We start from the raw sequence: 67,950 nt of genomic DNA, 5'->3' as shown, positions 1-67,950 counted from the left end.
CTATCTTTCTTCGACATTGCATCGTTCCGGTTCTTTTTAATGCTAACAATCAATCTAGCTGTAAATAATTTAAGCTGAAAATTAAAGTTACAAAGCTTGAGTCTTGAGGACTAGGATCAATCCCATTCTGACCCTTAACAATTACCCATTTTTCTAAACACTTAAATCACATGTAGATTAGTATGAATCTCCAACACCCTACATCAATGGCAGAAAAAAAAGTTGATCGCTTTCTAATCCATGAATTACACTCCTATTCTAGGGCTAAATAGTTAACTCCAGTAAAGTTGAAGAACCTTTAAATAACTGGGAATTCAAACTTTTGAGACACTAACACTGAATTCGAAACTTAAAATCCATGTATTCTCTCATTCAAATAATTAACCAAAAAAACAATCTTTAACAATGACTTAAATATAACATTAAACATTAATAAAAAACAAAACGATGCATTAAGTGATTCAAGAACGAAAAGAACTCACCGATTAATCAAGAAGCAAAAACCCAAAACCAAAAATTGATTTACTGACAGCCTCGAGGACAAGTAGGATTGAATATAGAAGAGATTGAAAAAAAAATAGTTTCTTTTGAATTTTTAGGGACTAGGTTTCTATTGTATTGTTTCATGAACCGTGTTCGAGAGGTTTATTCCGGGGCTTTTTTCGTTTTTTATTAAAGGGTGAGACCCAGCCCATAAAATGAATATGCCCATTTTCTTGTAAGTTTAAACGTAATTTTACTTATGTAAATCCAACTTCCAAAATTAATGGAAAATAATTAAATATTAAATTTGTTGATTTCTTTTTATATTTAGGATCAAATTTATAAAAATGTATAAATATTAGAGGACTAAATTTATTATTAAGTTAATAAAAAATTCACATTAACTTTTCATTACTCGTTTAACAACAACTAAAAAACGGAGTGATTAAAATATTTAATTTCGAAATTTTAAGTGATTAAATTAAAACTAATAGTTAAGCAATCAAAGGCATAATTGAGGGACTATTGTTGTAGTTTATTAAAAAAAACCGAAAAGGCACTTGTCCACGATAGATTCTATTGACAACAATTGAAAAATCCTCCTTATTAACGTCAAATTAGATCCTCCCATAAGTTTCTTCTAAGCAACCTTAGTTGCCTCAAGGCTATCGGTCTAAATTAATATGTGGTCATAGCCTCGATCAACTAAAATACCTAAACCATTCAAAATGTCCCAAAGTTCATGCTCCAACACTGAATAATACTTTGATCTTCTTTTTATGTCATTTTGCAACATCTTGTTTTACTGGTTTACAAGGTTTCCTCATCTTATTCAATAGAAGTTTTTGCCCTTGGAATAATATTTTTGTTTTCATAATTTCACAACCATAGATAGATATACTACAATTGTTAGAAAGACAATGTTAAATTTAGCTCCTAACTTTTACTTGTTTCATCATTTTAACCCTTTCTCTTTTTTTTTTACATTTTGGCCTTAATTTTTCAAATTTTAGTTAAATTTTCTTTTTAGATGAAAATTTTGATTACATCATTAAAATTTTATCAACATTGACATGATAACTTACATGTCAATTCATGTGTACTTTATAAAAATCCATAAAATCATTAAAAAATATCTACGTTAATAATGAAGTAAAAATAGACCATTACACGAGCTGTCATCTCAACATCATTAAATTTTTATTAATTTAGATACTTTAACTTCCCAAAAAGGTAATTGAAATGAATTTTAAAGGTTGAGGGCTAAAGTGATAAAAAAACACAATGAAAGCAAAATAAGGATCAAATTCATCATTATGTCTTTTTTTTTAATTATATATATTTAGGTTAAAATATATTTCTAAGTCCTTGTATTTTTATATTTGAACGTAATTCCTCTATTTTATTTTTAAGAATATTTTTTTTACTTTTTAAATTTTTAAATTTAAATTCTACTTATTTACTTATTTAATAATCATATAATAAATATAATATTTGTAATAAATTTGAATTTAACGATAAATTCTAAATATACAAATATATATATATATATATAACATTACATCAATTATTTCCATGTCAGTTCTCACAAACAAACAAATAATAAGGAAATTACTTGGAAACTACTTGGATGCAACTCTCACTCTCTACTCTCTCTTTTTTTTTTCATATACTAATTTAATTGTGCATAATACATTAAATTTTAATCATAAAAATTGCTCAACTTGATTTATCCTTCCATTCATATCAATTTGCCAATCTTATATATATATATATTTATAAATCATGGTTTGAGAATAAACATTTTTAATATATTAGAAAATGAAAGGTATAAAAGAAATGAACAAAATTGATTCCATAAGTCCCCTCCCATTTAGTGGCAACTTGGGTTTGAAATTTTGTTGTATCTCAATTTTAAATATAAACATAGAAAATAATACATATATCATATTAATACTAAATTACGAGACATTCATAATGCCGGTGAAAAACACCCTTATAATAATATAGTTTACTCTGTATGTAAAAGGGTATTTTAGTAGTTCTCAATTAAATTAGTGCCTGGTTCACTTATGACTGGATCTATTCATGGGTCGAGTCATCCGTCTAGGCCTGAAGACCTACCCAAAATTTTGAGATGATTTGAACAAAAATATTAGGCTTGAAAATTGGACTTGGGCAAAAAAAAAATTTAGGACTGTTTAAAATATGGGTTGGACTCGAGCTTGAACATTCAATATTCAAGCCCGACCCAGCCTAACCCATTTTAAGGTTATAATATTTATATAATATTTTTTATATATTATGAAAATTAGAACATATTAAAAAATAAACCTATATTAAATATATAATAAATACTACTACAATGTAAACATTAAAATAATGTTAAGATGACTATATAAAAATTTCAATAAATAAAAAATGTATAAAATTATTAAATATTAGTATAAAATAATATAAATATTTTTTTTTAAAAATAATATGGGCGGACTTAAAATGGGTTTGGGTTTGTCTTTTACAAATATGGGCGGATTTGAGTAAAATTTTAGGCCCAAATTTCGGGTCAAGCCGGGCTTGGGCAAGCATAACATATGTTAATATTATGCTTAGGCTCGGCTTGCCCCATGAATACCTCTACTCATGATATCAACTCAATTATCGACTTAATAAAAAAATTTCTATGATTGATTCTTATTGGTTTTATGTAAATATATAAAAAGATAAAAATACCTTTATATAACTTACTTCATATGTAAAAGGATATTTTGATCATTTTTAATTAAATTAATACACAATTGACTCGTAACATCAACTCAATTAACAACATAATATACAAAATAGTAAAACAGTAATTCACCTATATAAAAAATAGAATAAGTCACAATTGAATCACGTGGAAAAGACAACTAAGGTGAAATTACTTAGAATATGTGTCTCATATTTTCCAAAAAAATAATAATTAAAAAAAAGTAAGGTGAAAAAGAAGTTTAATGTGGTCCAATTTTTTCCCCTTATTTTTGTATTATATGATGATGTATTTTAGTAAACGTGACATTTTATAATGCTAAAACAACCATCCCATCATTTTCAAAGGTTTTGCCTCATTTTACTTGGAAATTGATTGAAACAATCAAATAAATTTTTTTTTTTTGCTATTTTTGGGACCAAATCTCCTATTCTTTTTATTGCAATTCAACCCTTTTTAATGTGTGTTTTTTTTAAATTCATCATGACATTGATGGGTTTTTTTTTCTTCTCTAAAATGATTATTTTAAGAAATATATATATAAAATTAGATAGATTAAATAATATTGAACGATAAGTATCATTAATTACATTAGATTGTAGCACACGCGCAGTATGATTGAAATGGTAAAATAAAATTGTTTGAAATATAATATCGTAAGTTTAAATACCATTATATATAAATACGAGTTTAAAAAAAATGAATGAAAATATTATTTATTATATTATTCTTTTGAAATTAAAATAATATTTTATTTTTATTTTTATTTTTAAATTTTCAGAATATATTATTAAATTTTAAATTATAGTTTCACTATAACACTTCTACCATCATAAAAAAAAGTATATTTTTACGGATATTTCAATAATATAAAATTATGACTTGCTTTGCTACTACAAAATAAATGTCTTAATATTTAATTATTATTTTATTCAATTTAGTAACTAAAAATAAAAGAAATATTATTATTTTATTTAAATTTATAATTATAATTTAATATTTTTATTATTAAATAACTTAAAATATTTTAATTATATTCAACATTGAATAATATTATTTTATATTAATTACATAAAATAAATATATTATTTAATAACTAAATAAAATATTTAACATTAAATATGTGTAAATTTATATATTTTAAAAAAAATACAATTTTATTGTTTTAATAATTTATTTTTTATAAATTTTAAAAAATTAAACTAAAATTTTAAAAATTAAAATATATTTTTAATTTTATTAATTTAAAATTTTATAAATTACAAATTAGGCTGAATTAAATTCACCAGGAAAGTTGACAAAAATATATAAATAAAATATAATTCATTCCACGTCATGAATCATATGATTCTACCCCAAAACTCCATCCATATTTGTTAATAAGTACTATAAAAAAATTATTATTTTATCATATCTGTAAAAGGCTTCCATATCTAATGCTTATCCAATGGTCAATAGGTGTATAACATCTTGATTCTTCAATCCCGCAAATATTAAAATATATTTATGGATTGAATCGGATCGAGATTCGACTTTTCGAGTCAATTTAATTTAATTCAAAATTTTATTTTATTATTTTAATAATAATAACATATCAAAATATATTTTAATTAATATTTATAGAATTTATAATTAAATTTTAATTTAAATATTTTTTATTATTTATATTTAAATTCCGGTCAAATTAAATAAATCTAAAATCTAAAAATTATTGTTTAAATCCGACGTTAAATTTAAATTGAGCCGAATAAATTACTCAATTAGTCTAACCAGCATTATAAATCAATGGGTTGAGAAATAAGTTTGCTGGCTCCTCATTAGGTTGATTTATATGCATTATTTTCATTTATTATTTATTCTTTGTTTTGGTTATAGTTGTCAAAGCCACTTCCATCAATTTTCAACTAGCTTTTATATGATATATATATATATATATTATTTGTGTTTTTAAGTTTTTAATATAGCTTTCAAAGATTATGGTATTCTAAAAATTTTATCACACGTGTAAGTGCATGAGAATTATAGATTTAGAATATAGATATATGTTTAAAAATAACATATAATAAATAATAAAATGTAAGATTTAAATTAATAATAATAACACGTATGCAATATGTATGAAATTAAAATAAAAAGAACAATCTAACTTGTGAGTAAAAGAAATTTGAAATAGATAAATAAATCATTTTTAAAATATTAGACCTACTCAAATTATTTATCATGGTATTGTCATTTTTCTATAGGACGTCAAAAAGATATCAAGATAAAATTCAATATTAAAAATATATTTTAAAAAAAATTAAATATCGAATTAACTTGCGACACCAACGTAATTAATGACATCAGTTTAATCGAGGGTTTTATTAATAGTATAGATATATATATTTGGTAAGAAAAATATTTTAAACTAAAAGTTAACCTTTTAAAATTTATTTAAGATTATCGTTGGTCAAGCAATAAATAACTTGTTTATAGTTCCATTGAATACTGTTTCAATTATAAAGTATGTTAATTTTTAGTTATTTTATTTAAAAACTATATAAAAGTATGAAAAGAATAAATAAAAAAACTAACAAAAGGGTATAATAGTATTTTTTAAACCGATTTAGTACTTGGTTAACAGTTTGACCATTAAAGGCGCTAACATGACAAACATGGCAACACAATTTTTGTTAATAGAAGGGTCTAATTGATTTTTTTTTGTCATTAATGACTCAATAGAGTGTTTTTTTTTAAGTACTCAATTGATTTTTTTAAATTTTTTGCTAAATACTTTTTTAACCCTTAAGCAATTAACTAATAATATATTATGTTATTTTTTTAAGTAGAATTTTTAAAAGATACACTAAGGTTGTGTCTGATGAACTAAACTTTTAATTGCTGAAAAATTAAGTATTGAGTCTTTACTGCTAAGTTTTTATAAGTGATGAATTTATAATAGAAAATTGTTTGGTAAATTAATAAATATAAATACAGAATATAATTATATTGTTTAATAAAAATAAATATTATTTATTTTTAATTTCAATATTATTGTTTTTGGATAGTTTTAGATGAATGACAAATATGGTAATTTGAACATTTCATTTAAAAAAGATAATTTATTTCAAATATTTAATAAAATAAAATCGATTTAATATTTTCTACATTAAGTAATAAGTAACTACCTACCTACTTATTTCATTGAGCATTTTTTCATCGAGATTTTTATATTAAATGAAAAATTAAATTGATTATCAAACAAATTTATTTAAAAATAAAAATTTTAATAATTTATCACACACCCTAAATTTATTAATATTATATTAACGTGCTATCATATTAATTAACATTACTTTTATTATCATCCATTAATAATACTAATAAAATTGTTACTCTAACATCAATTTCATAATATAATTAACAATAGTGAAAATATAAGAGAAATGTAAAGCCCTGAGAGTAACATGATTAGCGCAACTTGAATCTAGATTAAATTTACTAATATACAGGTAAAAAAATACTCATATTTTCAAATGATTGATTTAATCAATCAAATCATTGTTCTTATCAAATCCTGGGTTTTTTTTTTCATCAAAAGAGTTTAAAAGAACATAGATAGCACACGTGTTCTATCCGTTTATATTTTCATCGTATTCTTATCTTTTATGGAAAATAATATTTTTTTAAAAATAAAAATAAAAAATAAAAATAAAAAATAATATTTATACATGAGGTTATTATAAATCAAACCTTATCCATCAACTTATTATAACTCTTTGGATGACCACAAAATACACATTATTTCATTTTTAGGAATTTAAACTTTTTATTAAAATTTTATTATTTTTAATTATTTATTCAATAATCATGTAACGAAAAAGTAAGGCTACAATGAACATAAATTTAATATTAAGACATGTTACTAATTGGACTTGTATTTTTAAATTTAAAAAATAAAATAATTAAATTATAATTATATGAAAAATATAGGGACTTATAGCATATTTTAACCTTTTTTTATAAAATTTGAAAGGTTTAAATGTATTGTTAGTTTATATACTTGTATAGAATTTTAGGTTTGGTCCTTATAATTTAAAAATTAAAAATTGCTTGAATTTATCGAAATTTATCAATTTAACGTGTTTATTTTTAATTAATCATATGTTAAATTGATAAATTTTTTACAAAAAAAAAGGAAAGAGGATGATCTAATTTTTAACTTTTTAAGTACAATGACTAAATATTAAATTTTGTAAAAGTACAAGGATTAATAGAAAATTTTAACCAATTTGAAAAAAAAGGTCGGTCCAAAATTTTACATTATTTAGAAAACTAAAATTAAATGATTTGCCACGTCATAAGTCACCCTTACATATCAAAATCAAAATCTAATGATCAGATAACCAAATCAAACACGCGTCAATACCGTAAGCCAAAAGGCAAGCGAAACATACAAACAAAACTCCGTAAACAAAACGCCTATTTATACAGTACGCCCCTCCGATTTCCCATTTTACACCTATATTACATATCCCCCTCTTCATTTGCATTTTTTTTTTCTCTTTATTGTAAGCTCTGAATTTCTCTTTCACCCACATGAGGCTGAACGACGAGAACGACGAAGAAGAAGGACCGAAAACGATGTCGCACTGCTCCATCGGACACTTACAACAAGAGAAAAGCTTTGTTATTGTTGGATACGCTCTTACTTCTAAGAAAGTTGAGAGCTTTTTAAAGCCAAAACTCGAAGGTTTAGCCAGGTGAATAAAGCTTGGGTTTTTAGTTTTTATCCCCTCTTTTTGCTATTTGAAGGCTTTAGCCATATTGGGTTTTGATTTTTTTTTCTGGGTTGATTGGTTTTTGGAATCTAATCTGTGGATTCTAAGAGTGGGAATATGCTCTGCAGTTTGATGTCGTTTTCGTTTTATGGTAAAAAAAAGGGAATATATATTGAATAATATTACATCAAACATAGTAGTAATCAGTGAGTCAAAGTTTTTTTTTTATATTTAAATTTTATGGTATTAATTTGAGATATTTATATGTTAATAGTATCTTATTTGGACTTATTTGATTGTTTTTAATATTATAGGGATTAAATTGGTCCATTTAATAAAAGGGGATTTAGTTGATACAGTCCCTATAATACAAGCACCTCCTAGATTCTAACCTTTTTTCTGTTAGCTTGATAAGGGGAGAAGCTTGAATTTTATGGTTGATATGAAGCCCTTTTTTGCTGTTTCTATCTTTTTGTATAACTTTGTATACATGTTGAAAATGGTACAGGAATAAAGGGATATTGTTTGTTGCAATCGATCAAAACAGACCTCTTTCAGATCAAGGTCCTTTTGATATAGTATTGCACAAGGTTAGCATATATATATATTTGAATCATCTTAAACAAGCACCCCTAATGCCTTCAAGGTCTTGCACTTAATGTCATCCATTTTTTTTTAATGCAGTTGACCGGAAAAGAATGGCGCCAAATTCTAGAGGTTGGTCTGAATTCTAGATCATATAGTTTTTTTTCTCATTAGAATGATGGATGTCCTGGAATGATCATGTATGAAGATGATTTTGTTTGTGTTTAAAACTCATTAATGGCTAACTATATAAATTAGGTCAAGACCTTAAGCACCTTATGTTTTTTTTTGTAGCAGTGTTTTGCGAGTGTTGAGGTCTAGTCGTTGTGAACTTTTTGTATGCTGAGCCTGTATCGGTGTTTAGGGGCGAAGCAGGCTCATAAATTCTTGGGGGCCAAAGTGTAATGATAAAAATTTTATCATTATACTAACTTACAATTTCATAAACTTCAAAGGGACTAAAAGGCATGTTTACCATTGTGTTTTTTTTTTTTGGGGGGGGGGGAAGGCCACTACCTACCCCTTGTCTACTCCCCTGTCGGTGTTTCCTTATATGGCTGCTGTCTCAAGGGCTCTTTATTTGCTAGTTACACATTCGTGTCGGAACAATTCAGCTGACATTCTTTTCCCTCTTAACTACAGGAATATAGACGAACACATCCCGAAGTCACGGTTCTCGATCCTCCGGATGCTATACAACATTTACACAATCGTCAATCGATGTTACAATGTGTTGCAGATATGAATTTATCTGACACTTACGGTAATTTGTGCTAAACTTTTTGTCGACATTCACATGCTGATGTAAATTAATATTGATGTTTTACCATGCAGGAAAAGTTGGTGTTCCTCGACAGTTAGTCATTAAAAGAGATTCGTCATCCATTCCCGATGCTGTAACCAAAGCTGGGTTGATACTACCCCTTGGTATGTACCTTTTCAGCTTTGCTCCTATTTTTTGAGGCAATTCTTTATTATCAAAACTTACGGGTTTATCTTTTTCAGTTGCGAAACCATTGGTTGCCGATGGAAGTGCAAAGTCACATGAACTATCACTTGCTTACGATGAATACTCTCTTCAAAAACTTGAACCACCGCTCGTTCTTCAAGAGTTTGTTAACCACGGTAAGCAATGGCAATTTTTATATGGACTTATGACTGCAGTACTGTTTTCTAACTTTAATGTCCGTGTAGGAGGTGTACTTTTCAAGGTTTATATCGTTGGAGAAGCCATAAAAGTAGTGAGGCGGTTCTCTTTACCTGACGTAACTAAGAGAGAACTCTCAAAAAATGCCGGTGTTTTCCGTTTTCCACGTGTTTCATGCGCCGCAGCATCCGCGGACGATGCCGATTTGGACCCGAGTGTGGCTGGTATTTTGTCTCACTGAATACCCTTTCATCTTTGCTACTTTTACGTTGGTATTTCTTAACATACGCCATTCCTTCTATTTGCAGAGCTTCCTCCTCGCCCATTACTCGAAAGACTAGCCAAAGAACTTCGTCGACGACTGGTAGTTTTCTAACATAATCCGATCCTATGGATTACTTTTGATACCTTTCTATATAATCTTTTCTTTGGTTATATACAGGGTCTTCGGTTATTTAACCTAGATATTATCCGGGAACATGGAAGGAGGGATCATTTTTACGTCATCGACATCAACTACTTTCCCGGCAAGTGAAACTTCTATATTATATAAGCATCATGCTCTCATTTTGTTTCTGACTCGAACTGCAATTTTCTGTGGAAATATTACAGGGTACGGGAAAATGCCTGGTTACGAACATATATTTACGGACTTCCTGTTAAGCCTTGTGCAAAGCCGATACAAGAAAAGATCGGTATAGTAAGTAAACTCTTGGAAACCTTAAAGAATCGAAATGTTAAAAAAGGGATGGCACCTAATGGTGTTTCAGAATCATTGATCATGTATGGAAAGCATTGAATGATATGATTCCTGTTAGAAACTGGAAGAGGATGCCATTTTGGAAAGTGTAAAAGATCCCAACATGTAAATCATGGAGCTGGTCGGCTTCTCCGGTTCCGGGTTTTATGATGTGAAAAAGAAAACAGGTGTATTTGTTGATAGGCATTTGTATTTGTTAATACACATTGTTTTGTTCATTGTAACATATTTGTCTTGTAGAGGCAGTTAAGAGCAGTTGATTACATGTTTTTTTCTTCTTCAAAATTCGAGCATCTTTAATACTTGACGATTTAATCATTTATTCTAATCTCAAATAGTTCAAGTAATTTAGTTTTTATTTTGAATTAAACTCGAAATTTGAAAGAATCTGAATCAAGTTTTGAGTTAGATCTTCGAGTCTTGATTCAACTGATATCATAAAATCGAAAAATTAAAATTAATTAACTAAATAATCAAAACAAATTTGAGTGGAAATTTACTCATATGCCTTATTTAAATTATTTGATCAGATTTACGTCATTTTTAGTTCGAGATATTTAAGTTTTAATTTTAAATTGTTTGATTAAATTGTTAATTTTTGTAATTAAATCAAATTGAATTGAGTTTGAATTTAAATTGATCAGATTAAAATTTCAAATTTGATTTAGGTTAACTCAAGTTTGAGTTTATAATTATCATTTTTTGGGCTCGGGTTTTGCATTTTCACTTTTGGTTTTACCTTTGTACTGGGCCTTAATTTTCATTTTGTTTAACTAGATTCAAGTACTTTGGGCCTCTAAGTTCATTTTCAATTTCTTTTTGTTAGTACTTTAGGCCTCTAAGTTATCATTTTCAAATTCTTTTTGTTAGGGGTCTCACTAATCTGTATTGGGTACTTAAGTCTTGATGTTTGATGGGTTATTGTGAAATATTGTGTAATTTTGAACAGTAGGACCATCAAGTAGGGGAATGCACATATCAAAGACCGCTTGAAAGCCTTGATGGTCTATATGTGGTATCTATAATAAATGAGGTGTGATGCTGGAGTTGTTTATCGTCTTGTTGGAAAGATAGAGGTTAGAAAGACGTAAATTTCTTTTGTCACATGGAGAAACAATTATAACAATAGAATATGCCCATTTATTAATTGGCTTTTTGGTCAATGGGCATGTGGTAATCAAAGCTAGTAACATTGGTGTAAACAACAAGTGCTATCGATTGTCGGGTACTGTTTCATTTAAGAATGAGGACAAGAACGAATTACATGGAAATCATATGAAAAACACATAGTTGGAAAAAGCTTGTCAAATCAACCCTCCACCACATTCAACTATGGAGGAGATGAATCGATATGTCAAAGTTTTGAATGCTTTGGATGGATCAATATGACAACAATGTTCATATTAAGTATCTTTTGTTGAAAAATATATGGAAGGTGTGCGTGACGGAATTTTAAAAATTTTAATGCATTTAAGTTCGCTTTCGTAAATTGATTCCTTTTGAATTAAATTATTATATAAAAACGTGTAAAACATATAGTGAATCGAGATATAACACTAACAAACAATAGTTTCTTTATATAAATTGAATTAAAATAATAATTTACACAAATATAGAATAAATGAATGCATCATACAAACACAAAATATAGAATAAACCACATATTTAGAATATGAATGTATGCAGGGGCATAATGTTAATTTCAGTCCCCATTGTTTACATCTTTTTTGTTAATTTAACTTATATATATATTTTTTAGTTAAATTTAGCACTTAGTTTTTTTTAAATAAATTGAATTTGACCATAAACCTTTTAAAAATTTTGAATTTGATCATCAATTTTTTTTTTAAAAAAAGTCGATTTATTGTTTTGTTAATAGGAATACTGACTAATAAGTCAATTTCAAATATGACAGCTTGCATGACAATTCACATGTATTGCTATCTTCTTCTTTTTTAAAGCTTCTTATCATTTTTATTTTACAGTTTTTATGTTATTTTGTTAATGTGATATATAAAACAAACAGTGTCATATCAACATAAAGCATACATAGATTGTTGCACAGGTTTTTTTGAACAATCTCATTATAAGTTTCGATCATATCTGTTTTTTTAAACACAATACCTAAAACTTCTTATAACCTCTCCTCAACCCATAAATAAGAGATTAATGCATTTTAGTGTACTCGAACTCACATCCTTCTGCATTAACAATAATGTCTATACCAAATGGTTAGACTCAATCGACTAATTATTATTATTGAAAGATGCCAAATGTTGAAGCAAGAACTTTTAAATGTAATGTATTATGTACAACTATAAAGCTAGTTGGATTAATTGTGAATTATATAGATCCACTATATTTAATGAAATCATTATTTGATTTAAATTCATCATTATGGGTTCCCCAACCATATTCAGACAACAATGTAATATAACATGGGCGAAGTTAGAATAATTTTTTAGAGGGTTAACTGAAATTTTAATTTTTTATATTCTATATTTTTATAATTTTTAAAGGATTAAACTATATTTTTATAATTTTAGAGGGCTAAAGTACAGTTTTACCTTTATTAATTTAAAAATTTTAAAAAAATTTAAAGAGCCTAAATAACAATTTTCCATTTCAGAGGAAGCCCAGTCCCTTAGATTCGGCTCTATAACATAATAAATCTTTGACATATGTTAAACATACATTGGTTATGGCTTTTTATTTATTTATTTATATGTCACAAGTATTTAAGTATAATCTATGTGTAATTATGAAACAAAAGTTGCATATTTTCATAACATTTATTTAATTACTTGTAAAAGTATAAAACATAATTTAATGACTTATAGAAACTTTATTTAAATTGTTGATTGAGTTTTAGCTCAATTGGCATAGGTATTGTTGTCAATATAAGAAGACGTGAGTTCGAGTATACTAAAACGCATTATCTTCCTATTTAGTTGTTAAAGTGCAATTTCGTTATATATTAATTTATAATTTCTCAATTTATAAAAGAACTCAATTGATTTTTTTTTAAGAGGCCAAAGCCTCTGACTACCTCAAATTTGCCGGTAAATATGTAATTAATGAAAATTTATATTTACATGTATTATTAAAAAAATTTATGAATATAATTTCAATATTTTAATTTAATTATTTTATAAATTTAAAATGTAATTTAATATAAAATATTATCTTTTTATGTTTAAACATATTTAAAGAAATAAAATTTTCTTATGTGTTGCGGAGAGTACAAAACTAGTATATAATATATTTTTAACCTATTCGTTTATTATCTCACGAGCTTGGGAGAAGAAATACTACATATTAGAGGTGTTCATCAGTCGAGTAATTTAATTTGAGTTTTTATTTTTTAACTTTATATTGGTCCGATTTGGTTTGCTTTACTATTTATTAATAATAAAAATATAAAATTATGAAATTATTTTTTATACTTAAAATCAAACTGAAATATATTTTTATTATTTTTAAAATAGAAAAATGAGTTTTTTAAATAAACTAGGGTTGAACTTTTTTTTTTTACAAATGGATTCTGACCCATTTTGATCCATAAACATCTCAATAGTGTATCCATAGGGTAGATAAAGGTGTTGGTCTCACTTTGGTTAATTTAATATATAAAAAATTTACATACTGATACTAACAAATGGTTGGTTGTGATGATGAGACACATTGTACTGATAAGGGCAGACTCAAATTCAAACATTAAAAAATAATATTTAGTTATAAATTTTAAACATAAATTATAAAACGAATATGGAGTAAAAAAAAAAATATTTTGATTTTTCTTAAAAAATTAATAAAATTGATATCTAACTGTAATAAAAAAATTTATGGTTGCCCTTTATAGGTCCCTCCCTTTCCAACAATAATAGAAAAATGAATTGTTTTGCCCACTGTCAAATTTATGATTTAACCTAGGAGTAGGAGACTTCATAACCCAAATTTTATTACTCCTAGGACGTACTTGAAAAAAAATGAAAAATTTCTTTTACAAAGGGAATGAATTAGGATGGTCTAAAAATTGAAAAAAGATAAAATTGAATGACATTTTATATATTTAAAAAAAAATTATTTACATTATCTATTTGTTATGATATAATTAGAAATGATAGAACTTAAATCATTCGATGAATTCCGAATCGATTTATTTTGAATTGAGTAGAATTCTTTCTTTTGAAAAGTAGACAAAGGATGAGGTGATCTTTTTTGTTTTTTAATAGCGTGTATAAAATGGTTTTGATAATTGTTTATCTAGTCCCGCCTTATTTCGTAATATGAAATTATTATTTTATTATATATATAATAATTAAAAAGATAAAAATAAAATAATGTATAAATATTTACTAGAATTTAAAAATTTTCCTAAAAAAATGAAGATAAATAAAAAATAAGATGAGATGAGATTTGATGATTAAGCATGAGATGTGTAATTTTATTGAATACTATTAAAGGAAAATCATTTGTAAGATAAGATGAGATTAGTGAATACTAAAATTGGGAAGATGACATGGGCAATGACAAGTAGAGAACAATTCCCAACGCCCACGTGTCCGCACCATGAAATACTCCCTCTAAAATCAGCAATTATAATCTCATCCAATAACCAGTAGATAAAATCAACCCCACCCAATTCCAGATCAGACGAACCCAAATCTTTCTATCAAAAACCCGGGTCCCACCTCATGAATCATAATCAACGTAATATTATGATATACATACATTCAATCTTAATTCTATTGGTATGAATATTTTTATTAATATTGAAAAACGTGATTTCAGATGTACTAAAATACATTATCATAATAGGATTAATAAAAAAAATTACACAGAAAACTCACTCTTTTTTTACCAAAGAGGTAGAAACAAATGAGTTATTGATTGAAATTAACGGAAGTTTAAGTTTAACCCTAATTATATATATGGTTTTTTTAGATTTATTTTGGATTTAAATTTATTTTTATAGATTTTACCTAAAAATATGAAAAAATATAAAAAGCATTTTGTTATTTTATAAAAAAATTGTTTTTAATTATTTATTAATTAAATTTGTGTTCAATTGATTTATAACACTAATTCAATTAAATATTTAAATATAATATATAGTGAGGTATCTGAATTTAACATTTTATATTTATTTGGTACTTAAATAATTAAATTTTTTGTGAATTTTTTTATAACGAGTGACTTTAAATAAGTTTATCAACAATTAAATTAGTAATTTTAATGATTAATATTCTATATTTATATTTTCATAATATATTATAAGTTCTACTCATATCTAATTTTTTTTATTTTTTATGTAAATCTTAAAATTACTCTTAACTTCTTTTTAACTTATAAACAAGATGATAAAGTGATTCAATACACTTAAACTTACGTCATTTTATATTAACAATAATATCAATATAAATCAAATTAATATTCATTCGATAAATTTGTTAATAAATTTAATCCCACTCAAGCATTTTGTTTTTGCATAGAAGAAGTGAGATTCCATGTAGGTGGTGAGAAATGAAAAGAGAAAGGAAGGATATTTTCGTCATACGACTTAAAAAATATGGAGCCTACAATTTTAGTTGGTCAGGTGAAAGGGATAGAGAGAGAAAGAGAAGGAGCTCCCCCACCTCATAAGATATTACGCTTTGGGAAAATTTCAAGAAAGGTCCCTATACTATACATTTTTGACAAATTTAATTTCTTTATTATAATTTCATCATTTTTAGTCCTTCGGAATGTATATTTTTAATCAACAGATTAATTTCTTTTTGTGAATTCCATCAAATAATCTAAGGTCCTTATTTTAAAACATATGTGACAGTCATATAGATATATATCTTGGTATTTCATGTATAATTGTACAATTATTTACCACTTTCTTTTTTTTTAATATAAAAAAATCCAAATATGCAAAAAACTAAAGCTGAGCAAGAAAAATAAAAAAATTGACTCAATCGAGGTATTTAGAAGTTTTATAAAATACAAATTAAAAAATTGTAGTTAATTTAAATTGAATTAAATTCTATTTTTATTTAATTTATAATTCATTTTATTTTTTATGCTATAAATATATATTATATTTAAAATAGTGAAAATAACTTAAAATTCTACATAAATTTAAAAAAATCCCATATAACATTTATTGATTATTTTTTATTTACTTGAAAATACTTTAAAGCTTTGCCAAATAATATTTAAAAGCATTAAAACAAAATTTATTTTTTTCAAAATAAAGTCTAAAAATTCAAAATTAATATAGAAAAATCGAGAACTAAACTGAACCAAATTATTATGGATGATTCAAAAAATTCAAAAATCCAACCAAACAAAGTGAATATAACCCTTACAAAAAAAAAGTCAAAGAATATATATCATGTCATTACATGTTTAAAAAATAAATCTTGTTAAATTATTTCACAGAATTCATGAAAAATAACATGGGGACTGAAAATAAATTTTTCGAAAATAGAAATGATCAAATTATAGTAGAGAGACTAAATCTAAAATAAATGCATAATACAAGGACTTTATATGAAATTTGACCTTACCGTCAGCTTCCGTTCCATCCATTCTGGCAATTGACTCCAGCCTGTTGCCAGCTATCATCCATCTTCCCCAATCTGCCCCCTGTTTTTCCAAAAACTCATCTTTTAATCTCAAAAAAAAAATGTCACAAACCCTAAAAACAGAATTAAGAGAGATTTTAGAAGAAAACAACCAGACAACAATGAAGGCTATTTGGCTTACCACTGTTCCCATTTCCACTTTTCGAAACCCCATTCCCTTCTCGATTTCCCATGTAACCTCCATGCACAGTCTTCCATTTTCGCTTCAAGCTTAAAACCCTCTCTTTTCAATTTTTATCTGTGCGACAAGTATATAGAACTAATCATAGATTCAAGAGTGCGGGTTTTGACGAAGAAGGGCAAGAGCAAAGAGAAAAAAGAATGGACCCTTGCCCTTTCGTACGGCTTACAGTGGGGAATCTGGCATTGAAAGTGCCAGTTGCGTCTAAACCGGCTCGGTCCGTTGTTCATCCATCGTGGTCGCCGTGTTTTTGCAAGATTAAGCTTAACAATTTCCCTTTACAAACCGCTGTTGTTCCGTACATTCCGTCGGAGAATCATTTCCCCGATAACCAACCACCATCTATTGCCGCTACTTTCCACCTGAGCAAAGCAGATATCGATAAACTCGCTGCGAAGTCGATATTTTCCGCTAAGCTTTCCCTTAAGATCGCTGTCTATACCGGTCGGAGCGGCGCTACTTGCGGGGTTAACTCCGGTCGTTTGTTAGGGAGAGTGTCGGTGCCTTTGGATCTGACGGGAACTGATTCTAGGGCTTGTGTTTTCCACAATGGCTGGATTTCAGTCGGGAAAGAAGGTAATAAAAATTCCTCCGCTCGGTTTCACTTGAATGTTAAAGCGGAACCCGACCGGAGATTCGTTTTTCAGTTCGACGGCGAGCCGGAATGTAGTCCTCAAGTGTTTCAGATCCGTGGAAATATCCGGCAACCCGTTTTCACTTGCAAGTTCAGTTTTCGAAATACCGGTGACCGGAATCAAAGATCTAGGTTAGTTACTAATTTTTGAATGCCAGACAGTACGGTACAGCAAAGTTAAAAAGTTTTAAAAAATGACAACTTTTTAACTTTTTACTGTTGAGTTAGTTTGTGATTTGCTTGTGGAGTAATTTTTTTCAGTTAAAAATCGTACAGGCCGTTACAGTCAGAGCCAAGTAGTTCTCGGAGTTGGTTAAGCTCGTTTGGGAGCGACAGGGAAAGGCCAGGGAAAGAGCGAAAAGGATGGTCAATAACAGTCCACGACTTATCCGGCTCACCTGTAGCCGCCGCTTCAATGGTCACACCTTTCGTGGCTTCACCCGGTTCGGACCGAGTCAGCCGTTCTAATCCCGGTTCATGGCTTATTCTCCGTCCAGGAGATGGCACCTGGAAACCCTGGGGCCGTCTCGAAGCTTGGCGTGAACGTGGTTCTTCCGATGGACTCGGTTACCGCTTCGAGCTCATTCCCGACATGAGCGCATCGGCGGCTATCGTCTTGGCCGAATCAACGCTTAGTTCGAAGAAAGGCGGGAAGTTCGTCATCGACCTCGGCAGCAACAGTGGCGGAGGAGCTTCAAACTGGCGGAACAAGCCGGTGAACGCGACGTCTCCGGCTTGTAGCCCGAGAAGCAGCGGGGATTACGGGTACGGACCATGGCCATTTTGCCTTTACAGAGGATTCGTAATGTCGGCTCGCGTGGAAGGAGAAGGCAAGTGTAGCAAACCCTGCGTGGAAGTTAGCGTGCAGCACGTGAACTGTACGGAAGATGCAGCTGCTTACGTGGCGTTAGCAGCTGCCGTTGATTTAAGTATCGATGCATGCCGGCTTTTCTCTCAACGGTTGAGAAAAGAGCTCAGTAATCCCCACGACATAGTTGTCTAATCCCCATTCCCTTTTTTTCCCTTAATGGATAGGTTTTAGTTTCCATGGTGGAAAGCAAGAGGTTTTTTACTTTTTTTAATTTACCTTTTTCCTTAAAAGAGATTTTTACTATTTAACCAAAGAAGCTTCAGTAATTTCCTCTTTTTTACCTCTAACTTAAAAAAAAAAACTGTACAGTGAAGTCAAGGGAAGCACGCTTTGTTTTTTTAACTGTGTGGCTTGTTTTTTTTTTTTTAATTATTATGAAAAAAACTATGTTTGTATTTGAACTAGAGTGCAAGGATAGATGATGTGCTGTAATGTCAATTTGTAGTTGGCGATTTTGTTTTATATATAATCTATACTCTAATCCTGGTTTTATTTTTTAATGATTGTTTATTTGTCTTTGATTACAAAACAAGGGCCAATGGTGGGAGTGCACGTTACCGCTGTTTTACTATATTATAATTGAAGAATGGGTGATGTGTGCTGTAATCCGCTTTCATTAGTGTGTAGGCATAGAGAAGAGAGGTAGAGTTTTAAGAGTTGCTAATAGGGGGCAGGGATACGTACAGAACATTTTTGTGGAGGGTCCAAATGAGATTTTGACAGTGTATTAATTTGTGTTTTTACAATTTCTATATGGGTTTTAAAGTAATTCTATCATTTTTGGGGTTAAGGCTAGCCACTAGGGATATGGTGGAATTGGATAGGGTGAATGTTGCCGAATCACTATAATATTCATGGGATAGTGGGATGCATCCATCCTATTCTATCTCATTCTAATTTAATTTTTGTTATTAATATTTTTAAAATCAAATTAAATATTTTTAAACATGAAATGCATTATTTTTATAGTACATTATTACAGTTTTATTATTATAATAATTATATATACAAGAGTAAAATGATACGGGGTAGGGGAAACAATTATTTTAACCTTTTCATTTTCACTATTCAAAAATAGTTCATTGTGTGTTTTGATTTGTATGGAGTGATGGTTAAAGTGATTGGCATGAGTTTTACCTCTTATATTATATCACAAAAAGGAAATTAGAAAGCATGCTATGTTTCACTAAAATCATGGTTTTGTTATGACTTAAATCATTCTCATTTTAGGGTCTAAAGGGGTGTTTTAAGAGCAGAGGTTTCTTAGGAAGGCTGGATAGGTGTATATATATGTGTAATATGAAGGTAAGAGCTGAAAATGGAAAGTGGTAGGACCTGGATTTGGTGGCACCTGCCTGCCTACTTACAAATGGGTCCGATTGAGTTTTTTTTTTTTTGTGGACCAATATGAGGACCATGACCTTACCCTTCAAAACTTGAAACAGGGGAAGGGACGTCAAAGGAGGTCAGAGAAGCATGTGGGTGCTATGCTCTGCACGACACACTGGCACTGCACATAAAATGGTTCAAAGTCCTTTCTAGTGTGTAAAACCAAATGGTCAAAAAGGGTTTTGTTATATATTTAATAAAAATATGAGGGGGGTAGAGTGTTATGTGCGTGGGAAAGGGGGTGAGAGAGAAATAAGATTAATAGAGTAAACGAAAAGTGTCAGCTTTTGTTGGAAAGTGAAAGGGTTGTTAAGTTAAACAATGGTAGCGTGGTGGGGGTGAAAGCCCAAAAAAACGTTGGTGAGAGCGTGGTGGGGATGAGCATCACTATCACATGACGTGGTGTGGTACCATGGGGGAGAATTGGGAATCAGCGGTCCACCCCACCCTACATCCAGCACACTGTTTTTGCCTATGAAATTTGGAGCTCCTTACCATGCTCTTTTGCCTCACCCTCCGCCCACAAATGGTTTATGTTCCAAGTTTCCACCTCATTTTAGTAATTTCAATGGAAAAGAATTGGTTTTTCTTTTTTTGGAGTCTCAACTTCGAATATTACTTCTACATTTCGGTTTCATCCTTGAGTTAGTGTTTGAGCTCAATAGTTATTCTCACAGTTGAGTTTGAATATTTTTGGGTTCAAGCTAGTTTTTGATATTTTTTTAAAAATTCTAAAATTTAAGTTTTAATGTGAGAATAATTATTAAGTTTAAGAACTAATTTAAACAAGACAAAATTTAAACTCTAATGTGAGGACAAATTTAAGGATGACAATGGAGCGAGACAAAAGCGAATGTTATAAAATCCACCACTGCTCCATAGTTAGCATCCTCTATTCTACCACCCGTCTCACTCTCATAATTGAGTTGGTACTTAGTTAACTAGTGATACCAACTCAATTAAATATTTAAAAATTTAATATATAGTATAAATAAGTATATATGTCTAATTTATAACCATAACTGTGTAATTTTTTTTTAAAAAAAAACTTCACTCAGAATTGATAATTTTATAATAAAAAAACTCTAATTTAATCACACCACCAATGAAGCTTTGATCTTGTTGGTAAAAGTTAAAATCCTAGGTCATTGAATATTCGCGTTCGAGTCCCACTATACATAATTACCATGTGCGAACTTTCTATCCTACCATATATAATTATTATGAGTGATTTGTATTAACTTGATTCTATTTTATAGTTGCTCAAACATATATATATATATATATAATTGGAATATACTTATAATTGCACTATAGTCAAACTTTCTATAACTACTTACTTTGATAATGTCTTTTCATTTATAACATCAACAACTAAAAACTACAAAATATATTTTTTATTAAATTAATTTTCTATAACATATTCATATTTTAAAAAATGTATAACAACTCCCTCTATGTAATATTTAAAATTTTAAGAGATTATTATAAAAAGATTAATATTTATATTTGTTAACTCCCCTTAACTCCAATTTAATTACTTTTTGGGTGTTTTTTTTATTTATTTTCTCCAAGGATTTTAATATGGCTAGTGGGAATTAGTGAGGATTGGGATTTGACCATTTTAGGGATTTATGAAATTATTTATTCATTTATTATGGTGTAAATGATGGTTTACATTTTTTTTAGCACATTCATATCTTATATCTACTAATGATATTATCAATTATTTTTTTCAAGTTGCAATCATGACTTTACCAATGGAGCATGCACCCATCATTGCTGCTTCAATCCACATTATTTAACCACTATTTCTCATTTTCATGAAATTGTTGTTACTTACTGTTTGTTTATACACTATTATTTGGCATAGTGTGACTAAAAACTAAAATTTAGGTTAAAAACGGTAAATAAAGTTTTAATTCGATCAGTATAAATATTATTGTAAATATAAGAGGATATGAATTCGACTGTGTTGAAGCATATTATCCTCTTATTTATGGGTTAATAAAATGTTATTGGTAGTTTTAAGTATTATGTCAAGCAAGATAGATATGATTAAAACCTATAAAAATATTAAAAAATTAAATTAAAAACAAAAATAAATAAAACACCTATTATTATTCTAATTTTGTTTTTGTTTTTATTTTCAATGATAATACCTAATAATAATAATCCTTAGTTTATGATTATAAATAAAAATATCTTTAATGAATTCTAAAACACAACATATACTAAGAAATGGAATGAATAATTCGATTATTAAAAAATAGATATAATGATAAATTTAATTTTTAATATCTACATTTTTTATCAATTTGGTCATTATTATTTTTATTAAATGTAGTTATTAATCTCTCAAAAATATTTAAATTGCTCTTCTTTAACAAGAATGTTGATTAAAATATTAAATTTTTAACGATATTGGTATGGCAACTTGTGTGGTGATTCACATGCAGTTCATGCTAATATGACACTATTTATATTATATGTCACGGTAAAAAATAATTTAAAAATTATAAAAATATTCAAAAAATAAAAAAAAATACAGAATTCAAAATTAAAAAACTATTCATAAAAATTAAAAAAATAGCATGACGTACATGTGAATTGCTATGTAGGCTGCCATGTTAAAAAAAGTTTAACATTTTAGTTAGCATTTCTATTTAAAGAACAACATATTGATTCCTTTTAAAAAATGTTAATGGTCAAGTTTAATTCTTTTTTAAAATGTTGATGACCTTATTTAACTAAAAAAATAATTATATAAAAAATATATATTTTTAAAATTTTTAAGCGATGACGTGATACAATATCAAAATATCATATCATGATACCTTAAAAAAAAATCATATTTCTAGACTAATATGTACCAAAAATAGCTAAGTACCAATACGAAAAATTATCAAATTCAGGGATCAAATAATACATTAACCCTTTTCATAAAAGAACATTCTAGAGAAAACCAGATGGATAGAAATAAAGAAATTGGGACATTATATGTTTAGATGTCTCATTCATAATATTTGGTGAAAAATCATAATCAAAATATTATGTTTGGGTCGTCGGATATTCCTAATCTTATTCATTTTCCCCATTATAGCTTTGTAGACCCCAAAATAAATATCAACTAATGACGTTAGTAATGACGTTTAGTCATTATGTACCCAAATTGTCCTTTTGAGGTTTTCTCCTTTGATATATATATATTTTTAATTTTTTAAAATATTTATCAAAATTTTAAAGTCATTTCATATCGAAGACGAGGATCGAAGTCTCGACTAATGGTTAATATAAAAAAGACTCTTACTACCTCATTTAATTCCCATAACTAAATTTCAAAATGTCTTAATAAAATTTTAAAGGTTTTTTTTTTAGCTTGAGGTTAAATGCCAACTCGTGTTTTAGATGGAGTATATCTATAATACAAAGATTAAATTTTTAAATAATTATGTATTTAGTGTATGAACAATTTAGATTTAATGCGTTGAAAAATAGTTTTATTATTATTATTTTTCAACATGCTAGCATTCATTACGAAAAAAGTGTTAATAAGTTTGAAGGTTGGGTACCTAATTCAATAGACAAGTCTTATATAAAGAAAGTTAAGCAATCCAATCACAAGTCATAATACAATTCCTAGAAGTGAATAAAAAAGAAATGTCCGCCATGAAAACCGGAGGATTCCCAAGGGAAGTCGATGCATAGCTTGTCGTCAAATTCCAAGATACCTCGTTGCATGATGATCGTGGATTAGCTTAGAGCCAATCGTCAATGCATAGACTTTAGCCGCCAATTCCGAAGAGGAATATATTAGTGCGCTGGCGCCAACAATTACACTTCTAAGATGGTTGCGAACAAAAGCCACTATTGTAGCTTTGGATGAAGCAGAAGAGAACGTTGCTTCACAGTTAATATGTACTTTGCCAAGCGTCAATGCATAAGGCTTTAGCCACCAACACCAAAAAGGAATATATTAGCGTGATGGCTCCAATAATTACACTTCTAAGATGGTTGCGTACAAGAGCCACTATTCCAGCTTTGGATGAAGCAAATTAAAGACAACGCTACATCACAGTTAATATGTACTGCACCTTCTGGTGGAAGGAGGATCCAAGTTGAGTCTCGAGAGGATGGAATCAGAGTCAGAGGTTGATTTTTTGATAGAAAGGTGGAGTAACTTTGGAGTGCTTCATTCCACACTTGGATTGGTCCTTTGGTTTTCCTTTGATAATGAATTGAAACCCACCATTGGGCAAAAGATGGAAACCTCACTGGATTAAGATCATAATGGAAGGGTGAAGCTTGCTAAGTTGCTCGGGTTGGAGGATCAAAGGAGAGAATGTGCTCTAACAAATCTGAATGGTCGTTGCATTTAGTGGCAAAGCCAAGGGGCAGGCAAGGTCTATCTTGGTTAAATAAGAAATTTTTCCTTTAGTCCTCCTAAAATATAAATAATTTAAATGGGTAAACTATTAAAATAATAACTTTTGTTTGATTTAGGTTATATTTTAGTCACTTATGTTTGAAATGTTACGTTTTAGTCACTTACGTTATCATGTTGTAGCATTTTAGTCACTGAGCCGTTAATTTCTATTAACGGTGTAACGGTAAGCTGACTTGGCACGTTTCAATTGAAAATTTTAGGTTAAATTTCATAACTAGTCCCTATATTTTTTTTATTTTGAGCAAATTATTATTTTTCTTTTTTTTCTTTATTTTTCATTCTCTTCTACTTCTCCCCCTGTTTTCTTTTAACGTAGTTTTTCTATATTTTCTATTTGTTAAAACTAATTCACAAGCTCACCTCACTCGAAAGAATTAAATTGTTCAAAAAAAAAATAAAAGTATAGAGACTATTTTAACAAATGAAAAACATAGAAAAACTACGTTAAAATAAATTGAGAATGGAAGAGATTGAAAAAAAAAAGAAAAAAATGAAAGTTAAAAGAACATAAAGAAAAAATTAATTTGATCAAAATGAAAAATAAGGGAACCAATTGTATAAATTAACTTAAAATTTTTGTTTGAAATGATTATTTAACGTGCCACATGTTACACTGTTAACGACAATTAATGACTTAGTGACTAAAATGTTACAACACCGTAACGTGATTAAAACGTAACATTTCAAACATAAGTAACTAAAATGTAAATTGAGCTAAATAAAAAATTTAACCAATTTAAATTAAGTTTTTAACTTTTGAATAAATGGAAAATTTTCATTTCTAGTCCCCTTAAAATATAGATAATGTGATTTAAGCATTTTAATGAAAAAAAATTAACATTGGTCCCTAAATCTTTTTTATAATTTTATCTTGACCCCTAAATAAAATTTATGACTTTGTCCTGCCTACGTCTTGGGTAGGAGGCCGAGAAACTTCGATGTCTCGCTACAAGATTTTCGTTGGGGAGCACTTTTAGGCTCCAAATTGTGCCCTATTCTTTTTTCTTTTCTTTTTTTTTTACCTACAGTTAGAGCATGAGGCATATTTCGCGGAATTGTCATGAGATAGACGAAGAAAGTGATTACCCGATTGGATGATAACATGGTCATGTTTCGTGTAGTATCAAATAAGAGAATATTCTTAAAATTTTATTTTCGTATTTTACATATGCAAAATGCTAAGCTGATTCAATGACCTGATTGATAAAATAATAATATTTTAAGGATTAAAAAAAAATTTGAAGTTTAGACTAATTTAAAATCTAATCAGTAGTTTAGAGACCTCTAGTATAATTACTCCATGCTATAAATATACTGATTTTCCCGTGTTGAACTGCTATTAGTCAAAAAAAAAAAAAGCCAATTAGCTCAGTCACCATCCAAAAAGTGTGTAACTTTGAACTGGATCTACAAAATCCAGTTGAAGTGTTAAAGAAGATGAAAGCATTGGGGTGGTGGTTAATGCTTGTGGGTTCACTTCGATTAGCCTCCGTTTGGTTCGGCTTCTTCGATATCTGGGCTCTTCGTCTCGCTGTTTTCTCCAGCACTTCCAGTAAAACTTTCTTTCTCTGTTTTCTTCATTTTATTAAATATTTCCTTTTTGATGTTTGGTTTTCTGTGAATTTGATGATACATTTTACGAAATGGTCACTAACTCCGACAATAACAAATCTTTTTAATTTTTAAACAAAAGGAAGAAACTTTGTTTTTGTAAGCCATGGAGAGACAATGTGCTGTTCTTGTGTGCGTGCCAAGTGTTTGTTTGTCTGTTTAAGTTAGATAAAGGTCGCTTCAAATACCCAGATTAAAAAATATGGAGAAAAAAAGTGTAATTTGGGATCCCAATGTTTAGAGATTTTGATGATTCTTATAGGGAAAAATGGGAAAAAAAATTAGTTAATGTGCCAATTTGGTATTTAGCTTAAATTAATGTAATATGTTTGCTTCTTTGAATCTATTATATAAGATTTTTTAGTTCTTTCTTCTAGGGGTGTATTGGATTTGTTGGTTTTTTATTCGATTTATCGTTTTATTTGCATTGAATTTGAGATTCTTGCTTGATAGTCCAATGCTGATTATGGATCTTGAAATTTGTCTTGGTTGATGAGAAGGAATGAGGGTTGAGGAGAGTGCAAGATTCATATTTGTACCTTAGTCAAAGTAGCAAAACCAAGAATGATATGGATTTGAAATGTATTAATTCGTAAAAATGTGGACAAATCTAGAATTATAAGGGAATGGTGGATGAATTTGGTAAGCATGCAATGGATTTTGGTGGCGCCATTGTCCAAGAAAGATTTTAGATGTATGAAATGGAGTAAACAAACATAAAAGAGATTTGGGGTATCTGAGAATTTTATTGTAGCTTCAATTACGGTTCTTTTAAGTGCATGTATAAGCTCTTAGTTGAAGAGAAGACGATGTTGGCAGCAAAGGGGTCACTGGTGGTTTCAAAGAAGGAAATTTAGTGATGAGGATGCAAAGTTTGATTCAAGTTTGAACACATGGTGGAACTATTAAATCATGGATCTTTAAAAGGAATCGGTTTGGCGCAGAAGGTTTCTGAGCTCAAGAAAGATGTGGAAATTTGGATTTTGACTAATGTCAGAAAAGTTAATACTTGGAGTATAATGTGAAAATGTTCTTGGTCCTTTAATGGTCTTTAGGGGCATGCATGTACGGTTTTCACTTTCAATTGTATGATATGTTATAGCTAAAGGGAAAAAGATGGAGGGTTACCTAAAATTTAAGTTAATACAAACCACTTCTTATGGAAGCATGTCATTAATGGCTTGAGCAGGATCTTTTGTGCATGTAATGCAATGGGGAAACTATTTTAGGGATAAAAGGGTTTTTCATGAAAAAAACCCTAAAGCTATGTTTTGATGATATATTTTACCTTCCCAAGTTAATTCGGTAAAAATACCTTGGGGGCCCTTATACTAGGTGTCAAATTGTATTTTGCCCTCTCTACTAAAAAAATGGGCAAATTAGTCCCTGTACATTATATCAAAGAGCAAACTGGTTCTTTCTATTAGAAAATTCATTCATTTTTACTATTAAAAATCAGTATGGCTAACAGAATAATCAAATAGTAACTTGTGGCATGCCATATGTGTCTCATGCTGACATACAAATACTAGTTTTTAACGATAGAAATGGATAAAAATTTTAACAGAAGGGCCAATTTACTCTTTGATCTAATGTTTAAGGACTAATTTGCCTACTTTTTTAGTAGAGAGGGCAAAATGCAACCAATTCCTAGTACAAGAGCCTCCATGGTACTTTTACCAATTATTTCTTATTGATGATATCAAGTATATGTTTCAAACAAAATAAAGGAGTTTGGAATTGAAATCCTCTAAATAGGTAGCTTTACTTTTGCTGCTAAAAAGCTCTAAATTTTTTTAAATTTCTTCAACTTCATATCTGGAGGGAGTGAACAGAACATATGATTATCTAACCGTGAGATATCAAAATTAGTCAGCTATGGCATCATTGCATCGATATGTTTCCTTATACATTCTGTTCCTATTAATAAAATTCCTAACTCTCTTGCAGTATGTACAAGCGAAAGCAGTTTCATTTCTTTTTTGGCTAATAGAACAGCCTTTGCAAATAATGTAACAATAAGCTGTTCTGCTTTTCTGTCTCAGGGTTCAATTAGTTTCTTGTTGAGGAATAGTAAGTTTTTTGAGATCTTGATAATTGGTTTTCCATTTTGTTTCTAATGATATATGCAGTGACTGAAGTTCATGGGAGGACATTTGGAGTTTGGACACTTTTGACTTGTACTCTCTGCTTCGTATGCGCATTCAACTTAGAAAACAAGCCACTATACTTGGTGACATTTTTGTCATTCATCTATGCCTTTGGTCACTTTTTGACTGAATACCTTTTCTATCACACAATGGCCCTCTCAAATTTGACAACTGTTGGCATATTTGCAGGTATATTGTTCATGAGACTTATGAGAGTAAACATGCCAAGGCACTGCTTTTACATAAAGTTTTTGGTAAAAGTATCATGGAGGCCCTAGTATTAGGAGTTAGATTGCATTTTATCCCCTCTACTCAAAAAATGGGCAAATTAGTTCCTGTACATTAAATTTACAAGCAAACTGGTCATTTATGTAAAAATTTTCATCTATTTATCTTGTTAAAAACTAGCGTAGTTGACGAAATAACCAAACAATGATACGTGACATGTATCTCATGATAATATACAGGGACGGATTTTTAACAATAGAAATGGATGAAAATTTTAATAGAAGGACCAGTTCCCTCTTTAATCTAATATACATGGACTAGTTTGTCAATTTTATGAGTAGAGGGGGCAAAATGCAATCTCAAAGGGGCCTCCATAGTACATCTACCAAAGTTTTTCCATTTAAGTTGCTGAAAATTTTCCTTTATAAAACAGACTTGAAATGATAAAATATATGTTTGCCAAAGATCTCATATTTTTTATACTTATTGGCATGAACATCTTTAGCAGAAATCTCAATTTGCCTTAATGATATTTTTTCTTCATTTTAGAATTATTTTGGTTCATCAAACACGATGATTTGGTTTAAAATATTTTGGGTAATCATTTGCCACGGGACTCTGACTACTATACAACTAAGCGGAAGTTGCCATTTTTGCCTTATAACTAATTATGTTTTCTTTTTTCTATTCTGGAAATCAGGGACATCGATTATATGGATGCTTTTACAGTGGAATGCACATCAACAGAGGCATGTTAAGCATCCCTGAACCTGAATTTATATTCACTTTTAGTTACTTATGGACATTGATTTTATGTTCTCGATCAATACTTAATGATAAAGAGCTGTTTAAAAACTAGATTGATACATGCATTGATTCTTATAAGGATGCATGCATTGAACTGATACTGTTACAAGTTATATAATCTTTTTGATACAACTCCAAATATGGTTTGTTTTCTTCCTGGTTATATAATCTTTGACATATTTCTTTAACAGTGATGAGTTAATGCAAAAACACTTTGTACAGTTCCTATAAAGAATCTAAAGACCCAATTCTTACTAACACCTAGTTTCCCACTCGGTGTTAGTGATAGAGCTAAGATGGTAAGCCACCAAGTTTCTCAATAACACCTCTTTGCTCATCATCTTCATCAATCTTGTGCTGCTCGTCAACTTCTCATGGATTGATCTTCCAATAAACTCAAATCTTCAAGTTGGATTTCCTTATCTTTATCTTCTTCATCAATGAAATCCTCAACTTCCTCACTTTCTTCCCCTTCCGTTTTCTCTTGATCATGTCCGTCGATCTCATCGTCCCCACCCCCTCTTCCATCATCTTCACTTTCCTCGACTTTACCTTCCTCCACCTCTTCTTCCATTTCTTCATTGATATCCGCAGATGATGACCCTTCCCCTTGAGGATCAAGGTCTTTCCTCCCAAGTTTTACGATTGCATGGCTGTGCTCGGTTGTCACCGTTTGGAAAATCCCACTTCCCTTGTTATTGTAACTGTTCCTAGCTTGGTTGAACAACCAAATGCAAAGTGCAACCAAGGCACATATTTGAAGCACATGTTTTACTTTGAACCCTTTATACCTCTGGTTTCTACTAGGTGCTTGCTTTAGCATGGTGAACCCCTTGAATTACAAACCTTAATATCTGTCAAAGAACGATCAACAATTAGATAAAGACACTACAAAACTCTATATGTTTAATCCCCTATTGTTCATAACAAGAAATTTAACTTTTGATACACAAAATGTTTGTTCTTTTTTCTATAGGGTTTAACCACTATGATAGGGTAAAAGGTTCACAAGGGAAGCATGAATAGGGCTAGGGGATGTCATGGTTTTGACAAAAAAGATTAATTTCAAAAGGGTAGATTGTTGCCTCACTCTAAAAAGAAAGATCTCATTTCATTAATGAAACCTTATCTCCACATGAAATGTGGCTAATTGGTATTTGTGAACTAAATTACTCATTGTCGAGACTTGTTTGGAATAATGGTTAAAGCTTCTCTTTAGCACTTGAATGACACAATTTCAAACATTATCATTTCCTTTGTCGCCCCCTAATATTGTAATGATAAGTTTCATGCTCTACATTCAAAGGGTCTATTTGAAAACTTTTGTTTTCAAATTGGAAGATACACACTTAAATGTGCTCTTGAAACAACTACTTAGAAATTATTACAACAGCAATAATGCCAATTAAGCTAGTAGTTCATTGGCTAGCTCATTTTATTTTTAGTAATATGAATATTCAAAGAAACATCTTTGAATTAAAACCTAACAAGGGAAGTGTAACTCCCTTTTCTCTATGGGGGCCATAATGAAAACAACAGTGAAAAAACCATGGTAAACCCTTTTTTTCTCAGACAAATCCTCCTCAGAATTCAACTTAAAATCAGACAAAACCCATTTAAATTTGAGGCAGAAAACTCATAAAACATACTACAGGTCAGAGAATAAAGGTGAGAAAAAGAAAAGATACCCTCTAGAAAAGGCAGATCCTTATATATATATATATAAATAAAAACTTGTAAAGGAGTAAAAAACGATATATTTTTTATGTAACCTGGAATCTTGGGTTCGCTTATGTCCAAGAAAAAGGTGTACTTCCAGTTTCAAAAGGCAGCAGCAGCAGCAGCGGCAGCGGCAGCAACAGCAACAGTCATATTTTCTAAAACAAATCTTTGTCCAAGGAAATGGTAAGATAGGAAGAGTGTGGAGGGCACGATGGATTAGCCATTGAAACAACTACTTTTGGGGTTTAGGGTTTTAAAGGTTAGCTTATCAAAGAGAGACAAAAGGGTTGAGAAGTGAAGGCTGAAAACACACACTGAAACAGAGAAACTATCACATGGATGTCAATTGTTTCATTCATTGGCCTTACCTTCATGTGTGGGTATGGTTTGGTGGTGTGGGGTTTCATCATATTCATGACTATTGATAAGTATATATTATCTTGGTAAAAGTATTTTGCAGGACTTAGGCTAGGAGTTAAATTATATTTTATTTTTTTATTTAAAAAATAAACAAATTAATTTTTGTATGTTTGATCAAAGAGTAAATTAGTTTTTTATAAAAATCTGTTTTAACTGTTAAAAATTGGTCTTGCACATCAATATACATGGTACACCACGTATTATTATCTGATTATTCCATCAATTACTTTATCTTTTAATAATACAAACGGGTAAAATTTTAATAAAAAAGACCAGTTTACTCTTTAATTTAATTTATAAGGATTAATTTACTCATTTATTAAGTAAAGAGAACAAAATTTAATCTGGCTCGTAATATAGGATTGTTTGATACTTTTACCATATATATTATATAACATACGAGTGTCGGTGACACATTCCAAAATTCCCTAATCCACATAGGAAACATCACTGTAGATCAATAATGCTAGCATTCATTGAAAAGTACAATATATATATTCCCAGTAATCCAAAATTTACTGCCATGGGGTGAAAATTAATGCAACTTTTATCAAAATCTTAGAGGTAATATGGTTGCAGGCGAAAGGGCGTGAAATGAACAGAGTGGTGGTGCCTTTTTTTTTTTTCAACTAAGAACCTCAGTGAAATCTCCTTTTCTTTATGTCAATGGTGGGGCTCTACTGCCATGCACCAGAAAATTTTAAAAAAAGGGCACTTTTTAACTAAAATTTGAGCTTTTGCCTCTCAAGGTGTAAATCAAGTTAATGGTAATAGTGCATAAATACAAATTCAAAAGTTTGAAATAACCTAAGTTGAATTTTGTACTAAGAGTTAGATTAAAGACTATATCAGTCATTTATATTAAAAATTTTATTCATTTCTATTATTAAAAGCTGGTGTAGCTGGCAAAATAAACTTGTACTCCATGTTGACATATATGAACTAATTTTTAACAGTAAAAGTGGATGAATTTTTAATAGGATCAATTTGCTTTTTAGTATGATGTACAATGATTAATTTGCTCATATTTTAGTAAAGGAGACAAAATAAAATCTAACTCTTAGTACAGTTGTCTTCATAATTCTTTTACCAGTGACATAACATATCATAATGAGTTTAAAGATTATACATAATTTTGGTGGGAAATTTGATTGCTTGATTGGGAAGTGTTAGCTAAAGTTGAGTATCCGATCAAATCGAGTTAAAAAATTTCAAGTTAGTTGAGTTGATGGATCCTATTTTATCATCCTAACTCGATTTGAATTTTTCTCTAATTGAGTTGAGTGAAATAGATTCAAGCCAAGTTGAATAAATTTTTTTCGAGTTAAATTTTAAAAAATGGACCGACCATATTGGAATCTTGTTGACAATATGATTAAATTCCAAGTTAAAGAATATAAATATCATGTATATTTAAAAACTCTTTTAAAACAAGGTAAGATCAAAAAAAAAAGAAGATAATTTGTGTGATAAACTTGATTTGATAATTTATTTGTTTAAGGCCTCAAATTTATTATTTTGAATTTTTTAAAAAAAATTATAATTTAACATTTATATATATTTAGTATTTTTTTAAATTTTTTGAATACATTTTTATAACTACCAGACACCCATGGGGTATTTATATAAATTTATTATTTAAGTTAATCGTATTTTTCGAGCTATAAAATTTAACTCAATTTGAACTAAAAAAATTGAATTACTTATTGAGTTAGATTCTTAAAGACCGAATAACTTTCCTACAATGGTGACTGATCAATTACGGATATATGGCCAATTCTCTCTCAATAGTCTCGGTGCTACTTTATAATTGTACCTTCGTATAATTTGAACAACTTAATTAATTTGAAATTCAAAAAAAAGTCGCAATCAAAAATGTGGAAACATGTGTTTTTTTTTTTTTATGAATGACAAATTTCTCATCACAACATCAAGTTACAGTTTAGGTATTGTCACCAGTCATCTCTGATATGAAAAAAAAAGCCAGGAAAAGTGTGTAAAAAATGGATTCGAATGAGCTAATGCAAAGTTCCCATCCAATATTTACCAATTCTCATCCATGGACTAAATGAGTAATGAATGAAAATGATGAGTCGTTTTTTACAAAAAAAAAAAAAGAAAAAACAAAAGAATGAACATGATAAGTCCTTCAGTAGTCTCTATACAGATCTTTTTTAAGGACCATGTTAAAATGCTGCATTTTCTTTTTGGCAATTTTTGCATTTATATTTTACAAGAAATATATATATTTGCATTACAGTGATGATATACAACAATGAAAATTCAACTATTAATAAGAAAAGCATGATCCATGGTGGTCGGTTTCGCACTAATTCCCATTGTAATAGTTGGGGTGTACCATTTTAATGTTAAACTGTAACAAGTAATATTCTAGTCAATTTTTTTTACTCTGATTAAAATATGGTGTGTCGATCGATGCATGAATAATATTAGAAAATATAAAAAAATTAATTGTTTATTGTTATGCTGAAGATTTAATTGGAACAAAGACCATTAAAAAAAGGCTACACCGAAATATAAAGTTTAATTTTATCTAAAGTATACAAATTAAGATCTAATAAAAAAAACTTACTCACCCTATTATCAAGGAAAATTTTTTCATTCCCCTTCCGCTTTTTAGTCAAAAAAGAGAAAGGAGCTACTAGAACATACTAGTTCCAGTTGAAAAACAGTGCGCCCACTGGTACTAATTACCTTGCTATGATCACTACCATTTATTCAAGGTTTTATTAAGAAATTGGAATCTAAATTATATTCTAATTTAAGGTGATTTTGGATGGATGATTGATACAGTCCGTTTAACTTACTTTTTGTCTTGCACTACAGTATCTAATTTCACTACTATTGCTTTTTTTTTACACTAACCACAATTAAATGCACCATCCATCCAAACCCATCCTTAATTTAATTGGCATCAACATAGTTGCCCGAGGACGTAAGTTTGAGTGCGCTAAAGCGCATTATTCTCTTATTAGAACAAAGACTAAGATTCATGATGTTACACTTATACGAAATGAAGTAAATAAATAAATAAATAACAAAAAAACCTTTTTCAGATTAAATGAAAGTTAAAGGTTAAATTCTGCTATTAGTCCTTATACTTTACAAAACTTGTGGACTTAACCCATGTACTTTAATTTGATCAATTTTAGTTCTTACCCTTTTTGAATTAGTTAAATTTAGTTATTGTATTTTTCAAATTTTAAAATTTTAGTCCTAACCCAAAATAGTAGTACTTAAATCCGTTTGATTAAACTAAATTACTAGTCCTATACTATGTATGTAATTGTAGATTTAGTCAATATTCTCCAATCACATCATTCTAAGTCCTCTAAACTTTTCAAATTTTGAAATTTTAGACTTAATGCAGTAGTATTTCGGGTAATTTATGGAAATAACAAACTAAAATAGTATTGCACATAAAATAATATGTCTGACACATCAGTAAATAACATAACTTAATGAATTTAAAGACAAGCGTATGATCATTACGCTTCAACCCGATTATTCTATTCCACCTCTTAGAACAAAAAGAACTTAAATCAAGGAGAGAATTGAAATTTCAAAAAATTGAAAAGCACAGGATTAAAAAAATATCAAATTAAATCCACTATATTAGTAAAGTACAAGGACTAATAGAAAAATATAACCAAAAATAAATGATGAAGGGCCGTTAAGGATTTATCCCTTCGAGGCAACCCTGTCTGAAAAAAAACTCTGCAGCAAAAACAGGTTCTCAGCTTTCTCTACTGATGTTTTACAGACAGGAAAAAAAAATTCTTGTAACAGACGAAATCACCCATGTCGTCATTTGCCATTATTAATGAAAGAAAATTTTAACTGTAACTAAAGAAAAATACTGTGCATTGTTGAAAAACACATATGGCTACCATGCTAGAGAAAATCCAAGTTAAAAAAAACGACAAAAAGTACTAATTTTTATCCACAAAAAAACAAAACAAAAACTGGGTTTTAATTACTTGAATATGAAGAAATTAATTCAAGGATTGAAAATCATGTTCCCACATTTACATTTCCAACACATTGGTTTATAGTTTGACATATCATTGCCTTTAGAATAAGCAATTGGAAATATTACAATAGCTGTGTTTTGTACTGATCGTGTTGTGATTGGAACTTGAATTGCTTCACATTGTGGACATGAACTGCATCTTTTTTGACACTTTGGTGGTCTTGATCCTATTAGATTCCTCATCATTAATGCCTTGTCTGGTTCATTCCCTATCTGTTTTAGAAAATTTCTGTCATTTCTGTTTGGATACCGAGAAAATAAAAAAAGAAAGAAAAGAAAAAGAACTGAGTTCATGAATATATACCTCATTAGCAACTTTGATGGAAAGTGATCTTCCTGGAAATGGAGTGAAATATAAAAATTTTAAGACATGAATATAAATTGGGTTTCTTTTTTTCCTTTTTTGAGAATAAAAGGAACAAAGATTTTACCTTGAGCAGCCATGAATGTAGCCATGAGGAACAGCAAGGAAATAATGAAGTGTCTGTGTTTATTACTTGAAGAACTGTTCATTTTGGTCATTAAGAGAGATTTTTAAAGAGGAGAGATATGGGATATTAATGAAGACCTCAAAGCAAGGAAATCTAATATAGGTGGCATTGGCAATGGAAACAAACAAAAGAAAAGATGAATCTGTGTAATGCGATATATATATGTCCGAAGGATGGAACGTGGAAGGGCAAAAAGGAGGACTGTAATGAGGGCTAAAAGCAAACTGGAGGGGAGGGGGTGTGGGAGAGGACTTCAACCTCGTTTCATGAGCCACCAAATAAACAAAACTAAGGTGAAAAAAATGAAAATGGCGAGACAAATGAAAATGGTGTAAGTGAAAACAAAAGGGATAATTCAATATTTAGTCTCTGAATTTGATAACTTTTTTAAATTTGGCCTCTGAATTTTTTTGGTTCACAATAGTCTTTAAATTCGGTAATTTTTCTCAATTTTGGTCATTTTTAGTGGTGGATCTCGGGATTAAGTTCTGAAGGTTGATTAAAATTTTAAAAGTTTAATGAGAATTTTTTTTTAAAAAAAATTAGGGGGTAGTTAAATTAAAGTGTTTAAAAATTTTATGAGATTGATGAGAATTTCCAAAAAAGAGAGAGGAGATTTTAATTAAAAAGAGAGAGGAGATTTTAATTAAATTTTGCAAAAAAGGAATAATGAGATTTTTCAAAAATTTGGAGGGCCAAATTAAAATTTTTAAAAAATTCAAGGGAGTAAATAAAATTTCCAAATATTTTGGTCTTTAGGCACCATTACCATCCAACCCTAGTTCTTGTAATGATGTGGTACTTCAAAATTGTACCATGTCAAAGTTTAGAAAAAAAATTATATTTTTAGGTTGAATATATAATTTAGTATCTGAGTTTGACATTTTTTTTTATTATGGTACCTGAGTTTGAAAAATTCACTAGTAACACTAAATTTATTCTATTAACAAAATCATGAAAACTTCAAACCTAATAACATTAGCAATTAACTTTCATCAAATCAATCTTAAAACCCAAATTAAACACCAAAAGGTTAACACCATTACCTTTGGGTACTAAAATATATAACTTTTGTCAAATGCAAATATCAAATTTGACTAAAAAATAACGTAGGTACCACATTAAAAAAAGTATCAAACTTAGATACCAAATGATAAATTAAGTCTAATTTTTTGTAATAATGTAAAATAATATTAGAGTGCTACGTTATCACATAAACTAAAATTGGGAAAAGTTATCAATTTTTAGGACTAGTATAAGAAAAGTCATCATGTGGTCCAAAAGAAGTTTAGGGACCAAATTAAAATATATATATCAAAATTAAGGACTAAATGGTATTTTATCCCAAAACAAAAACAGTAACAAGAAATATCCTTTTACAAACCAAATGACAAAAAATAAGGAGTTTTAACCAAATGGGGTTTATGTAATGTCAATGTTTTCCCTATTCTTTTCAATCTGCCACGTTTACATTCCAGAAAGCACTTTGGGTTTTTTGGATTCTGATTCAGTTGACAGAGTCGGTGACTCGTGAGTCTTCACCAGTTCCACTCCAACATGCCCAAAGGCAAAACCGCCTCTTTAACCATTAATCCGTACTGAACTAGTTTTAAAATTCGTAACCAGATTTATCTCTTAATAAGCGGACCGAATATACCGAATATAGAAGATTAGTTATTGAAAAAATAGGGTTATTTGTGGTTGCTTTACAGACATTCCTATAAGCAGCAGTAAGGTCGCCCATTGTTCTTGGGACTGAAGCTCCCTGTCTTTAACACAGAAAAAAAACACTATCTGTATGTGTTCTGCAATAATCCTAACTGCTTATGCCTACCAATTACACCACTGTTTTATGAAACCATTTCTTCGTCCAAAAACATAAAAACTAATATCCTTTTATGTTTTAGTGTTTTTTCAATGTTGTTACACAATGAGATTCAGCTCCATATTCAGAAATTTTAGGGACTGGTTCTTATGTAGGAGAATACGGGTAAAAATATCATGAAAGTTTTGTATTAGAAATCAAATTATATTTTACTTAAATAGATAAATAAATCATCGTACTTTAGATCAAAGAATAAATTAAAATTTTCATCAATTTTCACTGTTGAAATTAATCATTGTACATTAATGTATACGAATCACGTCACATATCACTATCTAATTATTCTTTTAGCCATATAAACTTGTAATAATATAAATGGAGAGGCTTACTCTTATTTTGGCCCTTGATTCCACTTTTGATACTTAAGGTAAAATTATTTTTATGTACCTAATTCATGAATGTACATTATAGTATTTATGTATGTTTATAGTGCATACCACAAATTAATTCATTAATTAATGTATCATTAATTAATGTATAGAAACTATTGATTGCGATGGTAAAAGTATTATTGATACTTTTATATTAAAAAGTTAAATTAAGTTTATTTATTTACAAAAAAATAATAAATTAATTTTTGTACGATATATCAAAGAAGAAATTGTTCCTTTATATTATAAAATTCATCCATTTTTACTGTTAAAAAAACGGGCGTAGTTGACGGAATAACTAGACAAATACACGTGACGTGCTATGTGTACCTTGTGCCAACATACAAAGATAAGTTTTGAACAGTAGAAATAGATAAAATTTTTAACAGAAAAATCAGTTTACACTTTGATCTAGGTTCAAAGATTAATTTATCCATCTTTTTAATAAAAAAGGACAAAATACAATCTGACTTTTAATACAAAAATCTTCAAATAAATTTACGCTAACAAACTCATAACTCAAATAATAACAAGACAAAGCTTATAATTCGGGTTGGAAATTTTTGCCATAAAAAAGTTTTGAGAACAAATTTTCATGCAAACTTTCCATAAATTAAATGTATGGTACGTTCAATATTTTAACCTCAAAAAAATGTCATTTTTGTAGCTCTTCTTTTTTTTTTTTTTGAACTCTGAATTCTGATACTGAAACCCTTTTTGATTATTTCTCCATTATTGCATACAGTAACATCAGCATCTATCTACATTATTGATCACCAGCTTTATGGTTTACGTGCATTATACAGCACTCAGACAGCAGTAACAATGGCAGCGAGACCTTGGGCCAAAGTCCAGCCCCCACATAACTATCGTTTACAACACTAGTAGGTATCCTACCCATAAGTCTATCCATAATTGTGTGTCTCTATAAACACACACACATATATATGTACATATATGAGATTCTACCTTCTGCTATGTGTTAACGGCTACTGGCTAGGAGCCTTTTGAATACCATTTAAATTAGAAATTAGATGGATTCATAGAGCAATTAGTTGTTGCGGAAGCGACGATAATATTAATAACAATATTATCAGAAATATTTAGATAATTATTATGCCAACAATTATACTAAGAAAATTCCCAGTTAAATTGGAGGGGTCACAATGGTCCCGCTTAAAACCCAACAACTAGACAGAACTCACTTAGATATTTATAGCAATAATAACTAAATAAATATAACCAACATAAAGCTATTAAATAAAAGCAAACAAATAAGAAATAAAATACCAGAGTTTTAACGAGGTTCGGCCAATTTAGCTTACGTCCTCGGACACTACCAAATTAATATTTCCTCTAGAAATATTACAAAGGAGAAGATTTTGGGATGATACAACCAAAGGGGGAGGGGTTCTATATATAACAAACCAAACCCCCTCCCTTTCTATCTTTTCCTAATGTGGGATATTGCCAATATTCAACAAATCTCCACCTTGGCGATATTCCACATCTTCGAACATCTTCTCATAACACTAACTTCAATAGTGTCTTCAAATTTGCAACCAATCGCCTTCTTCCCTTTTGGTAGTTGTGCCAGCTTCCACGTCTTGTTTTTCTCTAGAGATTGCATTTCCTCTTCCATTGCACCTAACCATCTATTATTCTCTAAACTCTGAATGGCTTTGGTGTAAGTGGATGGAATATTATCAACAACTGGAAGTGCATAAGCTACCATGTCAGTGAAACGAGCTGGTTTCTGAATTTCTCGTCTCTGCCTTCTGACTGCAATTGGCTCTGATTGCTGTTGAGGTTCTTGGGTAGAAACCTCTTCCTCATCTGACTCTGCATCTGCCAATGAAGAATCACTAGTGGTACCTTCTGCTGGAATTACCACACTCTGCTCAAACTCCACCTGCTGCGGAGTACACTCCACCTGCTGCGAAGTACTACTCACTCCTTCTGGATTTACCTTATTCAACATGGCAGATTCATGAAAGGTAACATCCCTACTGATTATCGTCTTCTTTGCCTCTAGACACCACAAACGATATCCCTTAACACCAGCATTGAAGCCCATGAATAGAGCCTTCTTTGCTCTTGGATCTAACTTTGATTCTTTCACATGATAATATGCAATAGAACCAAAAATGCGCAAGGTGTCATAATCAGTAGCAGGTTTTCCATACCATTTCTCCAAAGGAGTCTTGCCATTTATAGCAGATGATGGCAAATGATTGATGAGATGTTGAGCGTACGTCACAGCCTCAGTCCAAAACTTTCTATCTAATCCAGCATTAGATAACATACATCGAACTTTCTCCACAAGCGTTCGATTCATACGCTCTGCCACCCCATTCTGTTGCGGTGTTCCACCTACGGTGAAGTGCCTTACTATGCCACAATCTTGGCATATCTTCAGGAAAGGATCGCTTTTATATTCTCCACCGTTGTCTGATCGGAGAACCTTAATCTTCCTTCCTGTCTGATTTTCAACTTTAGTTTTCCACTTAAGGAAAACTTCAAGCACCTCATCTTTGTTCTTCATAGGAAACACCCAAACTCGTCTGGAAAAATCATCAATAAAGGTGACAAAATAACGTCTTCCTCCAAGTGATGGAGTCTTGGACGGTCCCCATACATCAGAATGCACATAATCCAGAATACCTTTAGTATTGTGAATCCCAGTGCCAAATTTCACCCTTCGTTGTTTTCCCAGAACACAATGCTCGCAAAATTCAAGTTTGCAAGTCTTTGTACCTTTCAATAATCCTTGCTTGGCTAGAGTTTGCAAGGATTTTTCACCAGCATGGCCCAAACGCATATGCCACAGCTGTGTTGCCTCAGCGTCCTTCTTGGTACTCGTAATTGCTGCTGCTGTTGTCCCGACCACTGTACTACCTTGGTAGTAATACAGATTGTTCTTTCTTATGCCTTTCAACATCACCAATGCTCCTGAAGTTGCTTTAAGAACTCCATCTCGTATTGTCACAACTAGGCCTTTAGATTCTAACGACCCCAAAGAGATGAGATTCTTCTTCAACTTTGGGACATATCGTACATCCCGCAAAATTCTAGTAGATCCATCATGACTCCTCAGTTTAATTGAACCTATCCCGGCTATTTTACATGTGTTATCATTACCCATGTAAACAACCCCTTCATCTAGTTTTTGAAATTCAAAGAACCATTCCCGAATGGGACACATATGATAGGAACAACCAGAATCCATGATCCACTCATCTGCATATAATGTTGAAGATGTCATACTAAGAGAAAAGTCTGACTCTGCTTCACTATTGCATTCTGCAACATTTGCATCTTGCGGAGTCTTCCCTTTTTTCTTCAATTTTGGACAATCTTTCTTCCAATGTCCTTTTTCTTTGCAAAAAGAACATTCATCTTTGGCAACAGCTCGACCTTTGGACTTTCTTCTCTTCCCCTTAGACTGACTTTGCTGACGACCTCTTGTTACCAATGCTTCCACTGCTGCTTCACTTGAACCTTTCAACTTATCCTTTCGGCGTAGTTCATAGCTATACAATGCAGCAGTTACTTCATTGAAAGTTACTTCCGATTTTCCATGAAGTAGAGTAGTTTCAAGGTACTCAAACTCCTCAGGAAGCGATCCCAACAACATTAACGCCAAGTCTTCGTCTTCAAAAGTCACATCCAAATTCAACAAATCAGCCACCAGCTGATTAAAATTGGTAATGTGCTCGTTCATCGTGGTACCAGGAACATAACTGAAACGAAACAGTCTTTTCTTCATATGTAACTTATTTTGACTGTTCTTCTTCAGAAATTTCTCCTCCAATGCTTTCCACAATTTACTTGCAGAAGTCTCTTTACTGAATGTATACTTCTGCTCTCTGGAAAGACATGATCGAATTGTACCACATGCCAATCGGTTGATGGTCTTCCATTCTTTATCATCAACCCCTTCTGGTTTTTCTTCCTCAATGGCAATATCTAGACCCTGTTGAAAGAGGGCATCTAGAAGCTCACTTTGCCACATGCCGAAATGACCTGTTCCATCAAAAATTTCCACTACAAATCTCGTATTTGCAGTTCCAATCCTCGGCAAAATGTACAAAGTGGAAGTTGTTGATATGGATGGTTTTTCTTCTGTCATTTTTGCCATAGCTTCTACTTAATAGCCACCAAATGCAGAATACCCACAAGCTTTAGGAAATGTTTCTGATGTGTAAGATCAGACTAAGCTGCAAACACAGAGCATACTACAAAACCTTGGCTCTGATACCAATTGTTGCGGAAGCGACGATAATATTAATAACAATATTATCAGAAATATTTAGATAATTATTATGCCAACAATTATACTAAGAAAATTCCCAGTTAAATTGGAGGGGTCACAATGGTCCCGCTTAAAACCCAACAACTAGACAGAACTCACTTAGATATTTATAGCAATAATAACTAAATAAATATAACCAACATAAAGCTATTAAATAAAAGCAAACAAATAAGAAATAAAATACCAGAGTTTTAACGAGGTTCGGCCAATTTAGCTTACGTCCTCGGACACTACCAAATTAATATTTCCTCTAGAAATATTACAAAGGAGAAGATTTTGGGATGATACAACCAAAGGGGGAGGGGTTCTATATATAACAAACCAAACCCCCTCCCTTTCTATCTTTTCCTAATGTGGGATATTGCCAATATTCAACATTAGTGTCGTACAATAAAAGAAAGTCAAAATCACTAAGTCCAAACTTGAATGATGTCTTAGTTTTTATAAGATTAAAGTTTAGTATAAGTCCTTATATCGTTTCAAAAAGTTTATTTTAATTTCTTTATTATTTAAAGGAACATTTTAATCTTTGTACGTTTGTAAAGTTGACATTTTAGTCGCTACATGTTAATTTTGTTATTGATGGAATTGTATGATTTAATGATTATTGACATGATATTAAATCAAATTAAAAAGTTTACTGGTCTTGAAAACAAATGGAATAACATGACTTAATGATGGCTGATGTGAACCAAATTACAAATAACCGCATGTACCAACATGATATATATCCTCATTTCTCTTATGTCGAAGTTTTAGCTCTTCATCACTTTAATTTGTTAATGAATTTTCTATTTTGAGGGGAAAAATGGTAAAAATTCCATAGTAATACTTAGGTTAAAATATGTTGTTAGTACTTAGATAAATTTTGAGATTTAATCATTGTTCTTAAAAAGTTAGAAATTATTTCTTCTTACTTTCTTGATATAATTTGTCAATTTAACATGTTAATTTGGCTAGCCTCATGTGAAAATACATATAATTGACGAGAAATAAACATGTTATGTTTGGCAAATTTTAATTGAAATTCTTAACGCTGATAACGATAAGCTAATAAAAGAATGAATTTACATTTTAACTCTCATACTAATATATATAATTTAATCTCGACCCTTTAAAAAAAAATTTGACTTCACCCTTACTTGACTTGTTAGTATTGGAGTATGGCCTTATTTATAAACTAGCACAACGATCCTTTGTATACATTACAAGATTAATACAACTTAGTTTTAGCTGAAAACTATTGAAGTAACTGAAATTTGGTATAAATTTAAGATCAAAACAACCGATACAAGTTAGAATTAGTCGAGACAAACCAGATCACAATAAAATATACCAAAATTTTAATTGAAACGGAACTTAGATTATTTGGTATCGATTTAAAACCAAAACAAAGATTATGCAGCTAATTTTGTCTGGTCTTATATAATAAATTTTTCCATCAACAAAAAAAAAGGGTTGTTGGCATTGACAACTTGACATATGAACAATATCTTCTTCTTTTTGTATTTTAATCTCATTATGATCTGCTCTTTTTAATACAATATCTAAAACTATCCATAGTCTCTCCTCAACCCTTAAATAGAAGGATAATGCGCTTTAGCGCACTTGAACCCACGTCTTCTTGCACTAACAATAATACCAATATTAATCGAATTAATATCTTTTTAAGTCTACGAAATTGGTCGGAAATGAAAAAGCCAATCCTGTCTTATTATAAAAAACTTTTAAAGTCGTTAAAAGGAAACTGGTGCCGTAATTTAGTAATGCCGATACGTTTTCTTTTTGAGGGTTTATCCGAATTTGGTTAAAAAGCCATTGCAAAGGTCAATTAGACCATCATTCATGGGGATGCTTCTTTGTTCTTTGCCACACGCTATGCCCTAATTTCATTCAATCATCTAATCATTCTTATGAATTATGAGTGCATTTTGAACTCCAAAATCTTCTGATCCAGATTTTAAATTAGTCTTAAAAATAAAAGTATTTGTACCATGTCAATTAAGTCATTCAATCGATTGTGTTAATGTTTGAATGTTTACCACATAAATGACTTTGATTAACATGTTAAAATAAAAAGAATAGTCCTTGATCAATTTTTAAGGCATAAAGATAACTTTAGTCCCTAATGTTTATTCATTTTATCATTTTGGCCCTCAACTTTTAAAATTTAGTCAATTTGTTTACTTTTTGACAGAAAAATTGATTGAACAGTTAAAATTTTAATGGCATTAACGTGACAGCTCACGTGACATTTTATATGTACTTCACTGTTAACATGGATAAATTTTTTAAAAGTTTTTATGAACTTTTTTGGAATTTGTTGATTTTTAAAATATTATTTATTTATTTTGAATTTTTATGAATTATACATACATTACCACATTAATGGCCACATCAATGCCGTTAAAATTTTAACATTTCAATTAGTTTTTCCATCCAAAAGCAAGTAATTTAACTAAAATTTAAAAGGTTAAGGGTCAAAATGACCCCTAATAAATAAAGGCCAAAAAAAAAAAGAGTAAATGTTAGGGGAGATATTTATCTTTATGCTTTTTTTTAACACATTAGTTCAAAATGGACATGTTCAAGGACTGAGTTAACCGTCCAAGCTCGAAAGGTTGATCAAAACTTGTAAGGGTTTAGACAAAAATACTAGGCTTAAGCAAAAAATATTAGGTCTACTTAAAATATAGAATAGGATTTGGGTTTGAAAATTCAAGTCTCCAGCTCAACCCATTTTCTAATATATTATAGTGAGTTATATATTAGTAATTTATAGCACATAAAAATTAAATTTATAATAATAAATAATATTAAAATATAAACAATAAAAAATTTAAATTTAAAAAATTTAAAAAATATAGGCTGGTCTAAAATGGGCTTGACTTATCTATTTATAAATATGGGTGGGCTTGAATAAAATTTTAAGTATATATCTCGAGTTGGGTTAGTCTTGGATAAGTATAAAATATATTAATATCATATTTAAACCTAACCCAACCCGACTTATGAACACCTCTAAATCAAATATATCTCATTCACATGTTCTAAAAATTTTATATATCATAGTTGAATTGATATTTAACATCTAAATTGAAAACTAAATTGATGGAAATACTTTATTGTTATAGTATTGATATTTTAAGACTCAATTTAAAAAAAAAAATCAAAATTTGTTGATAGTTTGAAATAAAACCTTGTGCTTTGTTGTGATGGACACTATTGTAAATAAAACTGTTAAAAATATTGGTATTATTTTGTTAAATTAAAATGTTTAAGAATTGAATCCATATTTAATGAATTTATTAATATAAAATATTTTCTCTTCCCAAATTTATGTATCTATATTATTAATAAAATTACTGGTTGAGTTGGTGTCCGGTTGACTTTCCATATTAAAATAAATTATATTATTCGAGAGTATTTTAATATTTTTAACTTAAAAAAAATAAAAATATGTTTAAGATGGGATTTGAATCCATATCAATTACAATGAAACATTTAAAGTGTACCGCTTAATTAAAATTTTATTTTAATTTATTTATATATTTTAACTTTGTTATGCACGCTTTATTACTTCCATTATTCGACAATTTATGTTATTTTTAAACACACTTATATTCTAAATATGCGGTTTCCACATGCATACACGTATGATAATATTTTTAATTGTTATTATTGTTTTGTAAATTGATTTCCGCATATAAAATAGTTTACTTTATTGTTATCAAAAGGAAAACATAACCTTGAAAGACATTATTGAATAAAACTGTTACGAAACTCGAATATGAAAAATAATATTAAGATTTTAAAATAAATAAATATATGTTATCTTCTCCTATTGTGAATGCATTTAAAATTCTAAGGTAAATCCTAAGACAATAACTATAAAAAAAAAACGTTTCTTTATTAAAAAAAAATTAGGTTAAAATATATTTTAAATCCTTATACTTTTCTTACATTCGGAATTTAGTTTATTTTTTATTTTAAGGAATGTAGTCCCTATACTTTTCAGAATATAAAATTGTAAGTCCAATTGTTAATAATGTTAAAATTTTTTTCTTATTACATGAATATCAAATGAGTATTTTTTTTATTTAACAATTTGACTTGAAATTTAAAATTTAAAAAATAGAGAGAAAATAAAAGTAAAATGATTAAATTTCAAATGAACAAAAAGAACATATCCTTAAATCATATTTTAACCTTTTTTATTATCTTTTAAATTTTCTAACAAAATAACTAGATTTTTTTGTTTATTTTTATTTTGGGTAAAGTATACTATTAGTTAATAAACTATAGTTATGTTTTTATTTTGGTCACTTAACTGAAAAAAGTTACAATTTAATCATTAAATTATTTAAAAAAATTATTTAAATCACTAAATTATTTTTAAAAAATTATTTTCTGATAGTTTATTAAGGATTTTTTTTAAAAAAAAATTTTGCTAGCAAATTTCAAACAATAATTAAAAAATTAAGGAGAATCAATAATTATTGATAAGTAGATTTAATAACTTAAATCAAAACTTTAAATTTCAGAAATGAAATAATCAATGGTTTAAACTTTGAAACTCAAAATCATTGGACAACAACATAATAATCGAATAAAAGTCGGTGAAATCCCATCTTCCCCACCTAATTTCTCAAGCATCAAAAAGCATTTCCCTTATAATCAAAGATTCCATTTTTATTCAATAAAAAACAATTAAAATCAATGAACAGAACAAAACCACTTCCTATTTCCTTTAAAACCTTCTACTCCAATTCACCATGCAAATTGCAATGTTACCCAGTCTGCAAGACAAAGAAAGACCATAAAAAAACCAGACAAAACTGAAGTGATTCACTTGTCAACGGGCCCTATACTGGTTTTTTTTTCTGACCGAAGAGTAAAGTGGTTCGAAAACTTTGATTGGTCGAGTTACTTAGGTCCCGCCCTTTTCTTAGACTCCACTTTCAAAGGGTTTTGAATCACCAGCGCCTCTATAAATGAAGGGTCTTCCCATTTGCTGCTTCAGTAGTCGACAACATAAGCATCCCTTCAAGGTTTTTCTCTATAACTTTCAATTGTTTTTATTTGATTCTCATTTCATCTCATTTCCCCTTTTTTGGTGTTTGTTATTAGAGATCCGAAGAAACCATGGAGAACCCACAATTGACGTCTAACAATGGCTGCTCTGAGGTGGGTTTCTTTTGTTCTTTTTGTTTTTGGCTTAAAAGGGTGTCCATTATTCATATTATTCTTCTTGATTTTGGCTTTAAAATGAGGCTAATTGGCTAGAAGTATGTTCAAATTCGTGCCTGTTTGCGTACATTGACCAGATTTTAATAATAGAAATGGATGAAACTTTAAACAAAAGGACTGGTTTGCTGTTTAATGATTAATTGTGTGGCTTGGAAGTATTTTTCATGTTGATTCTTTTATTTTCTTTTGGCAGAATTTGAACCAAGCTGCTAATATAATAGTGAATCATGATTTTTCCAATGGACTGCACTCTTGGCATACAAATTGTTGCAACGGCTTTGTTGTTTCGGCCGAGTGTGGTGACCGAGGAAAACCGTCGTCATCATCGAGGTCTGGTGGTAATTATGCAGTTGTCACGAATCGAACCAAATGTTGGCAGGGTTTGGAACAAGATATCACGAGCAGAGTTTTGCCGGGTTCTAGGTACTTGGTTTCTGCTTGTGTTGGAGTGTCAGGACCACTTTCAGGGTCTACTGATGTGTTGGCGACTTTGAAGCTTGAAAACCATGGCTCGGCTACTAGCTATATGTTAATTGGAAAGTAATGGTTCTTTGACTTTCATTGCATTACATTTCTTTGTATGTAAGACTCAAAGAGGAACCTTTTTGCTTAATGATATTTTTTGATTGTAGAACCTCTGTGTCAAAGGAGAAGTGGGAAATTGTTGAAGGTACGTTCTCGTTATTGGCCGTGCCTGAACGGCTTGTATTTTATCTGGAAGGGCCTTCTCCCGGTGTTGAGTTGCTTATCGATTCGGTGGTTATTAGCTGTCCTAGTTCAAGCAAATCCGAGGTAAAATCCATTATGTTATGTTCATTTTCATCATTTTCATCCGTTGTCTTACGTGACCTAGTTTGATATTTTTGGCATTGTTTTTTATTTTGAAAGAGTGCAAGCATAGGAGCTGGAGACGATAACATCATCATAAACCCGAAATTCGAAGATGGCCTCAATAACTGGTCCGGAAGAGGCTGCAAGGTTGCTTTACATGATTCTATGGCAGATGGGAAGATTGTTCCGCAATCCGGGAAAGCTTTTGCTTCTGCAACTGAGCGTACGCAGAACTGGAATGGAATCCAGCAGGAGATCACTGGAAGAGTGCAACGAAAGCTTGCTTATAGTGTAGCAGCTGTAGTACGGATATTTGGTAACAATGTCACTACCGCTACTGTACAAGCCACACTATGGGTCCAAACACCAGGTCGCAATGATCAGTACGTCGGAATTGCCAAGTAAGTTCTTTATTTGTTCCAATTGGTTTGTGTGGAATCTGTGAAGCTTTAACCTTTGGTTGCCCGTGTTTACCTGTGGTGTTCATGTTTGCGTCTTGATCATTTTTTCTTTTGATCTAAAAGTGTGCAGGCAACCGACAAGGATTGGGTGCAATTGCAAGGCAAGTTCCTTCTAAATGGTTCCCCATCGAGAGTAGTCATCTATTTAGAAGGTCCACCTCCTGGTACCGACCTTCTCGTCAATTCCTTAGTCGTAAAGCATGCTGAGAAAATCCCTCCTTCACCTGCGCCAGTTATCGAGGTGAGTTCTATAATTTCATTGTGGAATCCGGTATTGCTTTTAATATAGTACTTGTGTCCAGCACATATTTGGATATTAGTGCGGAGTATGATCCTCCAAACATACAGAAAAACTTACAAAACATTGAACATATATGTATTGGGCATATACCACCATCCGACACTCACCTCCTAGTCCGGGTGACATATACTTATGGGACAGTTTACTGATATGTTTTTACTTTTTGTAGAATCCTGATTTCGGAGCTAATATAATTACAAATAGCCAACTGGATGACAGTACGAATGGATGGTTTCCTCTTGGCAACTGCAATTTGAGTGTCGGGTCAGGCTCGCCACATATACTCCCTCCAATGGCCAGAGCTTCCCTTGGCGTTCATGAACCTTTAAGTGGCCGTTATATCCATGTGAAAAACCGCACGCAAACTTGGATGGGCCCAGCTCAGATGATCACCGATAAGGTGAAACTTTTCTTGACATACCAAGTATCAGCTTGGGTTCGAATTGGTTCCGGAGCAAATGGTCCTCAAAACGTAAACGTTGCTCTCGGTGTGGACAACCAGTGGGTTAATGGTGGACAAGTTGAGATTAACGATGATAGATGGCACGAAATTGGTGGTTCCTTTAGAATCGAGAAGCAACCATCCAAGGTTATGGTTTATATCCAAGGTCCAGGTGCAGGTGTCGATTTAATGGTCGCTGGAGTTCAGATTTTCCCAGTTAATCGAGAAGCAAGGTTCAAATATCTGAGGCATCAAGCTGATAAGGTACTCAGGTTTCTTTAGTATTTACTTATATCAAAATACACAGACCATATAAAAAACAGAAATCGAATTTTTTTGAACCCTATATGAGCAGAGAATTTGTTACCATTTATCATGAAAAAGTGGGAAACTAACAGATAAACTTATCTTCGAACGATTAGTCCTAGCTGATATTTTACTTGTAATGAATGTCTTTGGCTCGAATACAGATCCGAAAGCGTGACATTGTCCTCAAATTCTCGGGAGCTGGTTCTAGCGGTTTGTCGGGGACCAATGTGAAAGTCGTGCAAACACAAAACAGTTTTCCTATTGGGTCGTGCATGAGCAGAACGAATATAGACAACGAAGATTTCGTTAATTTCTTTGTGAAAAACTTCAACTGGGCAGTGTTCGGGAATGAATTGAAGTGGTATTGGACCGAACCGCAACAAGGAAACTTAAACTACAAAGATGCCGATGATATGGTGGCTTTGTGCCAAAAACACAACATAGAAACCCGAGGTCATTGTATCTTCTGGGAAGTACAAGCCACGGTCCAACAATGGATTCAAGCATTAAACAAAGACGACTTAATGAAAGCTGTTCAAAACCGTTTAACCAACCTTCTCACCCGTTACAAAGGTAAGTTCAAACACTACGATGTGAACAATGAGATGTTGCACGGATCGTATTATCAAGACAGATTAGGCAAAGATATACGAGCAAACATGTTTAAGACTGCAAATCAGCTTGATCCATCTGCCACATTATTCGTGAATGATTATCATGTTGAAGACGGTTGTGACACTAGATCATGCCCTGAAAGGTATATTGAACACATTCTTGATTTGCAAGAACAGGGTGCACCCGTTGGAGGAATTGGAATTCAAGGACATATAGATAACCCTGTAGGACCAGTTGTGTGTACTGCTCTTGATAAGTTAGGCATTCTCGGCCTTCCTATCTGGTTTACGGAGCTCGATGTGTCTTCAATCAATGAACACGTGAGAGGGGAAGATTTAGAAGTTATGCTTAGAGAAGCTTTCGCACATCCGGCCGTGGAGGGTGTAATGCTGTGGGGATTTTGGGAACTGTTCATGAGCCGGGATAACGCACACTTGGTGAATGCCGAAGGCGAAGTTAATGAAACCGGTAAAAGGTTTCTTGCTCTTAAACACGAGTGGTTGTCTCATGCTCGTGGACAAGTAGATGTAAAAGGACAATTCAATTTCCGAGGCTTTCATGGGAAGTACGCCATGGAAATCGATACTCCCTCTAAGAAGATCGTGAAAACTTTTGTCGTCGACAAGGGTGATACGCCACTGGTTGTTCCCGTTGAATTATAAATTCCCTACAAACCTAACAAAGGAGGTGATGAGATCTCTCCTCATGGATCATCCATTATTTCCATAAAAGCATACATACATACACACACACTATTTGCGTACATACGTGTATATATACACACACATCATACAAATGCTTGTGATTATCAAATGCATGGGTAGTCTGTTTGCAAAAGTTTGATTGTATCCATTGTAACATAAAATGGTGAAGAAATAAAAGCATGTTTCTTTTTTCAGTTTTTAACCAACTCTATCTCCAATGCCAGTTAATTCTGCTACTATATATAGTATGTATATATAAGGTTAAATTCTGTTATTAGTCCCTGTACTTTACGAAAGCTATGGATTTAATCTCTATACCTTTTAGAATTTGAAATTTTAGTCCAGACCCAAACAATAATAATTAATTTGCTTTGTTGAATTCAATTACTAATCTTGTATTATGTGTACAGTTGTAGATTTGATTCATATTCCCCAATTGAATCGTTCTAAGTCTCTATACTTTACGAATTTTGAAACTTCAGTCTTGATACAAACAATAATCATAATCTATTAATTGAATTTTTAACGAGTAATATACGAAAATAATAAGCAAGACATGTTTTATGCATCAATTTTTTTGAAAATAGCAAAATTTAATGAATTTAAAAATTATTGTTTAATGAAGACTAAAATTTTAAAATTAAGAAATTAAAAGGACTAAAAACAATTAAAGTATAGGGATTTAATATACAGTTTTTACAAAGTACGAAGACTAGTAATCGAATTTAACATATATATATATAAATAAAGAACCCACAATAGCCCAATTCTATCATTGTTCAAGCTGCAACATGTTTAAAGAAGGCCCAAAGGTTCAGACGTAAACAGAAGTACTAGGTTTTAGCGATTAAATTCTATCATTGTTCAAGCTGCAACATGTCTAAAGAAGGCCCAAATGTTCAGACATAAACAGTAGTACTAGGTTTTAGTGATTAAGAAAGTGACAAAATAGTTGTGGTCCAGACATCGATTTTGAGTTTAATTTTTGAATAATTTTTATCTTTTATTATTTAAAAATAGAAAAAAAAATGTTTGGTGGGAGAAATGAAAGTTCTTAGCCTAATTTGTACCATTTTCTTTTATTGGATTCTACCACCAAGTACAAAAAAATTTAACTTTGGCTATTAGTCCCTATACTATGTTCATGTTTTTGATATAGTTCTTTTACTTTAATTTAATTACTTTTAGTCTTTATATTTTTTGAATTTTAAAATTATAGTCTTGACCCGAAGATAACTATTAAATTTATTGACTTAAATTATGTTATTTTCAAAATCGGATACTATAAACATTATCAGATGTGTAATGTCATGTTAACTTGCTATTTTCACATATTACTAACAAAAAATCAGTTAATGAATTTAATAATTGCAAAAGTATAAGGACTAAGAATGATCCAATTGCAGAACATGGACTAAATCTATAAATTTACATATAGTAATTATAGTTTGGATCAGGATTGAAATTTCAAAATTAAAAAAGTGTAGAGACTAAAATTGACTAATTGAAGAGTACAAAGACTAAAATTAACCAAATTAAAGTACAAAGATTAAATCCACAACTTACACAAAATACAAGGACTAATAACAAAATTTACCTATTTCCCCTCCAAATCAAAACACAGTTTTAAACCCACAATAATTCCAACTTAAATAGAGTAAAAATCAACATCATGTTTTTCTTCCCAAATAGGTATCATTTATTAATGATTTTCTCTTGTCAACAGTACAAATATTGAACTTTTGGGCATATACGAGAAAACAGCAAATTTACTATGATTAATTAGACAAAAAAGGACCCCCCAATTGCAATTTTACCATCCAATTTATGCCCCTCTCACATCAAATTGATAACTCTCACCATCTACTTTCCTACTAGACTACCACCATTAATTATTGTTATTGTACTACACATTACTATCCAAAAGTTACCCGTCGGTTCACATTAAAAGACACTCTTTTTACATAATTTTATGATTTTACATGGTGCTCTAATGAAATTTCTCCACATCAAATCATGTACAACTTCATTATAGTCATATATATTAATTTTTTTAGGTGACCAATGATTTCAACACTCACCCATGTTTTGTCCACCTTGAGTTGATTTAAAAGTGGAATTGTCTTTTTGGTGTATTGTGTTAGATTGAATTGGATTAATTTAGGTTAAATCAATTCAAATTTTATTTTTTTAGTTATTTCGAATTTAAATTAATTATGGGTTTAATTTATTTTGGTATTTTTTTATATTTATTTTATTATTTTTGTTCAGAGTTTGTGATTGCTTATTTCAACAGTATTATCTTCAACGTTCAAGTTTACCTTCTCTCATTTAGAATGTACCATGCCTTACCATTATTAGGTTTAAATTATTTTACATTGATGTCATTTAACCTTACCTAGATGGGTTTTTCATCAAATTACTTCTTTGGGTCATTATAAATTCAGATAATTTTTTGACTTTGAGGTGAACAAGTTTGATGTTTTAAAAACCTTTTTTTTTATACTCAATTTAGTTGGAATAAATTTAAGGTTAAAATATGTCATAATTTCTTATATTGTTCACAAGATTGAAGTTTAGTCTCTATACTTTTATTTTTAAAAATTTATTTTTTATTTTTTAAATCTTAAAATTTAAGTCCAACTATTAACACTGTTAAAATTATTTCGTTAAATACAAGTTCACTACAATGCTATTTTTTTAGTCTACTAATTTTTTTTTAGTTCAGGTTAGTTTCAATTACTTTTTTAGGTCATTTAAAATTCAAATAATTTTTGAGTTTGAATAGAACAAATTTGATTTTTGTTTTTACTTTTTATAATCAATTTAGATGAAATAAGTTTAAGGTTAAAATATGTCATAAATTTTTATACTCTTCATAAATTTAAATTTTTCAAATTTTAAAATTTAAGTCAAACTATTAAAATTATATTATTATACAATTTACATACCTTTAACAGAAATAAATCACTGTGACAAATACCATCACTTAAACCCATAATAACGTAAGCTATGGAGTGAACATCTTAATCAACACACCAATCATTTAAATCTAAATTGAATAGATTAAATTTATGAATTTTTACCATTGATTTTGATTAATTGAATTTAATTCAAAAATTAAGTGTTGGGTTTTGTGAATTAATGAGATTGTAAAGTGGGTTATGATAGGTTAGGGGGTGTGTTTGATTAGACCCAAAAATAGTGTCATCCCCCTGTTACTAAATACTTGGCTCCAATGGACCCCATTTTCCCACATGGGTGTGTGTAGTGTAGGTTACCATCTCCTTCCCTAGCGCACGTTAGTCTCTTCCCCTTTTGTAAAAAGAATCCTACTTTCTTCAATCCTCAAGGATTAATGAGAAAAAAATGGGTGTCTGTCAAATTTTATAAAAAAAAAAGGAGTTTACAGTTTTGATGTGATTGGATATTGCAGACTCCACAAAGTATGTTAAGAATAGTGGTAAAAATTTTGATATTTTTAAATCATGGGTTTGAATTTTGTGAATAATAAAAAAAAGAATATTATTATTTTAAAAATTGAATAAATGATTAAATTAATTAAATTATTGAATCTAAATTTAATTAAGAAAAAAGTTTTTAAAAAAATCCAAAATTAGGTAAAAAAACATATTTTATTGCTTAAGCATTAATTTAATTGACATTATTATTATTGTAATAGTGAGAATGTGAATTCCAATACAATAACAGATTTTGATGTTAAGATTTAAGTGTAATAGTGAGAATGTGCATTCAAACACAAAATAACAAGTCTTGGCGTTAAGATTTAAGGGGTTTAACTAAAATTTTCAAAAATTAAAGGATTTAATGAGAATTGATAAAACTAATTATTTTTTTCCAAATTTTTTAGGGCCCAGCTAAATTTATGAGTCTAAATTTTATTTAAAAAATTTTGCTTAGGCAAGGCATCCCTAGGCCCTCATTATCATTCACAGTTAATTTAAGGGTATGGAAAATATTATAATAAAAATAAAAATTATATAAAAATAAAATATATTTTTAAAAAAGTAAATATTTAGTATATTGGTAGTATATATATTTTATTTCTTAAGCAGTTTTAAAATTTTGACATATGTCCTTTTTTTAAATATATATTTTATTATTTTACTATACGGACACTTGTCAATTCCTTGACCCTGCTTGTAGTGTTTAAAAAGTTTCATAGCAGTGTACCAAATAAGTTCTGATTTTTCGACTATTCGTAATTATATATTATCAACTAAATTGATTAAACTACTGATTTAACAATAACTGAATAAGAGAATAAAAATAAAAATCTAAAAGGTAATAAACTTAAAATTATAACTTGAGCAATAAAAATGAGCCAAAACTGCAAAAACCGAAAATGGATTGAATCTTACTTTTCATTTGTGAGTTATTGTAACAACGAAGATGTGAGTTTAAATATATTTAATTATATAACATATTTTAAAATTAATTTATATTTTTTTTTGTTAATTTAGTTCAAATTTTTCTCAATTCATGATTATATAACAATATAACATCGATTAAATTGATCTAATTTTTTATTCTTAATTCAACTGATGAATCTAATTCGATTTTGATAATATTAAACTTGTCTTTCATCTAGATACGTTAGACTTTAAATTTAATCAAAATGAATACAGAAAGATATAAATAATAAAAGAAGAATTTGGCAAAGGGCGGTGGGACTGGCGGAGGAGTGCATCGGGAAACAGCTCCCGCGCTGCTTTCGCGCGCCACTCACAGAAAGGAGAGGCAGTAAATGGGACCCAAAGGAGCAGAGCAGGGGGCCGAGTGGATGAGAGACTGAGTGAGACTCGGAGTGATCTCACAGTTTGTTCAGCTTTGAACTTAATTAACTGGTAGTTGTGAGTTAAATGTGTCAGTATCACATTCAAAAAAAACTTGACTCAGTGAAAGACTCAAGATTGAAGGCTGACTGAGTTACTGTTGTTTTTTGAGAAGCTTTTATTTATTTATTTATTTTTTTAATTCTTTTAGAAAGAAAGAAAAAGGGAAGTGAAGTGAAGTATTTCTGTCTTGCTCTTATGTCTTGTCTCTGTTATTTGCTGTCTCCTGTCTTTTCTGTTTTCAACTCTATTTGCCTAACTTTTTAACTTATATTTTTAATAAAGTGAATGTTTATGGATATAAAAAAAAGTTTAATATATTTTAGGATTTTAATATTTTTTAAATATATAATTATATTAATAAATATAAATTTCGAAAAAGTATTATAAATATTTTATTCATGAATAAATAATGTATATTTATTTCCAGGGTAAATTTAAAAAAAAATGTCATTTTTAAAAAATTATTAGGAATATGAGTTGATTTTTTCGATATTTAAAAAAATAAATCGATTTTAATAATATAGTTAAATGTTAGTAATCTTTGTTCAAACTAATAATTTATTAAAAAATAATAGCTGAATAAACTAATAATTTATTAATAAAAAATCATTAAACACGTCCTATTGGATATGTTCCATTTCTTGAAGCAAATAAAATAATATATAATAAATTCGAAAGATGTAATTGTGGACATGTACATAATAACTGTAAAAAAGTTGGTCATAATAATTCTTTTCACCACCAAAAATGAAAAATGAAGATAAACAAGAGAATAACAAAAATTATGAAGAGAGTCCTTCAATGAATTGAGAAAATTTATGTTATAAAAAATTATTGGTCACGTATCTATTGTGCGTATAAACGTTTTGTTAAACTCTATTAATATTCTATCAAACAAAATGAAAATTATACGGAAACTAATAATATAATTGATGTTGAACCAAATTTGACATATAAAAATGATAACTCCCATGATTTGTATGATATAACACGATTAGAAACAGACAATATCATTGAGATAATGATTAAAGAATTTATTATTTTATCAAATATAGATATCAATAAAAAAAATCATCAATATCTATATGCATCATGCCGATAAATCATAATAATATTTCGAGTTACATTTGATTTTTTAAAATAATTTTACATTTTATTAAGTAAATAATAAAATTTTTATATTCCAACTCAATAAATTAAAACAAAGAATACATTATTCTCTTCAACTCGTTGGAACTAATTAGTCAAATCAAGGAATACTTGTGTGCCATTATTAGAATTGCCATTTGCCAAGAATGGCAAAAGCATATTCAAAAGGGATTAGGAGAAAATTTGTAAAGATTGAGTGGGTATTATATTATAGAATATTATTGTTTGGATAATAAAAGTATATATGCATATGTTTGGATTTGCTGTGACTAATGCCTATTGACATCACCAATTTAATTATTGTGTTATTACTATTATGATCATGATAAGCATTCAAAAAATTAGTCAAAAGTGCAGTGAATCGAATTAATGGTAAAATCGAAGTTTTGAAATTTTCGAGGTTTTTAATTTAAATAATAAATTATGTTTGAATTGTTTTATTTAATTTGATAAATTAAAAAATTTAGTGTTAAAAATTTAAATACGAAGTTTAATTAATAAAATTTATTTGATAAATTACTTAAAATTAAATTTGGAATACAAAAAAAAAAGATAATTTCTCAAAATATAACAGCGATCCTTTTTTTTTTCCTTGTTAAAGAATCCAAATTAATTTGATTAATAGACGTAAAGGTAGAATGTTGATCTAATAAAGCAAAAATGACAGTTGCAATTACATTATTTTAAATAAAATGTTATTTCCCGATTGAATTTTAACTTAATTGGTATAAGTATTATTGTTAATACAGGAGGAAGTGGATTTAAGTGCGCGAAGCATATTATCCTACTATTTATGAGTTAGGGAGGAATTATGGGTAATTTTAAATATTTTGTCGAAAAAGAACAAACACAATCAGATTATTAAATAAAATTCAATTTTTAATTTTTATTTAAAAATGTTAATTTAACAGTTGACATGACAAATTTTAATATTACTATTGATTATGTTAATTATGTCTACTATCGAATCTAATTGTATGTGTTGTATATGATTCCACGTTATGGAACATTTTTCAAAATTAGAAAGAAAAAAAGAAGCACCCAAATTGAAAAAAGTTTATCGCTTTGGATTCTTGTAATTAAATCTTAATTGGTTGATTAAGCAAGTGTTAAAGATAATGCTAAGCCATAATTATTAGCTAATTATATTTCAGTCTATATAATTAATGGTTAAGGTAGAGATTTTTGAGTGATGAATGTGTAATTAGGATATACATATTAACGTGTAATTGTGTTGTATTTTGTGTTAATTTATGTCTTTTGTACACATATTTTATTTATAATTTGTATGATATACTCACGCTTCGTGTTAGGTTGATTTTTTGTTTATGTCAAATTATGGAGTAAAAATTTGAAGAGTAAATATATTTTAAGCAAAGTTTTTAGAACCAAAATGTTGATCAAATTGGTCAAACCACTTGTTCGTATGGTTATATTAAATGAATCATTAAAAACATAAAAATAAAAATATTTTAAAAAATAAAAAATGGGTTCAATTGATTTTTTAGTCTGGTTCTACCAGCTCGTACCAGTTTGTAAGTCAATAAGTTTGATGTCTCTCACTGGATTGGCATCTCGACCGATTCAATCGGTTCAAACAACCATGACTTTAAATCTCTATACTTTGTACATTTAGAATTTAATCTCTCAACTTTTTGAATTTAAAAATCCGCTTTCAAATTATATATAATCATGTAATATTTTAATTAAAAAAACTAACGATATTAACTAGGGGTGAGTCCAGGGGTGAAGCCAGAACATCTTTACGGGGGGCCACATGAAATTTTTAATTTTTATAGTCTATATCTTTATAATTTTTAAAGGATTAAATCAAATTTTGATAATTTTAGGGGGGCCAAAGTACAATTTTACATTTACTAATTTAAATTTTTTTAAAAAAATTAAGGGCTTAAATAAGAAATTTACATTTTAGGGGGGTCAGGGCCCATACCAGCCGCCCTCTAGATTCGCCACTGGGTAAGTATTCAATTGAGTCGAGTCAAAAAATTTCGAGTTAGTTGAGCTGACGAATCTTATTTTAACAATTGAACTCAATTTGAATTTTTTTTAATCAAGTTGAAACGAGTCAAAAAAAATTTGAATTGAGTTGAGTCGAGTTAACGAATCTTATTATTTATACTTAATGTTGCATTTACATTGACCGATTATTTAACTAGTAGACGAAGTACAAGCTTTTAGATTAATTTTGAGTAAAAGAAAAAGGGAAAGTGGGGCAATTCGGGAAGGAAAGTAAGACTACTAGGTAAACATTTATCAAAACGATATAGTTTTACATTTTCCTATTTTGATTTTCGAATAACTTGAATTAAGTGTGAGTGTTTGGTCGAACCAAGTGAAATTGTTCTAGTTAAATTAGAAAAATTAATAATGTCAAATTAGAATCTAGTTCCATGTTAGAGCACATAAATTTGAAACCATATATATTCGAAAACTTTTTTAAAGCATAATAATAATAATGATATTTTGGTATGATAAACTTGAATCATTAATCACTTATTTAGATTCTAAAATTATTATTTTATAAATTTTATAAAATTTTAACTTTTTATATATATTTTTAGATTTTTTTTTAAATTCATAATTTTTTTAAGAATACAAATTTTAGAATTTTTATAAATATTTTGAATTTTTGAAAATTATTTTGACTATTTTGTAATTTTTGTTAAGAGAGAGACCAATTTGCTCATTTTCAAAATTGATAAGGACCAAAAAGGTATTTATACTAATCTGTTATTCGAATGATTTGAATTATTCGAATTGTAAAAATTCATCTCGACTCGAACTCGAAATTGGAAATTTTTTATTTAAGTTGACTCGAATAATTCGAATAACTTGATTCAATTAACTCGAAATTTAAATTTTTTTCCGATTTTTTCGAATTGAATCGAATTTTACTCACCCCTTTTAAAATTATTAACTATTTGAATTAATTAATAAAATTATAAAAATAAGATGAAAGTACATGTCTAATCTGATTGGTTGAGTGAAGGAATTAATTTGAGTTAGCTGAATATAAAATAAAAATAAAATATTTGAAATTATCGAAGTGAGCTCTTAAGATCAACCGAAAGATAAACTATGCTCACATAAAATATAAATTCATCAAAGTAGGTGTATTGTTTTGGTAGTAATATATATTGGTGTATTTTTAAGTGTCATTTATCAAGACTTAGTATAGCTCACCACATGTTTAATAATATAATTTTGAAGAGTTTGTGCTTTCTTTTAATTTCGAGATTTTATAATTTAATTTTTCTCATATTGAAATCTTTAAAGTACTGTTTATACTTACCTACACAGGTCGTATTGAGTGAGAGCACCTTATTCACTTCTATTATTGAAAAAATTGAAGAGTTTATGCTTGGTAACTCATGTATTATAGCATTGGATAAGATGGATTTTTAATTTTTGCGAGTGTTTAAATAATCGTAAATGAGAACGTTGGATTATAGAGTGAGTTCACTTTAAGTACACAAATTGCGTAAACATCATTCGGGTTCGTATGCTTTTGTTGGAAATATATTCTTTAATATTTTATTCGTAACATTCTAGTGCAACAACGTTACAAGTAGATGGTTTTACTAATAAAATTATATATACAGGTAAATATACCTCAATTGCATATGCATAGATATATTTATATACAAATAAAATTTTAAAATTATTTTTTAAGTTGAATAAATTCTTCTAATGTTTTAAATACGAATCAATTTTAGAGAAAAAAATCAAATTTAAACTCCAAAAATAATATTATTAAAAAAACAATCATCAACATCGAAAAAATTAAATTTTTTTACGTACCGACTAATACGGATACGATTGTGAATGTGAAAATGCCATGACAAGAAGATTGTCAACAAAAAAATTGCCTTTTTTGCTTGATTTCCGGAGGGAAACAAAGGAATGTTAGTCAATTATTTCAATCAAAGTTAAGCTTAGCCCTCTCTCTCTTGAAAATGAATTATAACACTCTCACAAACATTGGCGGTTGATTGGTCACTTCACTTGTTCAATCAAATATATATCAGAAATGATGAACCTTGTTTTTCTATTTAAAATTGTTGTGTTATGTAAAGATCAAACATGTTAACAATCTTTTTTTAATTAGGGTTAACCACAAAACTCATTTTTTTAACACACTAATTAAGCTTTATTTGTATATGGGTGACATGACAGCAACAGCTCATTTTGGATTGATGATTTGATTGCCAAAAAGGCAAGAGCACCAATAATTGATGACAAGTGAACTGTAGATGATGAGCTTCAAAGCACCCCCTTACCAGTTTCTCAAAAATGATGGTATCAAGCTCATCATCATTAGAGAGAACTTTGCCACCAAACTGAACTGATGATCACATTAAAGTAATCTTTGACAAATCCCATTTTATTAAATTAACTATTTTTAAACTTTTTTTAATGGTAATATCAGTGAGATTTTATTATAATGATTTTTTATGAATCAATAGTTATGGTGTTTAAACTTATGTTTCCCAATTCAAATCTAGGTTGATTTTTCTTGCTTAACCCTAAATAGGAAAAGAAGAGTGATGGTTCATAGATTTAGTAATAAATTAGTTTTTCTTTTGAGGATAAATATTAAATATATATAAACTTTTATTTAATGTGTAATTTTATATATAAAATTTAATTTAGTGTAATTATATATATAAAATTTGAATTGTGGTTCGTATGTATACATGAAAATTTAATTCTGATTTTAATGTATACATTTAAAGAAATTAACACATACATTTATTTCAATATTGAATTAATATAATTGTTTGTGTATATCATATATCAACGTAAGATAGTGCTAATCCAATAATATTGTAAGTAATTTGTGAAAATTGAATCAAATCAAAATTTATATACAAAATCATATATGGCATTGTATATTAGATTAAAATTTAGTATAATTTTAATATTTATCCCGTTCTTTTATGAACAAATTAATTTTTTATATATATTTAAAGTAAATATGTAAAATTATAAATGACTGTAATATTTAATATTAAAAGTTAATGACATAAAAAAGTGAGAATTTAGTCATTTTGGTTTTAAAAATATACTGAATTTTGACGTCTAAAATTTTCCTTATTTGCTTCAATTAAATGTACGTGAATTGTCGATCGAGTTTTAATTTAATTGATATGAGTATTGTTATCAATGTACAAGGACGAGAGTTTGAGTGCGCTAAAGTACATTATCATCCTATTTAAATTATGGTTCTAATTCTAAATTGAATTTTGAATTTCAAAATGTTCCAATTGAATTTTCAAAATATTAATATTATATCAACTGAGGTTATTTCATTAACTTTGGCGTTAAATGTTGGTTTAAATCTAACAAAGAATATATTAAAACATATTGCTCAAAATGTAAATGTGTATATGCCTACTACACGAACATTTTGGATCTAAATATTAAAAAAAGGAAATACCTCCCATAGATTTTATTGACACAATTTTTTCTACAACAAGCCTAATCTAAATTTTCCATGAGATTGGTATAAACGTGTTTGCAATTAATCTTTGTCTTTTAAATATGATCGGTATCAAATCTAAATTGATATTTACCAATTAAACAAACGAATAGATTAATGTAATGATCTAATTGATACAAAGAGATCAACACACGTGTTCCTTTAAAAATCTTAAAGATAAATTTACAAGTTTAAACGTAGATTGTATACTAATATCAAGTTTAAACATAGATTGTATACTAGTATCTAGTTATAATATTTAGACAACTTAAAAAGAACAAACACCTTAAGAACAAGGTGTGGAGGGATATAAGTATGGTGGTTCACACCTTAAGGGGTTTAGAGAGCCACTAAAGATTGTGGTGATTCATATCGTATTTGAGTGAGTGCTAAACTTGTAAAATTGACCTTGCTCCTCCTCTTTATTACGGAAAAGAGAGTATTTATAAGAGAAGGTCCCGAAGTAGGTCCTTGGACAATTTTCTTAGACGAATAAGAGCTTACAAATAATACCTCTTTAGATGCTTTGCATACCATGCTCTAGGGATGGGTTGATCATTAAGGCTTACGAGTTTGTATGCTTTATATCTGATCTTTCAAATGACTTTGAAAAGCCATTCCCGATCTTCAACCATATTTCCTCTTTGGCCAATAGGGATGCTTGCTTCCATGTTGCATATAACCATATCACAGTCCTGAAACTATTGATTATGTACCTTGACATTGTAATACCTGGCTATTTGTGGGGATTGAACAACTAGTTTTGGTAAGACTATTTCTCTAGGACATTCAAATTGGTGAGCTAAATGAGTTATAGTTTTTCGTTCAAGTTCTTACATACGGTATCAATTGTTATAACAATTAAATTATATAAAGTATAGAGTAATTTTAAGATAGTGGTTCACATTGTAAATTATGTAAAAAGCAGCTGATGATGATAATTTAAAGGTGTTGATATAATATCTTAACAAAATATTGGTTTATAGATTGATCTTGTTTCCTTTACTCGATCCCCCAAAAGAAGTATTCATACGAGGATGAGGACTTGGAGTGTACCCTTCTTATAATAATTTTCTTCTTGGAGTGTACATAGAATGTCGCTATATTTAGAGTTAGTGAACTTGGAAAGTTAGAAACATTTAATGAAATTAGATCTCATCTTACGGTAATCCTTGATGATGCTGTGACGAAGCTTAATGACATGATGATGCTCTTTTTGTGGTCGCGAGGGATGCTTGAGCATAAAGGAGTACAACAAAATTAATAAATATATATATGTTTGAATAATTTTATTATAAGTTCTGATTATGTTTGTTTTTTTACACAATATTTAGAATTATCAATAGCCCCTCCTCAACCTATAAATAGGAGAAGAATGCGCTTCAGCACACATGAACCCATATATCCTCCTATATTGACAACAATATCAAAATCTATTCTTAATTCAAAACAAACTTCAAGTTCTACATCTATTTGGTATTGAGAACCATTAAGACAACAGTAAACCGTAATTTCAATTTATATACGTATGATTCTCACCCACACTTCGTATTGAGTTGAAAAAAATATTTTTTTGTTAATTATAGAGTAAATATTTAAAGGTTGCAATATACTTTAAACTCTTGTACTATTCATATATTTTAAAATTTAGTCTTCATACTTTTATTTTTAAAAATTTAGTCTCTCTACTATTCAAGATTTAAAATGTAGGTCTATTTATTAACACTGTTAAAATTTATTTGTTAAATTAATTGATGTGATAATTTAAAATTTTAAAAAAATACTCACTTGGTATTCATATAATAAAATGACATTGCAATGTATTTGAATTTAATAGAAAAATTTAACAGTGCTAACAATTTTTAAAAATTCACATAAAATTTGAATCGGAATAAAGTACTTAGACCAACTAATGACATTATAAGAATTAATGTACCAAAATATTTCAAAATTGAAATATACAGATTAAATTTTAAATATAAGCTAAGTATAAGGATGAAAACTAAAAATTAAAAATCTAGCGAGTAATTTAAAATCTAAATTCATGAAAGTTTGGAAATAGCAGTTAAGTGAGAGGTGGTGCATAGGGAAGAGGCGAAGAACAGCACCGTGACTGTAATTTAGTGAATGACAAATGAATAATGGGGTACCCTGCAAGGTTTCTGCTGGAGTTTTAGACATGTCCAATCCTCTTCAGAAATATTTTTCATTTTTCTTTAATTATTTATAAATTTACATTATTTTAATAATAAAAGAGCAGGCAAAGCAAAATACCATAACCATATTCACAGCAATCTGTTTGATCAATTTTCGGCCCCCACCTCTCATAGCGCGCGACTCTCGGGAGCGGAGGCTGTTGCCTCTTCTGGGTCACTGTTTCTCTTTCATATTTTTCATATAGGTATAATAATAAATTAACTCGTCATTATTTATATATTTCGTCAATTTTAATTTTTTCAATAAAAAGTAATTAAAATATTGAGTAAACATATAAAATAAATAATGTCATATTAACATGATAATACAAATTGTCATGCTCATATTGTTAAAAATTTAATGTTTTAATCAACAATAACGGTAAAGTTTATCATTATGCATTTTTAATATAATATTATAAATATTATATATAATACGCTTCAGCATATTCAAACATATATCCTCTTATATTAATAATAATGTACATACCAATCAAGTTAAAACTCTTACTATTATTAAATATATCAAATTTAGTATAAATTTTATTGGAATTTTTATATGCGCGGATTAAATTTAGTTTACATAACTCAAATCACACGTGCTTTGCTGCCAAAATGGTAAGAAAAAAACAGCACAATTTTTGTGTGTGTGTCAGACTGAAGGGTTGGAGTTGGCAGTGACCTTTTTACTGTTTATAGTTGAAAAATATTGGTTTCGTACCATTAACAATTATATGAATCTTCCATCTCCTTCTTCCTCAATTCCTATGAATGAGATTAGTGAGGATAATTATTTTATTAACCTCTAATAAAATAAAATAAAAAATTCAAAAATTAAATTAAAATGCTCAATAAATCTTTTTTTAATATTATCTTATTTTTACGTGTAACGTAACATACCATTGTATCAATATTTATATAATTTGTCGTATATCCCATTATATAAGGAAAAAATTATTATTGATAAAGTGATAAAAAAGCAAATATTTTTATTAATTAAAATTTGTCAACTTTTCAACTAAATCGATGTTTAATTAATTCATGGTACCGACTTAATTATTTTATGTTTAATTAAATTTTATAATAATATTATTACTGTCTTTTTGTATTTTTTTTCTTTGTTATTTATATAAAATTTAGATTTTATGAATTAATGAAAATGGAAGCCATAAATATACAACTTTGGCATGCCACTGTAGAGTGATTTGAGTGATTGATATTTGAATGCAAATAGTTATGAATTTAATTATTAATTAGCTATTTTTATTCTATTTTGTCAAATTTCATTATTAGTCCTTATATAATGTATAAATTATGAATTTAGTCTTTAAATTTTTATTTTTTTCAAAATTTTTAATTTTATACTTTTTAAAGTTTAAAATATCAGTCGTGACCCAATTCATAGCGGTTAATTATGTTAGGTTGTGTAAATTATAAATTTAATTTTTATCCTCTGACCTAATTTTTTAAATCTTTATAATTTTTGAATTTAGAATATAAACCCTTCAAAACTTAATGCAAACTTCTGCAAAATAAATTTAAAAAAAAATAGTAAAGTTTGACTGTTATTAGATTGAATATTCTTTTATGCTTTGGTGGGTAACCCACCTAATAAGGAATATAAAAATAGAAAACAGGAAACCAAAAACAAGATGATATATTGCATTGTTTCAGATTTAGTAGACACAAAGCATGATAGACTTTGGTAGGATATGAATAATATAAAATAATGAGTTGTTTGTTATTATATATTGTTCTAGATTTTTTAGCTGTTGATTTGTGCTACAATTAATCTATTAAAATAATGAACTCTCCAAATAAGGAAATAAGTGGAACATCATGTGCCTTACATTTTTCAATCTTAAATGATGTCAGTCTCATGATTATGAGAAGTAAATTTTGATTTATTAAAAAAATTAAAAAATTTAAATTTTGAGTTAATTTTGATTAATTTTTTAATTTTTTTATTCATGTCAATTTTGAAAATGAGTAAATTAGTCTCTCTTTTAATAAAAATTACAAAAGAAAATTTTAAAAATTTATAAAAATTCTATTTTTAATTTATAATGATTTTAAATTTTTGTAAATAATATATAACGAAAGTTAAAATTTTAAAAAATTTCTACAATAATAATTTTGGGACCTAAATAAGTTAATTAATTATTCAAGTTTATCGTAGTAAAGTATCTTATTTTTTTTGAAAATGTTTTTAAATATATACAGTTTCAAATTTATGTGATCTAATATGAAATTACTTATATTGTAACAATATTTCAATTTAATAAGTTCAAATTTTTAATTTAACTTGAATCATTTAACTTGATTTTATTTGACTTTCACTCGACTCAATTTGAAAAAAAATCTAATCGAGTTAAAATGATGAAATAAGACTCGTCAACTACAAATTTTTACACTTGATTTGATCGAACGCTTGCCCCTACTATTATTTGGTACTCTCCAAGAGACAAATAAACTTAATATTCTCTAATGATGGCTTTGTAGATGGAAAAGAAATTCTTATTTAATTTGAAGTAGAATATAGGAGAGGTAAATTTAGGTTAGGGTGGTTGACGGGTTGACTCTTTTATTTGAAGTTTTTAAAATATTGTTTTTTGAGTAATTGATCGAATATTCAA

General features: G+C 29.1%; 6 protein-coding genes across 7 annotated transcripts in view; 4 read left to right on the top strand and 2 right to left on the bottom strand.

Annotated features, from left to right (window-relative positions):
- LOC107930579 (KH domain-containing protein HEN4) overlaps window positions 1-651 on the bottom strand; it is a 4,543-nt gene extending 3,892 nt beyond the window's left edge. Inside the window, exon 1 of the mRNA XM_016862245.2 lies at window positions 483-651. The gene's annotated coding sequence lies outside the window, so the exon portion shown is untranslated. The remainder of the gene's footprint in view (window positions 1-482) is intronic.
- A 7,049-nt stretch (window positions 652-7,700) lies between these two features.
- On the top strand, window positions 7,701-10,766 carry LOC107930531 (inositol-tetrakisphosphate 1-kinase 3). 2 transcript variants are annotated; one of them, XM_016862199.2, is made up of 10 exons: window positions 7,701-7,971; window positions 8,498-8,579; window positions 8,674-8,706; window positions 9,217-9,337; window positions 9,409-9,501; window positions 9,580-9,699; window positions 9,769-9,945; window positions 10,030-10,085; window positions 10,164-10,248; window positions 10,334-10,766. In XM_016862199.2, the coding sequence occupies exons 1-10, from the start codon at window positions 7,808-7,810 to the stop codon at window positions 10,420-10,422; spliced, it is 1,020 nt and encodes a 339-aa protein (XP_016717688.1). In that variant the 5' UTR covers window positions 7,701-7,807; the 3' UTR covers window positions 10,423-10,766. The 2 variants fall into 2 exon arrangements, with proteins under 2 accessions (XP_016717688.1, XP_016717691.1); XM_016862202.2 differs by lacking the exons at window positions 8,498-8,579; window positions 8,674-8,706 and having other exon boundaries at window positions 7,833-7,971.
- Window positions 10,767-17,440: 6,674 nt separating this feature from the next.
- On the top strand, window positions 17,441-19,305 carry LOC107930606 (uncharacterized). Its single transcript, XM_041114858.1, has 2 exons — window positions 17,441-18,066; window positions 18,211-19,305. The coding sequence occupies exons 1-2, from the start codon at window positions 17,441-17,443 to the stop codon at window positions 18,935-18,937; spliced, it is 1,353 nt and encodes a 450-aa protein (XP_040970792.1). The 3' UTR covers window positions 18,938-19,305.
- Window positions 19,306-25,932: 6,627 nt separating this feature from the next.
- Window positions 25,933-29,576, top strand: LOC107930618 (ergosterol biosynthetic protein 28). Its single transcript, XM_016862292.2, has 3 exons — window positions 25,933-26,193; window positions 28,385-28,591; window positions 29,331-29,576. Exons 1-3 carry the CDS (start codon window positions 26,079-26,081, stop codon window positions 29,396-29,398), a joined length of 390 nt encoding a protein of 129 aa, XP_016717781.1. The 5' UTR covers window positions 25,933-26,078; the 3' UTR covers window positions 29,399-29,576.
- Window positions 29,577-35,556: 5,980 nt separating this feature from the next.
- On the bottom strand, window positions 35,557-36,479 carry LOC107930568 (EPIDERMAL PATTERNING FACTOR-like protein 2). The gene is made up of 3 exons (XM_016862233.2): window positions 36,065-36,479; window positions 35,938-35,969; window positions 35,557-35,846 (listed from the first exon to the last, which is right to left on the bottom strand). Exons 1-3 carry the CDS (start codon window positions 36,153-36,155, stop codon window positions 35,601-35,603), a joined length of 369 nt encoding a protein of 122 aa, XP_016717722.1. The 5' UTR covers window positions 36,156-36,479; the 3' UTR covers window positions 35,557-35,600.
- Window positions 36,480-47,350: 10,871 nt separating this feature from the next.
- On the top strand, window positions 47,351-51,810 carry LOC107930598 (endo-1,4-beta-xylanase 1). Its single transcript, XM_016862266.2, has 8 exons — window positions 47,351-47,746; window positions 47,826-47,882; window positions 48,139-48,485; window positions 48,578-48,737; window positions 48,834-49,177; window positions 49,301-49,478; window positions 49,708-50,244; window positions 50,451-51,810. The coding sequence occupies exons 1-8, from the start codon at window positions 47,690-47,692 to the stop codon at window positions 51,564-51,566; spliced, it is 2,796 nt and encodes a 931-aa protein (XP_016717755.1). The 5' UTR covers window positions 47,351-47,689; the 3' UTR covers window positions 51,567-51,810.
- Window positions 51,811-67,950: the final 16,140 nt, after the last annotated feature.

Source organism: Gossypium hirsutum, chromosome A06, assembly GCF_007990345.1.
Source record: "Gossypium hirsutum isolate 1008001.06 chromosome A06, Gossypium_hirsutum_v2.1, whole genome shotgun sequence".
Classification (NCBI taxonomy): domain Eukaryota; kingdom Viridiplantae; phylum Streptophyta; class Magnoliopsida; order Malvales; family Malvaceae; genus Gossypium; species Gossypium hirsutum.
This window is presented reverse-complemented; position numbering and strand designations above follow the sequence as displayed.

Bases quoted from the DNA above. Each gene is read 5' to 3' on its own strand.
- LOC107930598 (XM_016862266.2), top strand. From the start codon at position 47,690: ATGAAGGGTCTTCCCATTTGCTGCTTCAGTAGTCGACAACATAAGCAT. The intron at 47,883-48,138 runs GTGGGTTTCTTT...TTCTTTTGGCAG, and splicing joins CTAACAATGGCTGCTCTGAG to AATTTGAACCAAGCTGCTAA. The intron at 49,178-49,300 runs GTAAGTTCTTTA...TTGATCTAAAAG, and splicing joins CAGTACGTCGGAATTGCCAA to TGTGCAGGCAACCGACAAGG.
- LOC107930618 (XM_016862292.2), top strand. From the start codon at position 26,079: ATGAAAGCATTGGGGTGGTGGTTAATGCTTGTGGGTTCACTTCGATTA. The intron at 26,194-28,384 runs GTAAAACTTTCT...TGATATATGCAG, and splicing joins TGTTTTCTCCAGCACTTCCA to TGACTGAAGTTCATGGGAGG. The intron at 28,592-29,330 runs GTATATTGTTCA...TCTGGAAATCAG, and splicing joins AACTGTTGGCATATTTGCAG to GGACATCGATTATATGGATG.
- LOC107930606 (XM_041114858.1), top strand. From the start codon at position 17,441: ATGGACCCTTGCCCTTTCGTACGGCTTACAGTGGGGAATCTGGCATTG. The intron at 18,067-18,210 runs GTTAGTTACTAA...AAAATCGTACAG, and splicing joins GACCGGAATCAAAGATCTAG to GCCGTTACAGTCAGAGCCAA.
- LOC107930531 (XM_016862199.2), top strand. From the start codon at position 7,808: ATGAGGCTGAACGACGAGAACGACGAAGAAGAAGGACCGAAAACGATG. The intron at 8,707-9,216 runs GTTGGTCTGAAT...TCTTAACTACAG, and splicing joins AATGGCGCCAAATTCTAGAG to GAATATAGACGAACACATCC. The intron at 9,700-9,768 runs GTAAGCAATGGC...ATGTCCGTGTAG, and splicing joins TCAAGAGTTTGTTAACCACG to GAGGTGTACTTTTCAAGGTT.
- LOC107930568 (XM_016862233.2), bottom strand. From the start codon at position 36,155: ATGACCAAAATGAACAGTTCTTCAAGTAATAAACACAGACACTTCATT. The intron at 35,970-36,064 runs GTAAAATCTTTG...CTCCATTTCCAG, and splicing joins TACATTCATGGCTGCTCAAG to GAAGATCACTTTCCATCAAA. The intron at 35,847-35,937 runs GTATATATTCAT...TTTCTAAAACAG, and splicing joins CCATCAAAGTTGCTAATGAG to ATAGGGAATGAACCAGACAA.